This window comes from Dromiciops gliroides, chromosome 2 (assembly GCF_019393635.1).
Source record: "Dromiciops gliroides isolate mDroGli1 chromosome 2, mDroGli1.pri, whole genome shotgun sequence".
Lineage (NCBI taxonomy): Eukaryota > Metazoa > Chordata > Mammalia > Microbiotheria > Microbiotheriidae > Dromiciops > Dromiciops gliroides.
Window position 1 is genome coordinate 282720 of NC_057862.1, and position 69949 is coordinate 352668.

At 49.6% G+C, this 69949-nt stretch overlaps 2 protein-coding genes across 6 annotated transcripts; one reads left to right on the forward strand and one right to left on the reverse strand.

Moving 5' to 3' along the window:
- Positions 1–29865: 29865 nt before the first annotated feature.
- Positions 29866–34025, reverse strand: ZNF511 (zinc finger protein 511). Its single transcript, XM_043985471.1, has 4 exons — positions 33864–34025; positions 33279–33632; positions 32293–32658; positions 29866–30401 (listed from the first exon to the last, which is right to left on the reverse strand). The coding sequence occupies exons 1-4, from the start codon at positions 33896–33898 to the stop codon at positions 30323–30325; spliced, it is 834 nt and encodes a 277-aa protein (XP_043841406.1). The 5' UTR covers positions 33899–34025; the 3' UTR covers positions 29866–30322.
- Positions 34026–34593: 568 nt separating this feature from the next.
- On the forward strand, positions 34594–59443 carry TUBGCP2 (tubulin gamma complex associated protein 2). Of its 5 annotated transcripts, none has more exons than XM_043985469.1 (19): positions 34594–34811; positions 35466–35732; positions 36165–36353; positions 37227–37355; positions 37909–38085; positions 39225–39384; positions 40851–41058; positions 44305–44504; positions 44973–45162; positions 46009–46154; positions 53701–53881; positions 54229–54409; positions 54975–55147; positions 55815–55943; positions 56805–56925; positions 57438–57581; positions 57687–57815; positions 58805–58968; positions 59250–59443. In XM_043985469.1, exons 3-19 carry the CDS (start codon positions 36204–36206, stop codon positions 59353–59355), a joined length of 2688 nt encoding a protein of 895 aa, XP_043841404.1. In that variant the 5' UTR covers positions 34594–34811; positions 35466–35732; positions 36165–36203; the 3' UTR covers positions 59356–59443. The 5 variants fall into 5 exon arrangements, with proteins under 5 accessions (XP_043841404.1, XP_043841401.1, XP_043841403.1 ...); XM_043985466.1 differs by having other exon boundaries at positions 35497–35732; XM_043985468.1 differs by having other exon boundaries at positions 35608–35732.
- Positions 59444–69949: the final 10506 nt, after the last annotated feature.

Sequence of the window (69949 nt, forward strand, 5' to 3'; positions counted from 1 at the left end):
GGCTAGTCATCAAAAATATTTCACATTTGAATGGCGACCACGGCAGGACTTACGGCCCAATTATAATTTTTCTAAATTTATCATTTTTCATATAATCATAATTTTTCATAAGTCCAGTTATAATTTTTCAAGGTTAGTTATGGTTATGAATAATTAATTTTTTGTACAATATATAATTGAAATCAAATTGCTTGCCTTCAAAAGGAGAGAGAAGGGACAGCTAGGTGGTGCAGTGGATAGAGCACTGGCCTTGGAGTCAGGAGGACCTGAGTTCAAATCTGGCCTCAGACACTTGACACTTACCAGCTGTGTGACCCTGGGCAAGTCACTTAACCCCAATTGCCTCACCCCCCCCCAAAAAAAAAAAGATGAATGAGGTAGTGTAAAGAATAAAACAAATTTGGTACAAAAAGGAGAGAGAAGAGCAGGAGGAAGCAAGACAATTTGGAACTCAATTTTTAAAAAAAGATTTTTATATATAATTGGAAAATACTTAATAAAAAAATCTTTGACAAAGGAAAGATGAGAACTCTCATCACTGACCCTGCAAAGGAGTAGAGTTTAATGGTCAGGGCAGCCACCTGGGGCATGTCCAGGCCCTGGTTGACCAAATTCTTTGGGTTACTCAAGGATACTTTCATTGCTACCCCCACCCACACACACACACCCCAAAAAAACTTACTCCAAAACATTTTTTTTTCACAGACTTCAGCCAGGATGTCATCCCCACAGTTTGTTCAAATGGTCTTTGAATTCTTTGGATACAAACAACAGTGTCTGTGAGCAAGCTGTGGTATAGTGAGGAAAGGATGAGCATTCTGAGCCTTAGTGGATAGCAGTGGAGCCACTGTCTCTTCAGGCACAATGCTGCTGCTGCTGCCACCCACCACCACCACCACCACCACCACCGGCCGCTGCTGCCACTGCCACTGCCACCGCTGCTACTAGAAGGCTTATTGGATTGAAGGCACCTTCCACTTGATCTCAGCCATGCATTCCCCCTTTACAAAGAGAAAAATGAGGCCTGGATGAGGGAGTTTGGTTGATTTGCTCAAGCTGACATGCAGCAAAGAGCAGAGTCAGAATCCACATGTAGGTTTCCTGCCCCCAGACCCATATCTCAGTGCTGGAGTTTGAGGCACCAACAGATCAGTCCCCTTTTTGGGTAGGAAATCATGAAACATGCCCAGGAAACCAAAGTGACAGATTACAAAGTTTGTGATAATGGAAAAAGGAATAGACGACCCAGTAACTGTCATACACTGACCTCACTATTAGTAGGTTCCTGTCCAAGGTCTGCAAACCTAGCCAGTCTGGGTTCTGCCCTTTCAGCCAAAGAAATGGACAGCTCACAGGTGCTTGACCAGAGGGATTAAAGGAAGTCAATTCAGCAAGCATTTATTAAGTGCCTACTGTGTACCAGTCCTGGGGCTCAGTGATTGGATAATGTCTAGCACTTACATAGCATTTTATTGAAAGTTTGCAAAGCACTTTGTAAATATTTCATTTCATCCCCACAACAGCCCTGGGAGGTGGGCCTCTTGCCATCACCCCTATTTCACAGATGGGGAAACTAAAGCAGAAGGAGGTGAAGTGATATGCCCAGGTGAATAAGTGCCTAAGGCCAAATGTGAATTCAGCTCCACCCCTAGACAGAGGGCCAAATTCCCATCTCACAACACACATCGAGACAAATTTAACTGCCCCAGCCTTCAAGGAACTTACTTTCATGGGTGAGGGGAGGGGCCCAAAGGCAACATGAAATGGTATATCATTTCACTGAGCCCTGGTCATCCTGCCTTGCTGTGGTCATGACAAATCTGAGCAACAAACCTTCCACAAAGATATGACAGCTCAAGTGACAACAGCTGCCACAGAGCATGAAAAGTTTAAGATCAAGAGACAAAAGACATCCAAAGTTTGTTGACTATCCAGGAACCTCAGGCCTATAGGTCAGGAACTTTCTTAAGGAGGCAGTCAACATTTTCTTGCTCATGGAGCACCATCGCAGAAAGGAAATGGACCAAAAGGAGTGGCCTCTTCTCGGTCCTTCTCCTTCAGGATCAGGTGATGCTACTAATCACCCTCTCTACCTGTATCCTTGGGCTTTCTCCTTGTTCTGCTCCTGCTTCTCCTTTACTGAATCATCACCATAATATAGTAATTGGGGAAATAGCTCCAAGCCTCCATCCTGGGCCCATTTCTCTTGATTATCTACACTCTCACTTGATAAAATTCCTCAGCTTCCATAGTTTCAATTATCACCTTCATGCAAATGATCCCCATCCCACCCAACTATACATCCAAGCCTAGTCTCTCTCCTGAGCTCTAGTCCTGAAATAGCCAAGTGGTGAAGTGTACAGAGGGATGGACTTGGGACCAGGAGGACCTGAGTTCAAATCCAGCCTTAATTTACTTCAGTTTCCTCAGCTGCAAAAAAAGCACCTTGTGGGGGCAGCTAGGTGGCGCAGTGGATAGAGCACCGGCCCTGGAGTCAGGAGGACCCGAGTTCAAATTCAACCTCAGACACTTAACACTTACTAGCTGTGTGACCCTGGGCAAGTCACTTAACCCCTATTGCCTCACTAAAAAAATTAAAAAAAAAAAAGGACCTTTTGAAGATCAAATCAGATCTTTGCAAAGTGCTTGTCCCGATGCTCATTTCTGTATAAATGCGAGCTACCATCATTGTCGTCATCAAACTTGCTTTATCACCAGTCCAGTTGACATTTCAAGCTGGCTGTCCTATCAGCATCTCAACCTCAAAAGAGAACCCATTTTTTCCTCCCCCTCCAAACATTCCTTCTTCTGTATTTCTGTTTTTGTTGAGAATACCAGGGCAGCTAGGTGGCGCAGTGGCTAGAGCACCAGCACTGGACTTAGGAGGACCTGAGTTCAAATCCAGCCTCAGACATTTAACATTTACTAGCTGTGTGGCCCTCGGAAAGTCGCTTAACTTCAATCACCTCACCAAAAAGAAAAATTAAGAGAATACTACCATGCTCCCAGGCTCCCAAGTTAGCAATCTCGGTGTTTCCCTCAACTGCTCATTCTCCTTCACTCTGATGTTCTTTTGTCCTTCATTTTCAAAGAGGACCAATGATATCGCAGAGTGAATTGGACTGAAGTAAGGCAGAGCTGCAAACTCATCAGCCTCATTTTCTCTTCCAGAGTCATCAAAGTCCAGGAGCAGGACAACATTCAGGATGACTGGCAATAGCTTGGGATGTAATGGGTGACTTCAGCATCTTTGATGTCTGACCAAGCTCTAAATAGTTCTCACCTGCCCAAGCATCCACCTGGTGCTTGGAGTAGACATTCCCCAATTCACTGATGGGTTTGAGGCTTCAGCCTGGGTTAGCCTGTCTGTTGAGACAGTTTTCTGGGGTGTGGCCAGTGCACACGCTATAGTTTCTTAGAGCCCCACATGAGAGTTGGGTGAAGGTGGACACCAAAGGTGGATGAACAGCCCTCACCCCGAGAGGTGCTAGTCCTCCTGAGCTCCCCAAACACCCCCTTCACCCTATAGCTAATAAATTGTCAAACTCCCTCTCATATCTGTCCCTTTCTCTTCACCTACATAGCATCTATTCCCGAGTTCAGTCCCTCATCACCTCCTTTTCTGGACTGTCACAATAGCCTCCTATTGAGTTTCCAAACTTCCAGGCTGTCCTTTGTCCAGCACATCCTCTATGCAGCTGCTAAAGTGTTTATTTGGCCACATGAGCTCTCTAGGCAACAAACTCCAGCTGCTTCCTATTGCCACCATGGTCAAATAGGAATTCATTTGTTTATCTTTTAAAGCTCTTCCTAACCTGGTTTTTTTTCTCAGTTTCTCTCTATTCATTCCATGGTCCAGCAGTACCAAATGCTTTGCTTTTTTCTTCATATACAACATACCATCTCCCATCTCCAGACCTTTGTGCTGAATGTGCCCCATGTCTGGCATCTGCCCCTCCTCCCCTCCACCTCTTGGGATGCTTCCATTCCAACATCACCTTCTGCAGGAGGCCCTCCCTAGTACCTCCCTCCTGAAGGTACCATTAGCGAATCAATGTTCAGCCCTTCTATGTGACCAGGTACTCTGCTAACCATTAGAATTCTTTGTGTATGTATTATTGTGTGTATATGTATGTATATGTATATTTGTATGCATGTGTGTATGTATACACATATACACACGCACACATATTATTTATATATGTGGGTGTGGAGGCGTGAGTGTGTTGTAAGCTTCCTGAGGGCAGGAACTTTTCATTTTATCTTCTTAACTCCCAGTGCCTGGCACTCAGTAGGCCTTTCATAAATGCTTGTAGATAGATGGATAAGCAGGAAATGAGGGGTTGTCATCCAGTGTGTCTTTTCTAAATCTAGTGTCTGTGCACAAACTGCTGACTGGGTGGAAAAAAATAAAGATGAGACAACCTTGAAACAATGACAACTCCAACCTGACCTGTTTCCATGAGGGATGACTCCAAGAATAAGGAATGGACCCTAAAGGTCCATAATAAAATATCAAAGGTCTTTGATATTTCTTAGAGTTTCTCTGCTACAAAAGAGGGAAAGGAGAGGAAGGAGTATCTCATTCATTAGGAATGGTCAACAAACTAGGAGATGAAATAGTATGTAAAGAAAAAAGTAAAGTAGACACTTGTGTGTTCAAGAAGCTTGGGAAAGGAAGGTGGGACTGGGCGAGGCTATTGAGCTTTGAGTGGGGAAGGGATGGGATCAGACCCATCTATTCATATGGTTAGAAGGAAACTGAGGGACTTTTGTCTGTTTTTGAATGCTGTGGCTTTGAGATACTCAATGTTAATTAACATAAATGCTGACAGTCTCACATTTATAAGTAATGCTTTGAGATCTGGAAGGCAGACAGAGAATCTCATTTTTTTCCCACAAAAACTCTATGAGAGACACATCATTATTACTCTTTTACAAAGGAGGAAACTGAGGCACAAAGAAGGAAGATGACTGGTCCAGGGTCACCCAGCTGGTCAATGTCTGCAACAGAAGTCTAGGATTTTTCCATAGCAAGCCCATTACAGGCTTCACACCACCACAGTCAAAAGCAGATACCCAGGGGAAGCTAGGTGGCGCAGTGGATAAAGCACAGGGCCTGGATTCAGGATGACCTGAGTTCAAATACAGCCTCAGACACTTGACACTTACTAGCTGTGTGACCCTGGGCAAGTCACTTAACCCTCATTGCCCCACCAAAAAAAAAAAAAAAAAAGGGCAGATATTCCAGGCTTACTCATCTCCGCAACCAGACACCACTGAGGAGCTACAGGTGTCTCTCTCCTGCTTTTGGCTCAAGCACTCTGCTATGCCCCACCCCATCCCAGGCTGTGGCCAGTAATGAATCCTCCAGTTCCAGTAAACTGATTAATATAAATTAAGCCTTTCAAAGGGAGTTTTGCTTGACAGCTATGGCAGGAATAGAAGCATGGGCATGCTATCACCACCCCTGAGGGACACACTTTCCCCTGGGACTTACTTTGGTCCCTGGGGAGAGTGGGCTCAGAGCTAGCACCATTTCTGCATTGCATTCATCCCACCAAGTTCATTTCCAAATGCATCAGCCAAAGGATAAATGAGTCCATGCCTTCACTCCAACTTGGCACTGGCTTCTGAAAAAGCCCAGCATGGACCCCTACTCCAAGACTCTTATAAAGTCATGGTCACCTTCAACCTCCTTCCCCTAAAATGTGAACTACCACAGAGACAAAGAACAAAAGCCACATTCACAGGCCACAGGGTCACCTCAGATGGGAGCTCCCCAAAAGATGCTTTTGGAACACACATCAGTTGTACCGCAGAATGTCTGTGAATGTCAGACCTACCCTATGCTGCTGATCAGGTCACCTGGACTTTCCAAAAGCAGCCTCTCATGGAGGTAGAGAGGATAGAGTCCAAAGCAGGGTTCTTCTGGATCAGAAGGATGCCTGTAGTTTGTCACCCTTCTTGCAAGGTGCCATGATTGTACTGGAACAGGAGAAGGAGGTAGTTCAGAGAAAACATTGGAGAGAGAGGAGGCTTTGCCTAAGCAGTGAATGACCTGCTGCAAAGACTGACAGGACTTCAAGGATGCCCTTCACTCAATGTGTGTGATGCCATTAGAATGGCCCTGATGGTGAGGGGAAGCTCTGGGTCCTCAAGACCATGTGCCCCTCCTCGGCCAAGCTGGCTGAGCTGCATCAAGATGACATAGACCCAGGGCAGCTAGGTGGTGCAGTGGATAGAGCACCGGCCCTGGATTCAGGAGGACCTAAATTCAAATCTGGCCTCAGACACTTGATACTAGCTGTGACCCTGGGCAAGTCACTTAACCCTCATTGCCCCACAAAAAAGAAAAAAAAAAAGATGACATTGACTCAAACCTCAGGTTGAATTGTAGCAGGTGGAACCCATTGCCCCCCTGAGGCCCATCGAGATGCTGTGTGAGGCTGAGACTGGAAGCAGGGCTCCCTGACCCCACCTGCCACATTGCCTAGACAGGAGGCAGAAGATTCAAGTGAGTGGGGCTGGAATGGGCAGTCATGATGGAGAATAACTGGAAAGGCCAGCAGGGGCCAGACTGTGGAGGGCTTCTCCAGCTTCATGTCAGAAGGAGCCCCAGAAGCCTTTGGAATAGGGAGGGACCAGTGCCTTAGGAAACTCCTCCCAGTCAAGTGGAAGATGGGATTGAAATAATGGCCCAATGAGGAGACTGTTACAATCACCTGAGCCAAAGGTGACAAATTAAGGGGTGACCATGGGAATAGAAAGACAAGAATCAGGGCTGAATGCAAAAAGCAGGTGATGAAACAGAGGAAGAGGAAGAGGGAAGGTTAACAATTCCTCCATGTGGAACGTGGGTGTCAGGGGAAGGGAAGTTTGGAAAGAGATTAGGGTCAGGAATGATCACAGGCTCCCATTTGGGATATGCCTCTGGAACATCTGGTGGGAGCTATCCAGTGGACATTGGGGGGAAGGGGGTGCAGGATTATAGCTCAAGCTAGAAAAAAGGACTGAGTCTTAGGAAGAGAAAGGAAAGTATGGGGAGATTATCTCATAAACAAATGAGAAAGGGGTAGGGGAGCAACTAAACCAACCTCAGTTTCATCTGAATTGGCCAATACATGGGCATGCATGCATGCACACACATGCACACATGCATTTAACAGGAAAACAGGATCACTCCTAAATAAAATCTTTACCTAAGGGTGTATATAGGGCTTATCCATTTATATTTTGCCATGGCAAAAATTGGAAACTGAACAGGTGCCTATCAGTTGGGGAATGACTGAACAAATTATGGAATATAAACATGTTGTAAGAAATGAAGATGATTTTGGAGAAATCTAGAAAGACTTGTATGAACTGATAGAGTGAAGTGAACACAACCAGAAAAATTTTTATCATGACATTATTGTGAATACAGCTTTAAAAGACTCAAACTCTGGTAATGGCCAAGTGCAGTTCCAGAGGGCTTATGATGAAACATGTTCTTACCTCCAGATAGAGGTAGAGGTTCGAAGGAGCCCTTGGGCTGGGGTGAGGTGGGGTCAGGGAACATGGCCAATACAAGGATTTTGGTTCTTTCTTAATGAGGGCCAGTGGGAAGGAGGTAAGACAGGTTTTTACAGATTGAAAAAAAAAGGTTTTAATAATAATATTGAAATATTGAGAAGCAGAATTCCTAGGAGCCTATGTATCAAACCAGAAGGGATCTTAGAGGCCACTGGGTCAACTCTCATTTTACAGAAGACATAGAAGCTAGCAAATATCAGGCAAAATTTAAACTCAAGCTTTCTTGATTCCAGTGGGTCAGTTCTCTACTCATTGGAGTTCATCTGAGCTGGAACCCTCCAAGATATCAGGACATTTGTCCACACAGGGAAGACGAACTTGACCCCTAGATCAGTGGCCATGGAGCATGCCTGCTTCCCTTGCCAAGAACTGGTGCGGTACCTGGCCCTCCATGGCAGGGATGTAAGGAATGACAGTCCGCACACATGAACAAGCAGTCCCTGGGATGTCCAGGTCCCCTCCTCTCCCTTCTTTAACCTCTGCAATTTCTTCCTAACAACCCCAGGCTCACCCTTCACTGGCCTTCCCACTTTAGCATCTGCTCCCAATCCAACCTCTTTTCTTCTATAGAGCAGCTACTCCATGGGTTGTGGTGAAAGTGACTGCTGGGGAGGAAGCATCCAGAAACCCTTTTATTCCTTGCCTGTCTCCACCATTCTTCAGGAGCACCCCCCTCAGGGGCTCAGGACTATCTCCCCCAAAGACACTTGATGTGCTAGAGAGAAAAGGGGGTCCCCCTCTCAGCTTCCACGTTCCCTGGCTGGCCCACTCTATTCTCAGGACAGATGGATTTCCAAATCATTGATCATCTGGGAGCCAAAGACTTCAAATTAACATTTTTTATTTTCAAAAATGACACAGATTTCAATGAAATCCACATCTGGGTTTTATTGAAAGGCTCCTTTACACTCAGCCCTTTGATGCTAGAGAAAGGTAAAAAACAGCAGTCTGAGCCCATCCATCCTGCTGGGTGAGAATGACCAACCCCGCCCCCACATCACCATAGTAACAAGAAAGAGTTTGAGACAGAAAGGCCAAAGCCCCACCGCGTGTGTGCTCCCTCTCCCCACCTTTTTTCCTTGGCTGCTGGCTGCCAGCCAGGTTGGTCCTTTCTATCTATATTTGGAAAATCACAGACTTTTGGGGCCAAACCTAGAGGGCTGTGCAAGCCCCCTCAGAAGCATCCTACACAAAGCAGCTGCCCCCCCCCCAAAAAAAAAACACCCTCAGGAAGCAGCAGAAAGCCAGTGGAGAAAAGCCCCTGGGTAGAAGGGGACATTTCAAGGGGCAGCCAACCCTGGGCCCATCAGGGGGTAGGACGAACCCTGGGGGACATGGCTGATATCTGAGGATGGTGCAGACCCAGCACTGGCCCCTGAACCCTGCACCAAGCTTCCCAGCCCGCTGCTGGGGAGAGGTGGCAGGTGACCCTGACTGGTCTGAGATCCCATGGCATAGCTCCAGCCAGTGAACCCTCCAACAGCCTCCAAGGGGCTGTCAGGGTAGGGGACTGGGGCCATCTGGGAAGGATCGGGTGCCTCTCTGTAATTCTGGAGCCAGTCCTCTGAAGCCTGACTGCTCCACCCTGAATAGTTTTCAGGATGACTGTTCACAGGGTGATCATCTGAGATCATGTGAAATGATGAGGGGAGGCCAAGGCCTTGTGGTCCAACTGCTGGTTCCACCTGAAAGAAAGGGGAGATGGGTTACCTTAAGGACAATGAATCCCCAAATTGCCTAAAACAGATGGCAGAAGAGCCCTGCTCCCTAGTGATGGGGGGGGGGGGGAAGGGGAGGGATGCTGCTCACCTTTACCTGTGGTGGCGGCCCCCACTCATGGTCACGTGTTGTGCACAAAGGCATTGTCTGTGATCTCTTTGCCTTCAGTCTCTGGTTCTGGAACCAAGTCTTGACCTGGAGGAGAAGACATCGAGCTCCCAGTCTTTCCCATGTCTAGGACAGACTCCAAGGAGGCCATGCCCCCGGCCTTCCCAGGCCTCCCACCTCCCTCAACTGGAGAAGGGGAAAGGTCACTTCCATGGATGACACGGTGACCCTCCAATAGCCATCTACCTGTTTGTAGCTCAGCCCTAGCGTGTGGGCCAACTGGCAGCCACTTTCTGGGGTAATGTATCTGCATGTTTCAAAGCTGCTCCGCAGAAGCTTCAGCTGATGCTGTGTGAAGGTAGTTCTGGTCTTGGGCTTCTTGGCCCGGCTCTGGTCGACTTTGTTCTCCTGGACTGTAGGGCTGCTTGAGGAGCCCGGAGCATCTGGAATAAGCAGGTACAGAGATGAGGGAGCAGGAGGAAGGCTGGAGGGCCAGAGAGCAAAGAAAGGACAACCCTTCTGCCCACCTCAGCTTCTCCCCATTAGCCAGCACAGGTTCAGGCCACACATTTCTTGGGACTTCGGAGGGTGAAGGGACTGGCTCCCCCAATTTCCTATCCTCCTCCCCAAAAGAGAGGCAGGGGGAGAAAGTGTAGAAGGACCAACAGAGGGAAAGTCCACCGGAGGATGGACAAGACAATGCGTATTCAGTCGAGGTGCAGAGGTTATTGATTGTTAATTAGACCCATGGCAGCTAGGTGGCGACAAAGTGCACAGAGCACAACCACTAGGAGACACCTTTCTGAGTTCACATATGGCCACAGACACTTGCTAGCTGGGTGACCCTGGACAAGTCATTTCACCCTGTTTGTTCCAGTTCCTACTCTGTAAAATGAGCTGGAGAAGGAAATGGCCAATCCCTGATTTCTCTGCCAAGAAAACCCCAACTGGGGTCACAAAGAGCAGCTGTCTGACAGACTGGCCAAACACAGGACCAGCCAGGGAAGGAAGAAGCAGTTAGGAGGGTGAAGGCATCCCCAAGGCGCACAGCAGTTAACTGGGGGAAGCAGCATTAGTGAGTGTCCAGCCTAACCACAAGATGCCTCTCGGAGGAATGGGCACATTCCTCCTGGTCTCACACCCTTGAACCCTCCAGGTGACCAACAAAGGCAAAGTGGCCCTTCTAAAGCCTAGAATGAGCTTGATGAGGCCCTCGGTTTCCCTGTTTCCCCAAGTAGCTCCTTCCCAGAACCATGGAATAAGCAGAGCGAATCACCCTTTCTCCCTCCTGGGCAAATGGCTCCAAGGGGCTGAACTCCACACAGCTGGGGTTCTTTGTAGTGAGCCAGACCTTGGCATCTCCTCCTTCCATTCGTCATCGCTCATCCTTAGCTGGTATGGGCAGCTGAAAACTCTTGTCTAGGTGGAACGTTGGGATTCCAGATTGTATGGTGAGCCCCCTTTAAGGGCCAAGGGATTTTTTCCCTTCTCTTGGTCCAAGCTTAGACAGTGTGTTGGACATCTCAAGCACATCCTATATGTTTGTTGTTCATTAGGGTTAGAAACCGAGCTTGGGTGGACAGCCTGACACACCTACGGGAAGACTATTCAGGCTGGTGTACAATACCCGCTGAATTAGCGGGTATTAGGGCTGAATTAGCATCCTGCCTCAGGTCCTTGCTAGCTGTGTGACCTTATCTATCACTCAGCATCTTCAGTATCCTTCAAGGTTCTAGTTAGGGCCCTCTCTAAAGCGGCCTCTGCTATTGGGCTCCACCCGCCGCCCTCCTGCCTCCCGGCAGCCAGACAGCTGCCACCATCCACCACCTAGCAATGGGGGATCCCTTTCCAGGCCACAGCTGCCCATCCCAGAGCCTTCGAGCCCCAGCCGCAGCCGCAGCCCTGCCCAGCCCAGCCCAGCCCCAACTCACCTGGGCTTTCTTGGAAAGCAGAAGAGGCGGCGTTGGGTTCCTCGGGCAGGGGCGCAGCCCAGGTGTGGGGAAAGGTCCCCCCCACGGTTCCTGGGGGCCCACAATCCGCCGGAGAAGGGCCCTGGGGCCAGGCAGAGTCAGAGTGGTGGAAACCTTCCATGGCCGGGCTCCAGTCCCCAGCGCCTTGCGCCTTGCTGCGCCCCTCACGCCCAGCTCCAGAGCTGGCTCTGCCTTGGGCGCAGCCAGAACGCCACAGATCCCCGCCCCCACCAGCCAATCCAAATCCATCTGGCCTCAGCCCTCCCCACCCAAGGCCATCTGACCTTGTTTGAGGAAGATGAGTGGGAGCCCAGGGAGGGATGGGTGTGGTTTGGACCCCCTGAGACCTGCGGCAGCTTTCGAATCCCTAAATCCTAGCGAATGAATTAGGCTTCAGTCAAAGTCAATCAACATTTATTATGCGCCATAAATCTTATCCTCTCCACTTCTTTCTACTTGCTCTAACTTGGGCCCACCCCGCACACCGAACCAGATCCAGTCCTGGCTGCACCTTTACTCTTTCTCCTCGGTTCACAGGTAGAGGCGGGGAGGGGTCAGGAAGACCCTAGTTCAAATCCGACTTCAGACACTTATTGCCTGCGTGACCCTGGGCAAGTCATTTCACCCTGTTTGCCTCAGTTTCCTCATCTGTAAAGTGAACTGGAGAAGGAAATGGCAAGCCACTGCAGTCTTTGCCAAGAAATGGGGTCACAAAGAGTTGGACACAACTGAAATGACTGAACAACAAAATGCTCCTCATTGCTACCATGATTCTCCCTCTTTCTCCATCGCTCCAGAACCTCACGTCTACCACTGGTAGCCGTGGTCTACACACCGCACCCTCACTCTAAGTCACTCCCCTTCCTTCCTCGAAGAATTCAGCACATGCCTCACAATTGTTCACTCCTCCCCAACTGGCTAACTAATGCTAATTCTCCCTCAAACTACTGAGCTCCTCGACCTCAGTCTCCTTTAACTGTAGATGTCCCAAAGGAGTCAATCCTGGACCCTCCTCTCTCCTCCCTCCACACCCCTTCATGTGGTGATCTCATCAGCTCCCCTGGATGCAAATGACCATGTCTATGCTGCGAATTCTCCAGTCCACCCACCCTGCCCCAGCCTCTCCGCTGACCTCCAATGTCTCATCTCTAAGTGACTTCCAGATATTTCAAACTGAATGTCCAGTAAACATACAGTCAATAGAATAAGCCCAAAACCAAGCTCTTTATCTTTTCTCCTAAACCCTCCACCCCACCTACCTTGCCAGCTACTTTAGAGGGCAGCACCTTCCTCCCAGGCCTTCAGGCTCACAAGCTAGGAATCATCCTGGACTCCTCCCTCTCTCACCACACCCATATCCAAGATGGCAGCAAGGCCGCCTTTGCAAACTTCTTTCTCTTTGTCTCCTCTGACCCTGCCCCCACCCTGGTTCCTCTCATGCCTGGACTATTGTAATGGCTTCCAGGGGTCTGCCTGCCTCCAGGCTCTCCCAGCTCCAGTCCACCTTCAATTCAGCTGTCCAAGTGATCTCCCTGCCCCATCCCCCACTCTGGAAATCGGTGCCTTTCTCCTCCTGGATCAAATCTCAAATCCCCCCTTCGGCATTCAAAGCCCTTTAGAATCTGCCCCTTCCTTCCTTGGTACAACAGCACTGGCTTTCTTGTCGTTCCTTGCACAGGACTTTCCCATGCCTAGAATGTACTACCTCTGCGTGTCCACTCTTTAGATTTCCGGCTTCCTGCTAAAATCTTACCTACTCCTGAAACCTTTCCTGAGCCCTCTTAATTTTAGTGAATTCCCTCTGTTATCTCCAATAAATCCTGAATGTATCCTTAACTTAGACATTCCACTGCTGGGCATATATCCCAAAGACACAATCTCATACCTTTCTTTATGTCTCCTGTGATTAGCACAATGCCTCTCACTCAGAGTGTTGATTGATTGGTTGAGTGACTATGAGATCTGAGTCAGATAACATCGGACTGAGCTCTTAGAGTCCTCATTTCACAAATAAGAAAACTGACATGGCCCACCCACACCTTCCAGACCCCAAATCCTACCCTCTTGTTATGAGACCAGGAATCCATTCCCGGAACTTTCAGTGGGATTTAACTCCAAAACACGAAAAGAAGGCTTCCCTAGAGAGACTTGATGAGGGGGAGGTGCAAAAGAGGCATTTTGTTAATTGTCTAGACCTGTGAGTGAAAAAAATGTTCACCAAGCAGATGAAAGTTGTGCATTCAGCGAGCCACTTGGTCATGCTAAACTTTATCTAGCTGTGCTTTGAGACTCAAAAACCCAAGGAAAAGCCAATAGTCAGTAAAGTGATAATAAACACTCTTAGGTGGCACCACAGTACATAAAGCCTGGGCTGTAGAGTCAGGAAGACTCAACTTCCTGAGTTCAGATCCAGCCTCAGATACTTACTGTCTGTTGGACCCTGGGCAAGTCATTTCACCCTGTTTGCTCATCGGTAAAATGGGCTAGAAAGGAAAAGACAAGCCACTAAGATATCTCTTCCAAGAAAACCCAAATGAAGTTAAGAAGAGTCAGACAACTAAAACTGAACAATAACAACAAAAAAGTTCATGGCCCCACCATCCAATCAGGGTGGCAGAGGGCATGGATGAAGGGAAATCCCAAGGTGATGGATCTTTACAGGATGATGAGTGTGAGAAAATTATTAATAATGAAATACACCTGGCTTTCTGCAGAACTTTTGCCTGGAACTGTCATGTAGTTTGGGAACAATTTATCCTTCCTTTCTTTATAGTTTATTCCCCTATTCTTTTGTGGAAACATCCTATAATCATCTCTGATGTCATATGATGAACACAATATTAGATTTGGCCTTGACATCTGTTAGCAGCTATGTTAGATTCTTTAATTTCTTATAATGGCATGGGGATAAACTGGGCAAAGGGTGATGAAACCAGGATATGAATCCTTTTCCTAGTTAATATCTCAGTCGTCTCAGTCTTGTATTGAACAAGGGTATATCAGCATAACTTGTGGACTCTTTTGCAAATGCCTTAAAGAGACATCCACTTTTGTTAAAGGTTATTACAACTGAAGTTAATCTGGCAACTTTTATGAGTTTGTTTTTGTATTGGAGTACATCTTATAAATAAGAGTCTGAAATTCCTTAGTGGGAATCTCATCCTCCAGATGGGCAATTGAAATAATGCTAAGTATAAAAAAGGGTTCTATTTTTTTTGTTTGTATCTGAGTTTCATGTGTAACAATTGAATAACCTATAATTGTAAAATCTCTAAAAGGTTCCAAATTTCATTAGACATAAGTTTTTGAGCTAACTATCCAAAGAGGATAATAAAACCCTTGGCTATGCCACGGGTATACTCTTTGCCCCCTCTTGCTGCTCTCTCTGGCCTCTCTCTCTCTTAGGACACTGTAGGTCTGAAGGCATGAGACTATGAAAAGTTAGGGAGACGTGGTCAATATTCTACTGATATATAATATTAATCAATAATAAATGCTTACTGTTGTAAATTGAAAGTTGGAGCATTTTTTTATTTTTTAAATAAAATCAAGTTGGAAAAAATTATAAATGCTTACTGCCAAAAATGGTGTAATGGCCATTAATATATAAATAGCAATTAATTAATAAAGTATAGTAGTAGTAATAATTTTAAAAAACCATGAGATTATTGCAATAATGAACTCCCTATGGTGTTTTAGAGAAGTCTCCAAGCGGAGGAGCTGGGTGAGAAAAGAAGGTGCTACTATTTGTGCTTCCAACTAAGTAATGTCTTCCACTCTCAGGGTCCCTCCCGTCTCTTCTATTTCTCTCTGGTATGGATCCAGGTGCTAACATGTTGCCTCTCTCAACTTGAATCTCCAGGACATTTTTTTGGGCGGGGGGGCATTCCCAGTGCTCCAGTGCTAGCACAGGGCCTGCTACAGAGTGAGTCCCCCACTAACATTTCCATCTAACAAGGAAATTAGATGATGCATAAAGGATCTCTAAACAGTGGACCAATTTCATTCTTCTACATCTATGCAGCAAGTGACATAGCATCTACATTAAGAAAGAAACAATTAACTAAATTTCAGCAAAACACAGTAACACAATAATAATAGAAGATCAAAACATTCCTCTATCAGAAGTAAACAAATCTAACCAAAAGATAAAACAAAAAGTAAAATGTAGAACTTAATAAATCGTAAGAGAATTTAGAGCTAAATTTTGTGGTATCTTCTGAATGACACTTCAAAGAATATACATATTTATGAGTCCCATGTGACACCTTTGTGAGATAGAATTCATTAGGACCCCTACTGCATTCCAATCAGTATGAATCAGTTTGATATTTTACAGAAATCATCGAGGGATAATTGGATAGCCTCAAACTTGAATGGAATGCTCACTACTTGTTTATCAGTTGTGAAGCTCACTTGTACAACCATGAGAACACCGACAGAGATATCTCCATCCTGTTTTGCTCAAATTCCTTGTCCAAGCCTAGCCTGGGTAACTTGCACTGATGCTTTGGAACCCCCCCCCCCAACTTATGTTTGTACCTCCAGACCACCCTCTCTTGTCCTGCATGAGCAGGTGACCATCTTATGACCACTTAGTGGGCAGAGATGTCCCATGACTCCCCTGCTGATACAACATTTTTGACCCTAAAGAGCAAAGTCTGCCAACCAATGAGATTTTGCATTTTGCCATGCCTCTTTTGCATATTTGGGTATCAGACACTACAAAAGTAGGGCCCTGGGAACCAGGAACATCTCAGATTGAGAAGATCTGAGGTCTACTTCATTAGATGAGGCCATGGACCCTTTACTAAAGTGCTTTGTGCTTGGGGCTCAGCCCCAGTGGTTTTTCTTGCTAAGATGATTTTGAACCCCACACCTTTACACAAATGGATCATGCACTAGGACACAGGTAAATTATAAATAAATGTAAGAAAAGTAGAAATGCCAAACTTTTCCTTTACAGACAGTAACATTTTTTTAAATAGTATTCAGTATAGGGAGAACAAGTGAAAAAGACAGATCCAAATGAAGATTTGATATCAAAATCCCCCAAGATGAGTGAATCAAAGACTCAATCATAGAAGTGATGAATAACTCTGTGTTAAATAAAGCATTCACCTCTCCCCCTCAGGAAATTAAATTATGCCAGGCCCAGAATATAATCACAAAGAATAAAGGAGGCATTTAAGGCCTTTTCCTACCAACTCACAACAAATGGGCTGGAAAAGTCCTTGGTCAACATGCAAGGTTTGAGGCCCTTAGGCACTGGACAAAGGCAACTAACTGTCCCCAGGAAGGGAGAATGTTGGGGTTGGTTGAAAGGGACATGTGTGGAGAGGCCAGCCTCCAGATTGTGTATAGAGTCTTGGGCATGGAGTCAGACAGTCCACCAGTGCCAGACATGGAGCAGAGCACTGGAAATACAAGTAAAGAGAGGAATAATTCCTGCCCTTCTGACAGGAGAGCAGCACATGAGAGGGACCTGAAAAGTGAGAGGAGCAGGGGATGCACAAAGATGGGAAAAATCTTAGGGGGATGAGGGAGGTGTACTTGAATGGAGTACCCTGCCTCAGTCGGAGGTTCAGGCAGAAGGTGAGGCTGTGGGGATTGGGGATAACTTCTAGTCTAGAGGCAGGTTAAAATTCTGTTGCATGGAGATGAGCCAACAGAGCAGCCTGGGAAGGGATGAAGACCTGAGTTAAAATCCTGCTCCAGACACTTACTAGCTATGTGAACCTGGGCTAGTCACTTAACTTCTATCTGCCTCAGTTTCCACAACTCTCAAATGCAGATAATAAAAGCATCTATCTCCCAGGGTTGTTTTGAGGCTCAGATGGGATAATATTTGTAAAGCACATAGCAGACAGATTAATAACATTGAAGGTAAGAAAAACCCTGGAATTAATAAACAAAACTAGAAGCTGGTTTTAAGGGGGAAAAAACAATAAAATAGATAAACCATTGGTTAATTTGATCAAAAAAGGAAAGAAGAAAAGGAAATTACTTGCATCAAAAATGAAAGGGATGAACTCATCTACAATGAAGAGGAAATTAAGATAATTATTAGAAACTATTTTGCCCAATTATATGCCAATAAATTTGACGATCTAAATCAAATGGATGAATATCTACAAAAATATAAATTACCCAGATTAGCAGAAGAAGAAATAAAATATTTAAATAACTGAATTTTAGAGAAAGAAATTGAACAAGCCCTCAATGAACTTCCTAAGAAAAAATCCTCAGGACCAGATGGATTCACAAGTGAATTCTACCAAATAATTTAAAGAATAATTAATCCCAATACCATATAAATCATTTGAAAAAATAAGTGAAGGAGCTCTACAAAATTCATTTTATGAGACAAATATGGTTCTGATAACCAAACCAGGAAGAGTCAAAACAGAGAAAGAAAATGATAGACCAATCTTGCTAATGAATATTGATCCAAAAATTTTTAAATAATATATTAGCAAAAAGATTACAGCAATACATCACAAGGATCATACTCTATGACCAGGTGGGATTTATATCAGGAATTCAGGGCTGGTTCAATATTAGGAAAACTATAAGCATAATTGACCATATCAATAACAAAACCAACAGAAATCATATGATTATCTCAATAGACGAAGAAAAGGCCTTTGACAAAATACAGCACCCATTCCTATTAAAAACACTAGAGAGCATAGGAATAAAAGGAGCTTACCTTAAAATGATAAGTACTATTTATCTAAAACAATCATCAAGCATTTTCTGTAATGGGGATAAGCTAGAAGCCTTCCCAATACAATCAGGGATGAAGCAAGAATGCCCATTATCACCTCTATTATTTAATATTGTACTATAAATGTTAGTTATAGCAATAATAGAATAAAAAGAAATTAAAGGGATTAGAATAGCTAATGAGGAAACAAAACTATCACTTTTTGCAAATTATATGATGTTATATTTAGAAAATCCTATAGAATCAACTAAAAAGCTACCTGAAATTATTAACAACTTTAGCAAAGATGCAGAATACAAAATAAACCTACATAAATCATCAGCATTTCTCTGTTACCAACAAAGTCCAGCAACAACAGATAGAAAGAGAAATTCCATTTGAAATAACTGTAGCCAATATAAAATACTTGTAAGTTTACTTGCCAAGACAAACACAGGAACTATATGACCAAAACTACAAAACACTCACACAAATAAAAACAAATCTGAAAAATTGGAAAAAATATTAATTGTTCATGGGTAAGCAGAGCCAATATAATAAAATGGCAATCCTACCTAAGTTAATTTATTTAGTACTATACCAATCAAATGATCAAAAAAATATTTTATAGATCTAGAAAAAATAATAACTAAGTTCATCTGGGAAAAAAAAGCTCAAGAATATCATGGGAATCAATGAAAAAAAATTACAAAAGTAGGTGGTCTAGCAGTACCAGATCTCAAACCGTATTATACAGCTATAATTATCAAAACAATCTGGTACTGGCTAAGAAATAGAGAAGAGGATCAGTGGAATAGAATAAACACAAATTACACTATAGTAAGTGACTTTAGTAATATAGGATATAATAAACCCAAAGATCCAAGCTTTTGGAACAAAAACTCATTATTTGACAAAAACTGCTGGGAAAACTGGAAAACAATATGTCAGAAACTTGATATAGACCAACATCTCACACTGTATTCTAAAATAAGGTCAAAATGGGTACATGATTTACACATACAGGATGACACCATAAGCAAATTAAGAGAACATGGAATCATTTATCTGTCAGATTTATGGACAGAGGAAGAATTTAGGACCAAAGAAGATATAGAGAGTAAAACAAATTGTAAAATAGGTCATTTTGATTATATAAAATTAAAGTTTTTTGGACAAACAAAACCAATGTAACCAAGATTACAAGGAAAGCAAAAAACTGGGAAAGAATTTTTGAAACAAATATCTCTGATAAAGGCCTCATTTCTCAAATATATAGAGAACTGTGTCAAATGTATAAAAATATAAGTCATTCCCAATTGATTAATGGTCAAAGGATATGAACATGCAATTTTCAGACAAAGATATCAAAGCTATCTATAATGATATGAAAAAATGCTCTAGATCACTATTGATCAAAGAAATGCAAATTAAAACAACTCTGAGGAATCACCTCACACCTATCAGAGTGGCAAATATAACAAAAACAGAAACTATTGGATGTTGGAGGGGATGTGGGAAAACCATTCTGGAGAACAATTTAGAACTATGCCCAAAGGGCTATAGAACTGTGCATACTTTTTGCTCCAGCAGTACCACTGTTAGGTTTATATCCCAAAGATATCCCCAAAAAGAGAAAAAGACCCATTTGTACAAAAATATTTATGGCAGTTCTTTTTGTGGTGGCTAAGAATTGGAAATCAAAGGAATGTCCATCCATTGGGGAATAGCTAAACAAGCTGTGATATGCGATGGTGATGAAATCTTATTGTGCTATAAGAAATGACAAGTGGGGTGACTTCAGAAAGTCCGGGAAAGACTTGTATGAACTGATGTTTAGTGAAGTGAATAGAACCAGGAGAACATTGTGCACAGTGACAGCGATATTCTTTGATGAAGAACTGTGAATGACTTGACTATTCTCAGCAATACAATGATAGAAGACAATCTCTTTTTTTTTTGGGGGGGGGTTGGGCAATGACGGTTAAGTGACTTGCCCAAGGTCGCACAGCTAGTAAGTGTCAAGTGTCTGATGCTGGATTTGAACTCAGGTACTCCTGAATCCAGGGCCAGTGCTCTATCCACTGTGCCACCTAGCTGCCCCGAAGACAATCTCAAAGTCTAGTGATGAAGCATACTATCCACCTCCAAAGAAAGAACTGATATTGATGGAACACAGACTAAAGTATGCTATTTATCACTTTCTTCCTTTCTTTTTTTTCTTTTATTCACATTTTCTTGTACAAAATTACTAATATGGTAATATTTTATTTAACTGCACATAAATAACCCATATTTGATTGCTTGCTGCCCGGGGGAGGGGACAGGGGAGGGAGGGAAGGAAGGATAAAAATTGGAACCCCCAAGCATAAATAAAAATGTTTATTACTTTAAAAAAAAGCACATGGCAGGTGTTTAATAAATGCTTGTTCCCTTCCTTCCTTTTGCCTGTAGCAGAAGGCAGAAGGGAAGGAAAGGGGAATTTCCTCTACTTTTTCCCTACATGTCATCCTCAGTGCAACTAGGTGGTGCATATAGTACAGAGCCTGGAGTCAAGAAGACCTGAGTTCAAGTCTGGCCTCAGACATTTACTATCTGTGTAACCCTGGTCAAGTCACTTAACGCTGCTTGCCTCAGTTTCCTCTTTTGTCAAATGAGCCAGAGAAGGGAATGACCAACCACTCCAGTACCTCTGCCAAGAAAACCCCAAGTGGGGTCGTGAAGAGTTGGACACAACCGGAAAGACTGAGCAACAACAAAATAAAAAACAAAAACCATACAAACAAAAAAACCACCTATGCCTAACCACCATTTCCTTCCCATCCTTAGCCCTCTCTTTCCATTGGCACTGAGTGTTCCATATGGTGCCAACTATTCATACCAAGACAGTCTAAGAAACACCTTAACTGATTGATGATGACAAACACAAACAGCAAATGTCACAGTGGGTGGATTGTTGGATTTAGAATTAAGGAAGTCCTAAATTCAAATCCAGTTTCAAACACTTCCTGGCTGTGTGACCCTAGCCAAGTCACTCAACCAATGTCTGCCTCTATTTCCACATTTGTAAACATAGGGACAATCTAAAATAGGGAGAATAAGAGTGCTCACTTCTCAGATGAGATCATTTGTCGAGTGAGTTGCAAATCTTAAAGCACAGAAATGGTAACAGTAGAGGCAGCAGCAGCCACCCCTGTTACCCACCAGGCTCCTCCTAGACCCTGAGATGTAAATTACTGTAAATGATTGACACCTGGGCTTACAGAAGTGTCCTCCTCCTTAGGCATCTCTGACTCCCAGCCCCAAAAGGGGCCCTGCTCTTGGACGTGACCCTCACAGATATGAGGGAGCCTGCCCCCCCCCCAACTAGCCCTTCTTCTCTGTCTCTGTTTCTCTTTCATTGTCATCCTCCTCCTCCTGCCTCTTCTACTCACTCATACTCTCCTTCTTTACATTGTTTATTTCATTTTTTTATCCTCTCCTTCTCAATCTCTCTTGCTTCTGTTTTCTTTCTTTTCCTCCCCCCAGAGACAGAGGGCTAGAAAACACTATTCAATCTGTCCCCTTCAGTCAGGTTCTCTCTGACAAATGCCTCTGGTTCCTTCAATCTCTTGCTTAGCCCTACTCATGTCTCCTTCCTCCCCATAGACAATCCAGTGACCACCTCTGTGTCTTAGGGTCATTGTCCCCTCCCTCTGAAATGTCTCACTGCCCTGGAGCTTGGAAATGATTCCATAGAAAGGTCCCCAGTCAGTGACCACGGTTCTGGGAATCTGGGACTCAGCTTCTTTTTTTTTTTTTTGGAAAAATGTCATTCCTTTCTCTTTTTTCCTTTGATTGATTTATTTATTTAGAATTTGCCCCAAGTTAGATGTAAAAAACACATTTTTTTCACATTGATTTTTTTTTTTTAAGTGAGGCAATTGGGGTTAAGTGACTTGCCCAGGGTCACACAGCTAGTAAGTGTCAAGTGTCTGAGGCCGGATTTGAACTCAGGTACTCCTGAATCCAGGGCCGGTGCTTTAACCACTGCACCATCTAGCTGCCCCTCACATTGATTTTTAAAAAATCTTTGTGTTCCAAATTTTCTTCTTCCCACCCCCCCACCCCTACCTAAGAAATCAAGCAATTCAATATAAGTTATACATGTGCAATCATGCAAAACATTTCCACATTAAATTCCTTTTCCATTAAGAAACATACATTTCTGCTTCTCACTCCCCCACATTGAAAAAGGAAAAAAAAATCTCCTCCCCCCCTACCCCCAAACCCCAAATTTTTGTAACAAGTAGACTGAGGCAGAACTGGCCTCTGGTTGCACCCAAGAAGAGTATGCAATGGTTTTCAACTCCTGCCTTAGACACTTCCAAGCAGTGTGACCCTGGCCAAGTCACTTAACCTAGATCTGTGTCAGTGTCCTCATCTCTAAAATGGGCACACTAATAGCATCTTCATCACAGGATTTTTGTGAAGATCAAATGAGATAAATGTAAAAAAATCAAAGAGTTGTATATTTTAAATTTTTAAACATTTGTATTTAAAGTTTTAAATCCCAAATTCTATACCTCCTTCCCATTCTCCCCTCCCCCTCCTTAAGGCGATAAGCAATCAGATATAGGTTATACATATGCAGTTATGTAAAACATTACCATATTAGTCATTTTGTACAAGAAGACTTGAATAAAAGAAAAAAATGAAAGGAAAAAAGGGAAAAATAACCTGCTTCAGTCTGTGTTCCATCAATATCAGTTCTTTCTTTGGAGGTGCATAGTATCCTTCGTCATTAGTCCTTTGGGATTCTCTTGGATCATTGTATTGCTGAGAGTAGTTAAATCATTCACAATTCTTTGTCAAACACTATTGCTGTCTCTGTGCACAACGTTCTCCTGGTTCTGCTCACTTCACTAAACATCAGTTCATACAAGTCTTTCCAGGCCTTTCTGAAGTCACCCCACTTGTCACTTCTCATAGCACAATATATTCCATCCCCATCATATACCACAGCTTGTCTAGCCATTCCCCAATGGATGGGCAAGCCTTTGATTTCCCATTCTTAGCCACCACAGAAAGAGCTGCTAGACATCTTTTGGTACAAACAGGGCTTTTTCTCTTTTTCATAGAGTTATATAAATGCTGTTGTTCAGTTGTTAATCATGTTCAACTCTTCGTGAGCCCAGGGACCGCAGCACACCAGGCCCTTCTGGCCCCCACTATTTCTCAAGAGTCTGTCTAAGTTCTCATTTGCTGTTCCCATGACACTCTCCACCCCGCTCCTCTTCTGCTGGCCCCTTCTCCTTTTGCCTTCAATCTTCCCCAACATCAGGGTCTTTTCCAATGAATCCAATTCTTCTCATGTGGCCAAAAGCTTTAGCTTCATCTTTGACCTGCTGCTGAGTAGCCTGACTTAATTTCCTTAAGTACTGACTGATTTAACCTCCTTGCTGTCCAGAGGGCTCTCAAAAGGCTTCTCCAGCAGCACAACTGCAAAGCATCTATTTTGTGGCACTCAGCTTTCCTCAGCTCTCACAGCCTTACATCACAGCTGGAAAAACCATGGCTTTGACTCGATGGACCCTTGTCAGCAAGGTGATGTCTGTTTTTCAGTAGACAGTCCAGGTGTGCCAGAGCTTTCCTTCCAAGGAGCAACTGCATCATCTGCAGTGATCTGCAAGCCCAAGAATCTGATACTGCTTCCATTTCTTCTCCCTCTATTTGCCAGGAAGTGATGGGACCAGTTGCCAAGATCTTAGGATTTTTTGATGTTAAGCTTCAAGCCAGTTTTTACACTTTCATCTTTCACCCTCATCAGGAGGCTTCTTAATTGCTCTTTACTCTCTGCCATCAGAGTGGTATTGTCTGTATATCTGAGATTGTTGATATTCCTCCTGGCAATCTTAATTCTAGCCTTTGAGTCATTCAACCTGGCCTTTCATATGACGTACTCTACATATAAGTTATTAAACAAGGTGATAACATACAGGCTTGTCTAACTCCTTTTCTAACCTTAAACCAAAAAGTCTTTCCATGTTTGGTTCTATTTCTCTTTCTTTTCTTTTTTTTGGCGAGGCAATTGGGGTTAAGTGACTTGCCCAGGGTCACACAGCTAGTAAGTGTTAAATGTCTGAGGCCGGATTTGAACTCAGGTCCTCCTGAATCCAGGGTCGATGCTTTATCCACTGCACCACCTAGCTGCCCCTTTTCTTTTCTTGTTTAAAAAAGTATTTTATTATTTCCTGGTTACATAAAAGGATAGTTTTCTTTTCTTTTCTTTTTTTTTTTGTGAGGCAATGAGGGTTAAGTGACTTGTCCAGGGTCACACAGCTAGTAAGTGTCAAGTGTCTGAGGCCAGATTTGAATTCAGGTCCTCGACTCCAGAGCCAGTACTCTATCCACTGTGCCACCTAGCTGCCCCTATGGTCACATAAAAGGATAGTTTTCAACATTTGTTTTCACAGGATTTTTAGTTGCAATTTTTTTTCTCCCATCCTCCCTTCCCTCCCTCCTCCCCAAGATGGAAAGCAGTCAGATATAGGTTGTATATGTACAATCACATTAAACATATTTCTACATTAGTCATCTTGTGAAAGAAGAATCAGAGAACAAGGGAAAAATCTCAAAAAAGAAGGAAAAAAAAAGTCCAAAAGTAGAAACAGTATGGTTCAATCTGCATTCATAATTCATAGTTCTTTTTTTCTGGATGTTGAGAACATTTTCTATCATGAATTTTTTGAAACTGCTTTGGATCGTTGCACTGCTGAGAAGAGCCAAGTCTATCCCCATTGTTCATCACACAATGTTGCTGTTACTCTGTACAATGTTCTCCTGGTTCTGCTCCTCTCAGTCAGCATCAGTTCATGTAAGTCCTTCCAGGTTTCTCTGAACTCCTCCTGTTCATTGTTTCTTACAGCACAATAGTATTCCATTACATTCATATACCACAACTTGTTCAGCCATTCCCCTACTGACGGGCATTTCCTTGATTTCCAATTCTTTGCTACCACAAAGAGCTGCTATAAATATTTTTGTACATGTGGGTCCTTTTGCCTTTTCAATGGTTTCTTTGGGATACAGACCTAGCAGTGGTACCACTGGGTCAAAGGGTATGAACAGTCCCATAGCCCTTTGGGCATAGTTCCAAATTGCTCTCCTTATAATTCTCAGTTCACATATTGCTGAAGCTTAGCTTACAGAATCTTAAGCATAACTGTGTTGGTATATGAAATGAATGCAATTTTTTGGTAATCTAAACATTCCTTGTCATTGCCCTTCTTTAGGTTCAGTTTGGGGCAGTGTAGCTCCCCAAATACCAAAATACAATTATGATGACAATAACTAGCATTTCTATAGCTCTGAAAGATTTGAAATAAGAGACATTAATACGTCCCTTTTTTTCAATGAAAAAACTTAAGAAGCATGACTTCAAATTGATATGAAGCCACTGAAGATGGTGAGCTGGGCACTGGTAATAGAGAGACAAATGGTAGAGATAAGTCCAGCCTTCGAAGAGCTTACATTTTATAAGGAAGGGGATTAGGAAAGGGCACAAAGTACAATGTGTTCACAATTGGGTTACTATAGGATGTAGACACAGCAGTGATGAGGGCATTAATATGTTGGGGGAGGGGGTGTCAGAAAGACACCATGGGGATTAGGGTTGTCGTTTGTAGGAAGTGGCATTGAGCTTTGAAGAAAGCTGTGGCTTCTAAGAGAAGAGGAGAAGTAGAAGAACATTCCAGGCATGAGAGAGACCTTGTACAAAGACATGAAGGTAGGAAATTAGCATGTAGGGTAGGCAGAATAGCAAGGAAGCCAATTTGGCCAGAATGTGAGTATGAAGATGAAAGGGACCTCCAATAAGCTCAGAAAGGATGGTGAAGTCAGGTTGGGAAGACCTTCAGACAATGGCAGCAATAATAGCACATGTTCCTATAATGACTTAAAGTTTGTCAAAGCACTTCAAAAATATTATTATCTTTGAATCTCAAAATAACCTGGAGAGGCAGGTGTTGTTGTTATCTTTATTTTAGAGTTAAGGAAACTAAGGCAGACAGAGGTTAAATGATTTGCCCAGGGTCCCAGAGCTAGTAAGTTTATGAGGCTGGATTTGAACTCAGGGCTTCCAGACTCCAGGCTCTGGGCTCTGTCCCCTGTCCAAACAGGAGATGAACTTTAGGAAAATAATGGTGTAGCTATGTGGAAAGTATCTTGGAGAAGGGAGAGACTTGCGGCAGACAGAACAGAATTGTTTACTGAAGTAGGAAAGAGGAAAAGATGAGGAGGAAAAGATGCAGGAGACACTTTGCAGGCAGATATCCCAAAGAACTGGGGGCGGGGGCGACTTGAATTTATTAAGCACCCACCCATGATGTCCCAGCCACTGAGACTATTGAATGAGGAGGGACAGAGGGCAAACAACTGAGGGCAGGAAACCCTGACGATAATGAGCACAAGGGAGACCTTGTGCTTTCCAGGCATGAGAAATGAAGTGAGGTAGAGGAAGGCAGGAAAGATTGGGGGAGGCAGGCCATGAAGGCCTTTGCATGTGAATGTTAAGATGTTAGCTGGGGTCTGGGAGGGGACCAGGAGTCTCCCAAGTCCATTGAGCAGGGTGGATTGAAGGGGAGAGAGATTAGTGTCAGGGGCATTGATCAGTAACTGCTGAAGCAGTCCAGGTGCAAGGTGAGTGGGGGTCCCACGGACTCAATGACGGAGAGAGAGAGGGCTTGGCCAGACAGACCTTCAGCCATTTACTATCTGGAGGTAGGTAAGTCACTCTGCCTCAGTTTCCTCAACTGTAAAAGAGGGCTACCTCCCAGGGTAGCCGTGACATCAGGCAGTCAATAGGCTAAGGACTGCCTATGGGCCAGGCCCTGTGTCAAGCACACTGTCTAAGGTGGGAGACAACAGGCAAATATTATTTGTAAGGTGCTTGGTGCACAGTGGGTGCGATAGAAATGCTTGTGATTATTATTGACTGGATATGTGCAAGGGTAGAACCTGAGAGGCCTTGGCCACAGGCTGGATGCATGGGGTATCAGGATGACACTGGGGATGTATTCCTGGGGGACCCGGGTGGACACTGCTGCTTTCCATCATAGCAAGGAAGGTGTGAGGGGAAGAATGAGTTTAGCTCTGAACATTTTGAGATCAGCAGAGAGGTCAGGGCTGAATAAGCAGATCTGAGGATCCTTGGCACAAAGAGGGTTGTGCAATCCCCCAGAAGGCCCAGGGCAGGGCCCAGTGGCACCCCTACAGTGATCAGGCATGACTCAGATCAAGATCTAGCAAAGGATGGGCAGGGGCAGAATCACTGGAGGATGGGGAGAAAAGGGACTTCTTGTTGAGGGTGTCCTGTCTGATTCTCTGGGACCCTGTGGAGGTTTTCTTGGCAAAGATATTGGAGGTTTTCTTCTCCAGCCATTTGGACAGATGATCAAGCTTCTATGGACAGTGAAGGCCTACCTGAACTCAATTTCTCAATGGTTAGCAAGTCCTAAAGAACCCCCTCCAACAGCTAGGTAGGCCAGGGCCAAGCCTGGAGGCAGGAAGAGTTCAAATCCAGCCACAGTCACTTATTAGCTACAGGGCCCTGGGCAAGTCACTCTACCCTGGTTGCCTGAGTTCCCTCATCTGTAAAAGGAGAAGAAAAGAGCAAAGCAGCCCTCGGGGATCTATACCAAGAAAACCCCCAATGGGGTCACAAAGAGTAGACAGGAGCAAACAACAACACATGCTCAAAGCCTCCCTTTTAGTTTAACTAGAATTATTGAGAGCTAAAGATGGTTTTTCTCATCTAAAAACCCTTTCTGGACCTGAAGGCGGGTCAAGAACAAAAGGAAACAAAGGGATTAAGGGTAGGGACTGAACAAGGATCACCTCTGCTCCCCTGGGGAAGGGCTGGGCCTCCCCAGGCCGGGGATCCACCTAAAAACATTATCCTCCTCCCATTCAGAGGGAAATGCCCCTGCCCCCCCCCACACACACACATACTTCCTTTTTCTTTTCTCTGCATTAGGAAAGATCGAGTCCGCCTACATAACTACTTAACCAGCGCTGGCTTTGGCTGGAATTACAAAGGGCCAAAGGACAGGCCTTGACCTTCAAGAGCTTACTAGGATAAAGAGCAGATTAGTGGCTGTCCTTCCTGCTGGAAGAGAACCAACATGGCATGCCTATGTCAGGGTCAAGCCTCCATATGGCCAGTAGTATGCACGAAACTGGGGTGGAGACACCTCTGAATTTGTGCATCTCTTGGTTCTTTTGAGCTACCATGATTCTGTGTCATTCAATGCCTTCTTTGATAGGATACATAGGAAAAAAATGAACTAGATAGCAATAAAATTAAAGGGGGTGGGGGTGGGAGGTTAGCTGGTCACCCGAAGGTAGAGATGAGACTAGGAGGATGGAATGTCTTGTGAGAAACCTGGAAAGGTGGGAAGGGGCTAGGATTCTGTATTTGATTCTGCTGGTGATTGAAGTCACTGGAGTTTACTGAGTGGGGGAAGGGGGTGACCACTTTAGTGGCTGAATGGGGGATGGACTAGAGCAAGGAGAGACCTGAGGCAAGCAGAGCCCCCCCCCTCCCCCAAACCTAGTTTCCCCTCCCCACTCCCATGGAGGCTAGAGTCACAGTCCAGGTATGAGGATCCCACCAGGGTGGAAGCAGGTCAGGTGAAATTGACCAGAGGTGTGGCAAAGGTGAAATAGACCTGAGGGGATGGTGTTGGACTGTGATGGAAAAGATTATGGGCTCTGACCTGAGAATGGTCAGCATAGAGATGGTAATTCAATCCCTGGGAGCTGATGAGATCACCAGGTGGAGAGAGATGGGCCTGGAGGGAACCCTAGGGAAACAGAGGCAGGGGGTGTTCCCAAATCCCTGAGAGAAGGGCATATTCAGGAGGAGAGAGACCCAGGAGAATGAGGACAGAGAAGCTCTGTCACTTTGGAGAGCAGTTTGGGGGAATGAGGAGGTAGGAGAGAAGCCCCGTTACAGATGAACTCTCAAGGTTAGCCATCCAAGGTAGGGGAGAGGTGGACAGAAGGGAAGCGACTGGGGATGGGGAATCAGCAGCCCCTCATAGAGGACAAGGCAGCAGGTAGTAGGAGGGATCTTAGGTATTGTGGCGAGTTGAAAGGGCTCCCCAAGGGATGAGGATCGGGAACCACAGCTGGGGGAGTGGGGGCGGGGAACAAGATTCTGGCACTTTAGCCCCATAGCATGACTTTCGGGGAGGCCCTGGCCAGAGCGGGGATCTCTTTTTAAGGAGTATGTCCCAACCAGCCGTGCCCCTGTGCTGGGCACCTCCCCTTTCAGCTGTCTTTTGTGTTCTCTCCCATTAGAAGGAAAGTCTCTTGAAGGCAGGGGGTTCTCTCTGCTTGTATCCCAGCTTAACCCAGGGAGTGACCCAAGCTAAATGCTTGATAAATGCTCCTTGACTTTTCCTCTCAAGATTCCTAGTTACCTCAAATTGTCTTGGGGTTAGGGAGACTCATGGAAGGGTCTCAGTAAGTGTGGACGTGACTTGGTCTAGAGCGGTAAAATAAAAATGGCGTCTAGGTCAGGGGGAACCAAACCCAGGGCAACAGGCTCGGAAGTTTGGCTGGGGCCAGTTGGGGAAGGGTGTCATGGGGTCCTGAGAGCTTCAGGAAGCGGTCTGGGCCTAAGCATGGGCCAGAGAAGGCCTGAATTCATGGGCTTTTCAGCTCATGTGTGTCCACAGCAGACAAGGAGCCTCCCCCTCCCTCTGAGTCACCCCATTTACAAACGGAGTCCAATCACGGTGGGGTTGCTTACACAGACTTTATTTAGGTTCACAGGGATGAGGAGAAGTCCCTAGAAGGTACCTCAAGACAGCCTGAAGCAGGCACAGCTGCACCAGGAGATAGTCTTGAGTGTCCTCCAGGAATTCCTGGCGGGCACACCAGGGGCCTGTGCTTCACAGACTGACAAGACAAACACAAAGACAGACGAGGGGTCCTCTGGTGGGAGGAGGGGGCAAGGAGGGAAGAGGGGAAGAGGCCTGGGCTGGACTCAGCCGGGTCCAAGAGGTGCTTGGCCGGCCCCAACTTCGTCAGGGGCTCGAGATAAATGCAGACCAAGGAAGCAGCACCCCCAGGCCAATCAGGGCACCTCTGGGGCTGCTCTAAGCCCAGAAAGCATGCTTCTGGGTGGTAGGGGTGGGGGATGGGAAGGGGTCCTGCTTCATGGCCCCAGGGAACAGCCCAGCCCTGTAGGTGCTCAGTGGTCCTCAGTGTTACTTTCCTCTGCACTATCAAATCCTCCAGCCGCACCCGGGCCAAAGCCAATTGTAGGGCCACTGGAATGAAAAGCATATGCATTGTGAGCACCAACACTGTCCCTTTGGTGACAGCCTTCTTATTGGGGGCAGCCCACCAAGAAGGACCCCAAAACATCAGAGTCCAGAACAATGTGTTCCACAGTGGGGAGGCCAGGGGCTGGGATGCAGAGGGCCCGATGCCCAGGAACATATGCCCAGAAAGCAGCCCCTGATGTCTGCCCGCCTGCCCCTTAGACAGTGCCACCCTAGGAGGGGGCAGGGCTCTCAGCGCTTTCTCACTTCTTTCTTGGGGGATGTATCTGCTGCCTTGGTGGATCCCCAAACCCTCTTCTTCTGAGACCTTGTGCCCTCCTCCCTGTCTTCCTTCTTCAGAAGGGCCTACCTAGACTTCTCTCTGTTCTTGGAGAGCCTCTTGCAGGAATCCTCCAGCGATCCCACCACCCACATTCCTTTTTAAGAGTCCCACCTCAGGGAGTGTTCTCCCTCTTTCCCTCCCCCCGCTCTCCTCTTTATGCTCTGGGGTCTCCTGCCCCCTACCCTCCATCTGCATTTCCAGCCTTCCCTCTTTTCCTCAGCTCCCCCAAATTCTGCCCTAACTTCTGCCAGTGACGGGAGGGTAGGGGGCTTCTTCCACGGCTCTTAGTGGGAAATCCTTGAGCTCCCTGTGTTGCGTCATGGTCATCCTTCCACCTTTGTGGGGCCATCCCACTAAAGACTTCCCTCCAGGAGTAGGAGTTTGCCAAAAAATAACCATCCATGGAGCTTCCAATCATCATCTCCTGTCATCCTTGGCCCAACCCCGAGAGATCAGTTACCCCCCCCCCCATTTACTGATGAAGAAACTGAGGCCACCACAGGTGAAGTAACTGGTCAGTGAGTGTCTAAGGTGGGATTGAAACTTGGGTCTCCCAGACCCAAGGCCCATTGCTCTCTTCATCTCGCTGTCCATGAGCCAGGCACCAAGAATTTCCCCAGCTGGGTGCCCCCAAGCAGGAGAAACCAGAGAAACCCAAGGGCTAGGGGAGTCATGAAGGGTCTCAGGCAGGCCCCCCTGCCCCCAAGTACTGACAAGGGAAGAATGGCAAATGCCTTGCTGAAATCCAAGTATTACCCTGGCCCATCCCCTGGGGCGCACCCTGGATGGGTTTAAGTCTTGAGAGGTTCTGGTCCTGTCTCAGATACTTACTAGCTGTGTGACCTCGAGCAAGTCACTTCTGTCTGCCTCAGTTTGCCTTTATTTCCAGTAAAATTTGTCCAACTACACCTCTCTGAGTGTTGTGTGAGGATCGAACGAGATAATGTAGGGAAGGAGCTTGGCCAACCTTAAAGGGCTGATAGTGTTTTTGTCATTCAGCATTCCCCCTAAAGTCTGCAGGACTTAAGCCCCCATCTTTGGGGGTTTGTGTGAGGCCCACCTCCCAGGCCAAGGGGCCACTTTGTTCTGATCCCTCCGTTCCTCTGGAGTTTTCTATCCTCTAGAATGAATCCCTTTGAAGACTAACCCACCTGCGGCTCTTCTCATTCCTGGAGGGCCCAGATTCCTCCCTGGGGGTCTCTGTGCTAAGTGTGTTCCTAGAGGACGGTGTCTTAGAGATTTGCTTTCTTATGTTCAACGGCAGAGTTGAAGAAGGCTTTTTGCCAAGTCCCAAACCCAGGGAATCTAGAAGCAGCGGCTGGGCCTGGGTCAGGTCAGTCAGTCTGTCAGTCAGTGCTCCCTGTTTCCCTAGGTGGACACTGCACTGACTCCCAAGGGGAAGGGAAGCTCTGGTCACTAGGATCTCTGGGTCCACTGCCTGGCATGTCATGGCTCCAGCTGAATGTGCTCGTTGGGGGAGACTGTGTGAGTGAGAGACACACACGGAGGTGCAGGGATGGGACAGAGAAAGGGCCAAAGTCCCGGCCTCCTGACCTGAGGCTGGAGATCTCGTCCTCGGGAGGCTCGGGGTCACTAGCCTCTGACTCGGGAGCGTCGTCGTCGTCCTCCCCCATGTCCTCCCCCATGGGCTCCTCATCGGGCTCATCGTCGGCCTCTTCCACAGGCTCCTCCTCAGGTTCCTCCACTGTCTCCTCCATAGCCTCCTCCTGCTCCTGGGCACCCTCCCCTCCGATTGCTCCTCCTCCCTCCCCAGAGGCCTGGGAGACCGAGGCTGTAGAAGCCGATGCCCCGGCGGCAGAGGCCCCGGATGCAGAGGCCGAAGTAGATTCCTTAGCAGCAGCCTCGGAGGCGGACCCCGCAGAGGCCGATGCAGAGGATGCGGAGCCCTGCTGGCCGGAACTGCAGAGGAGAGTGACTGGGGCGTGAGAGCCCTGCAGCCCCCCCCCCCCCCCCCCCCCCCCCCCCCCCCCGCCACCAATGACGCCCCTCTGGCGTCCTCTGGTCATGCTTAGGCCCGGATGTCCACCACTCCTCCCCGTCCCCCTCCCCATCGCTCTCCTGCGAGGCTCAGCCTCTCCCCGCCGGCCCCCGCCCACCGCCGCCCCTCCCCCATAATGATCTCCCCCTCCTCTCCCCTCTGCTTCCCCTGGCCCCGCCCCCTCCCCTGCCTCCCCCCCTTCCCCTCCCCTCCCCGCTCCCCCCGCCCGCATTCATCCCCGTAATGATCGAGCTCCCCCTCCTCTCCCCATCCATCCCCAATAATGATCAACCGCCACCCTTCCTCTTCCCGCTCTCCCCCCACCCCCATCCATCTCCCATAATGATCGACCACCTCCCTCCTCTCCCCACTCTCCCTCCACCTCCATCCATCCCCCATAACGATGGACCACCTCCCTCCTCTCCCCCCTATGCTCATCCATCCGCAATAAGCATCGACCACCTCCCTGGCTCCCCACCCCCCTGCCCTCCCGGCACTTCTGCCCAGTGCCCCTTCTCCCCCGCCTCCGCCCACCCCCTACCTCTGGCTGTCCGGGGGGGAGTCGAACCAGAGATGAGCCGGGTAGTGGTGGATGCGGATCAGATGGTCCGTCTGCTCCTCGGGGCTCATGAACTTGTCGGTGCAGCCCCACACCGGGCACTGGTAGTAGAAGGGGATGGGGCGGCGCTCCCGCGCGGCCGCCGCCCGGGTGGGCGAAGACGGCACGGTGCCATGGCGCTCCAGGAGGTGGATGTCCAGCAGCTGATCCGAGGGGAACGAGCGGCGGCAGAAGGAGCAGGCATTCTGGTGCAGCGTCTGGTAGTGACGCACGTAGCCCGGCAGGGAGTCGAACACCCGATCGCAGCCCCCGATGTGGCAGCAATAGGCGGGCACCCTGCGGGCGAAAGCACCGCTAGGTCCCCGCCGCCAGGGCTCTCCCCGCAAGGGCTGCGCCCGCCCGCCCACCCCTCGGACCATCGGCTCATCGGCCGCCCATCCGCGCCCACCCGCCCCAGAGGACCCTCTGCGGACCCCGCCACCAGCAGGCGGCAGAGCCGGCGGTCCGCCAGCCGGGCTCCTCCGGCGGCCGTGGCCACCCTAGCCCCAGAGAAGGCGGGGAGACCACCTTCGGGTGCTGAGGGTGTCTCTTAAGGTCCCCATCCTGGAGAGCAGTGGGCCGAAGAGGGCGCGACCAGCGATATGGACCGAGCCCCGATCACCACGACGATGACGAACCTTTTTCTCCGACGAACCTTTTTCTTACCTCCTACACCCTGCCCACCCCCTCAAACCCCGCCTCTCCGCCTCGCTCTGGCCACAAACCCCGCCTCTCCACCTGTCTCTCACCGCAAACCCCGCCTCTGCCTCGCTCTCACCGCAAACCCCGCCTCTGCCCGGCTCTCACCACAAACCCCGCCTCTCCGCCTGTCTCTCACCGAAAACCCCGCCTCTCCGCCTGTCTCTCACCGAAAACCCCGCCTCTCCGCCTGTCTCTCACCGAAAACCCCGCCTCTCCACTTCACTCTGGCCACAAACCCCGCCTCTGTCCAGCTCTCACCGCAAACCCCGCCTCTCAATCCGTCTCTCATCGAAAACCCCGCCTCTCCGCCTGGCTCTCACCACAAACCCCGCCTCTCCGCCAGTCTCTCACCACAAACCCCGCCTCTCTGCCGCTGTCTTACCCTAGGCTCCGCCCCAAATCCCGCCCCTCAGCCTAGCTCTCACTGCAAACCCCGCCCTGAGCCCACGTGACCTCAAACAGCAGGTGTCCCGGCGCAGACTCTGGGGTCCGGAGGCGGGAAGCAAAAAAGAGTGGCCCTGGCACTGGGGTAACAAAGCACGTGTACCTGGTGGGGCAGGGGTAACTCCATGAAGGCCCTGGTGCAGCCTGGAAGCTGGCTCTTTTTCTCTTCCCTCTTCACCCCCTCCCCCCCATCTGCTAGAAGTGCCTGAAGTGGGAGGGAAATGGCTTGTGATATCACTTCCGGGTCAGGAACAACTTCCGGGTCGTGCCCGAGTCCTGGCGGGAGCCGGCAGGGTCTAGGAAGGAGCTACTACGGGGCGGCTGGGGTGGGTAAGTGAGGAGGGGGCCTCCCGCGGGTGGATCAGGGTCGGAGCTGCTTCTCCTCATTGGTGCCTCGGTGCCCCTGCCCTCGCCGCAGGCTGGAGAGCTGGGGGGGAACTTCCGGTCCTCTCCCTGAATTCGTGCCCGTCCTGGGACAGCCTGGGGAGCTCACGCCCCCTCCCCTCACCCCCTCCTGGCCTGACCTGACTGAACTGGACAGTACTGACTGGACCGTCCTCCTCCTCCTCCTTCTCCCTCCTCCCCCTCCCCTCCCAGCCCGGAGCCCACGTGCTGGCCGGGACCTGGACCGTCCAGTCCCAGGCCCGGGGCGGCTCCTGCTCCTCCTCCTCCTCTTCCCACACCCCCCCTTCTCTGTTCTTAAAGCCGTCCAGAACCCTGGACAGCTCCTCCCGTCCTTTCCCCCCCTCCCCCCAGGACCCCGGACAGCTCCTCCTCACCTCCCCTTCCTAATCCCTGGAGCAGGAGCAGCGGGAGGAGCTGGGCTAGGGACGCCCAGGAGGAGCCCTTTGTCACCACGGAGACCCCTGAGGTGGGCGGAGGGTCCTGGGGAAGGGGGGTCCTAGGAGGGGGAGCCCTCCAGATCTGGCTGCCCTTCCAGTGTCTCTCCCCTAACAGTTCCTCCTCTCCCCCTTTGGTGCCCAGTTCTGAGTCGTGTCTTCACCTTCCCCACCAGGAGAGTGGCCAGGGCTGTCTAGGGAGTGGCCGACCTCAGCACCTCTGCGGACCGCTCTTTGATGGGGGTCTGGTGTGCTGACCTCATCCTCCTTCCCTCCCCACTGCCTAGGCCCCAAACCTTGGCACCCCCTCAACTCCTCCCTCGTGACCAAGACGTGCCAAGTCTTGTGGCCGTACCTTCAGGGCCCCTGTTTGACCCCTGGATGCAGCTTCTCGTTGTCACCTCACACCTGGGTAAATCACTTCCCTACTGCCTGCCTCAGTTTCCTTGTCTGTAAAGCAGGTTTAATAACAGCACCTCCTCTGAAGGGTTGTTTTGAAGGCCAGATGAGAACATAATGGCAAAGCCCTTATCACAGGGAAGGCATTTAATAAACGCTTATTCCTCACCTTTCTTCCAAGGCTCGTTTTGTGTTTGTCCCCATCCTCCTGATTTGGCTGTTGCTGTTCATAAAAGTACTCCAGTAAGCCAGGCTCCAAATGGGACCATTCTCAGTCCGTTCCCCCACTTACTCCTGATTCAGAGTTTCCAGGTGATGGATGTTAAGTGGGTTTCTCCTTGAGAGACCCTTGTTTTGTGCCCCCGAGACAAGGGGATGGCTTAGATGACCTCCTTACCCCCCAGGCCTGTTCAGCTGCTCCTCCATTCGTTTGTTTTGCCCTCAGGTGAACGTCATTTGATGTTTGTGACCCTGTCCTGGCAACATGAGTGAATTCCGGATTCACCATGATGTGAACGAGCTGCTGAGCTTGCTGCGTGTGCATGGAGGGGACGGTGCTGAGGTCTACATCGACCTCCTGCAGAAGAATAGGACTCCCTATGTTACAACGACTGTCTCTGCACACAGCGCCAAAGTGAGCCTTTCCCCCTCCTAGAAGGCTTTCATGTGGGGAGGTGGGAAGAGGGGGTCTGGAAAAAACAGCTGCCTTCACTTGCCCTGGAGTGCAAACCTCTTGAAGCAAGGACCATCCCTCACCTCACATAATGGGCCCAATGTTTAGAGACTGACCACTAAAAATGAATGCATTCAGGCCTTCTGAAAAAAGGCAGTTTGGGGCAATGGATAGGGAGCTGGCCTCCAAGCCAGGGGGCTGGGCTTCAGGGTCCTCCTCTGATCATGTACTGGTGTGTGCCCCTGGCTCAGGCCCAGGCAAAAAGCCTCAGAGAAGGTGCCAGCCTTCTGTGAAGGGACTTTGCTCCCCTGTCATTCCCCAAGACCAGAGAAATGACCAGGGCTGCCCTAACCCTAAGATCTTAAAGCCAAGGTTGGCACCCTAGGGTGGGATGATGTTCAAAGCATCAGCTCTTCTCCAGCTGATTCCCTGATGTCTTCAACAAGAAAAACACCAAGAACTGACCTCGAGGAGCCCCAAATCAAGTTTTTCTAAACCCCCAAAGCACAGGTTTTTATTTGTGCTGCCTGCACAATTCGCTACCTCAGAAGCTACTTTACCTCCGCTGCACGCTTCCTCCGCTTGTGTTTTTGTGAATGTTCGGCAGCTGCCTGCCTCGGCTAGTCGGCAGTGTGGTGGAGATGCCATGTGGGGGTGCGCCTCCAGAGGGGGATGGAGGAAAGGCTGTACTAGTGGAGGGGGCAGACCTTCCTTTTACTTTTGGTCTGGTGCAGTTGACCTCAGCACTTGGTTCTGTTAGCCTCATCTTGGGGTGGGGGCCCAGGGAGGGGGTGCCCTCCAGATCTGGCTGCTGATGTTTGTTGTGCTCCCTAGGTTAAAATAGCAGAATTTTCCCGTACTCCTGAAGACTTCCTGAAGAAGTATGATGAACTGAAATCAAAGAATGCCCGAAATCTTGACCCTCTGGTCTACCTCTTGGCAAAGCTCACAGAAGATAGAGAGGTATCGTGCTTGGGTCTCATAAAAAACCAAAATGCTGGTGAGGGGGACAGGGGGAGGGGCATACCGCCTTTGGGGGGGGTGTGTGGAGTTGAGCCATCCTTTCCTGTCTGAAGGAGTTAGAGGCAGTTGGGTAAGCAAAGTAGAGTGAGATGGAGGGCAGAAGGCGTGGATTCAGATCCCACCAGTGAGATCTGAACCAGTTCCTTCCTCTCCCTGTGCCTCAGGGGATGCCCTAGGATTTTTCAACTGTGGAACCAACGCTCCTAGGTGCTGTTCTCTGTTCGAGGCAAGGCCCCAGGGTGCCTGCTGAGGACAGATGTGGCAGGAGCTTCCTCACAGTGGCTATGGGCCCGTTTCACCCCTTAGATGTTAATGGGCAGGGGGGAGGCTCTGTGAGGGAATGCTTAGAAAGGTCAGCACAGGGCATTGTCTTCCCAGGCAGTCAGGGGCAAGTTGGTTTGGCCCCCTGGCCTTCCTGGCCAGCTCCTCATCCAGTCAGAATCAGTTTGCTTAGTCCTTGGCCTCATGAAGCAGTCACGTCCCCTTGTTCCAGACTCTCCAGTATCTGCAGCAGAATGCCAAAGACAGAGCCGAGCTGGCCGCCAGTTCGGCTGTGAGCAGCAGCGCCAACTTTAGCATGCCTTCGACAGCGTCTAAGATCTCCATGCAGGAGCTGGAGGAGCTCCGGAAGCAACTGGGCAGTGTGGCCACTGGCCCCAACTTACAGCAGGTCTCAGTCTTTGTCTGTCTTTCTCCAAGGGCCCCCAGCCCCCAGTCAGGGCTCAGGCAGGCTCCAGGGCACAGGGACAGGTGGCTGGATTCGCAGATACTCCCTAGTTGTGTGTCTTGTTTGTAAAACCAAGGGGGGTAGGGGGTGGGGGGTGGGGGGAAGCAGGTCTGAAGCAGGAAGCCAGCCCTGTCATCATGGGAGAGCGGCTCCTGTGAGGACATAGACTACACCCATGTCAGATTTGGCGCACATGCTCACAGTCTTATCTGCAGGGAGGGCACTGGCATTTGTGGGGTGCTGCCTCTTAAAGGAAGAGAGGAACTCTGAGGTATCACCTCACGCCCATCAGAGAGGCAAATATAGCAAAAAAGGAAAATGTTGGATGTTAGAGGGGATGTGGGAAAGCTAGGACCCTAATCCATTATTGGTGGAGTTGTAAACTGATCCAACCATTCTGGAGAGCAATTTGGAACTATGCCTAAAGGGCTATAGAACTGTGTGTACCCTTTGATCCAGCAACACCACTGCTAGGTTTATATTCCAAAAACATCCCCCAAAATATGTATAGCAGCTCTTTTTGTGGTGGCTAAGAATTGGAAATCAAAGGGATGCCCATCCATTGGGGAATGGCTAAACAAGCTGTGGTATATGGTGGTATATGATGATAATGGAACATTATTGTGCTATAAGAAATGACAAGCAGCACGATTTCAGAAAGTCCTGGAAAGACTTGTGTGAACTGATAGATAGTGAAGTGAGCTGAACCAAGAGAACATTGTGCACAGAGACAGCAGTATTGTTTGATGAACTGTGAAAGACTTAACTGTTCTCAGCAATACAATGATCCAAGATAATCCCAAAGGACTAATGATGAAGGATACTATGCACCTCCAAAGAAAGAACTGATATAGATTGAACACAGACTGAAGCATGCTATTTCTCACTTTTACGTTTTTTTCTTTTATTCGAGTTTTCTTGTACAAAATGACTGTGGTAATGTTTTATATAATTTCGCATGTATAACCCATATCTGATTGCTTACCATCTCAGAGAGGGGGGAGGGAAGGGAGGGAAGGAGAGAGAAAATTTGGAACTCAAAACTATAAATAAAAATTTTTAGTATTAAAAAAAACTATCAGTCACAGGAACTTACAAGAAAGATGCTTCGGGACAAACAGAGCAAGAGAAATTCAGGCCACCATCTGCCAGTGTTCCCTGCATGGGTATATGAGAGACCGACCCTGATTGGGGATTTCTTGGTTGGCTCCAGCCTCAGCTCGGACTCCGCTGTGCCTGTCGGTATGTTCTCTTGATGAGTCAGAGATGGTAGAGGTGGGGAGAATCAATCCATGGCTGGTGAGACACTAAGCCAGCACCCCACTGATGGCTGGGGAACCCCAGCCAGGGGCCAGGACTGGTCTGCCTCTCTAGGAGCCACCTTCCTTGGCCGGCTTCACTGGGCATTTGCGGGGAAGGTCATGAAGGAAGTGCCCAAGGCTGATGGGAGTCCTCAAGAAAGGGCTTTGAGAGTTAGGGGGCTCCCAGAGAAGCCACACTGCTCCTTCAGGCAGAAAAAGATTGGGCTTAGATCTGAGGGCCCCGATGGGATGGCACTTAGCAGAGTGCCCAGTACCTCGTAGGTTCTGTACAAATAAATGTTAACGATGGTGATGACGATGGAAGAGAGGGAAGGAAGGGATTTACTTTCTCTCTCTGAGGCATGGGGGAGAACTCCTAGAAATGTCCCCTCCAAGGAATGGGTCCTCGGTGACTCCCTGCCTGCTCTTGCCTCTCTTGAGCCCTCCTGGGGATCCTCTTTGGAATGGAGGGCCTTGGGGCATCTGCAGTGTTCCTGAAATTCTGGCCCTGCCAGTGGCACCTCCACTCTGGACTCTGCCATTTTGTGGGGCCTGTTTTCTCCCCTCCCCCTGCCCTGGGCAAGCTCTGCTTCACTCAGACTCTGCCCAGCCATTAGGAGGCCTCAACCCAGATCCTGTCTGTGACCCTAACTAGCCCCAGGCAGATGTGAACAGGTCCTTTACTCGCTGAAGCTGGGACACCAGGCCGCCTCCTTCCCGTGCAGGGTGGTGGGAAGTCTCCCTTTGCAGAAACCGCCATCCTGACTGTGTGATGTTGTTTTGGGGTTTTTTTAGCGAGGCAATGGGGGTTAAGTGACTTGCCCAGGGTCACACAGCTAGTAAGTGTCAAGTGTCTGAGGCCGGATATGAACTCAAGTCCTCCTGAATCCAGGGCCAGTGCTCTATCTGCTGCGCCACCTAGCTGCCCCCTGACTGTGAGATGTTGCACACATGCTCCTCCTTTGGGCAGGGTGGGGGGGTCATCCCAACCCAACCCAGAGTGACCTGCATTTCAGAAGGGTCTCTGGAAGAAGCTGTTTGGGTCTGCCCTTGGAAAGTCTCCCCCTGGAGGAAGGGGGAAGCAGCTTCTTGGCTCCACTCTAGGCTAAATGCCCTCTTGGGTGCAGGCCACAGCTGGACCAGACCTCGTGTAAGGTGGGGCTCCCGAGGACAGCCACTGGGCGATGCTCCTTTGGAGCTGGGACTACATGGGCAGCACCTGGTCACTCAGGGCTCCCCAGCGTCACCCTCCTGGGCCCAGCCAGCCTAGAGAAAACTGTGGAGACAGCACGCAAAGATGACATCCCCGATTTTAGGGTGGGGGTTGTACTGGCTGGCAGGAGTTGGGAACTGACCAGTCCTTTCTGCCCCTTTTGGGGGGGGCCTTTTATTCTGCCTTTTCTGAAGGGAGCTTGCCCTTGGCCTCCCAAGAGTCTGCAGTTGTGGAAGACCTGTTGTATGTTCTGGTCGGAGTGGATGGGCGCTATGTCACAGCACAGGCCCTCGTCACCAGGCAGAGCCGCACTTTCCTGGTGGACCCCAATCTGGACATGTCTGTCAAGGAGCTGGTGAACAGGATTCTGCCAGTGGCTGCAAGTTACTCAACTGTGACCAGGTGTGTGTGTGTGTGTGTGTGCATGTGTGTATGTGTGTGCGTGTGCGTGTGCGCATGTGTGTACGTGTGCCTGCATGTGTGTGCACATGCATGTGCCTGCGTGTGCCTCTGTGTGTGTACACATGCACACCAGCAGGATTGAGACACAAGTGGCCCCTCACTATCCCCTCCATCATTACGCGGGGTGGGGGGTGGGGCTGTCATGCCATCCAGGGCCCCGTTCCTGGGGCCTTGGTCCCCCTCCATCCTCAGCACATAGCCTTCCTCTTCACCTCCGCTTCTCCCTCCATCCCCATAAGGATGTCTCTTGGGAGCCTTCACTCCCACCTTCTCATTCCCCGACCATCTTCACCCACAGAAGGTGGCTTAGAGGCCTTTAAGCCATCCCAGACTCCCATCCCAGAGGGAGAAGGGCCCTCGGAGGCTTCTCAGGCTCCAAGGAGGCCTTGCTTGGAGGGGAGGTTTTCTGTTCTCTCATTGGCCCGATCCGTGGCTCGTGGGCTCTTTGCTGGGGAGACCTCTGGGAGCCCTTCCCCCTTTGGACTCTCGGTTTCTCACCTGCCACACCACGGACCTCACTGAGAGTCAGTGGACATGGATGAATGTGGGGGTGTCACCACAGTATTCACCTTTCTTCACCTCTTTACCCTCTACGTCTAATGCCAGGTGTGTGTCTGTGTGCATGTCTGTGTATATCTTTGTGTGTGTGCCTCTGTCTGTCTGTCTCTGAGTCTGCGTGTGTGTCTTCTATCTGTCTCTGAGTCTCTGTCTGTCTGTCTGTCTCTGAGTCTCTGTATCTGTCTGAGTCTGTTTCTGTGTGTGTGTGTCTGTCTGTCTGTCTCTGAGTCTCTGTATGTGTGCCTGTGTCTGTCTCTGAGTCTCTGTATCTGTCTGAGTCTGTTTCTGTGTGTGTGTGTGTCTGTCTGTCTCTGAGTCTCTGTATGTGTGCCTGTGTCTGTCTCTGAGTCTCTGTATCTGTCTGAGTCTGTTTCTGTGTGTGTGTGTGTCTGTCTGTCTCTGAGTCTCTGTATGTGTGCCTGTGTCTGTCTCTGAGTCTCTGTATCTGTCTGAGTCTGTTTCTGTGTGTGTGTGTGTGTGTGTCTGTCCGTCTCTTGAGTCTCTGTATGTCTGCCTGTGTCTGTCTCTGGGTCTCTGTGTCTGTCTATGTCTCTCTGAGTCTTTATTTCTGTCTCTGTGTCTGTCTCTAAGTCTCTGTGTCTGTGTATGTCTGGCTGTGTCTGTCTCTGAATCTCTATATGTCTGTTTGTGTCCATCTGTCTCTGAGTCTCTGTATGTGTGCCTGTGTCTGTCTCTGAGTCTCTGTATCTGTCTGAGTCTGTTTCTGTGTGTGTGTGTGTCTGTCTGTCTCTGAGTCTCTGTATGTGTGCCTGTGTCTGTCTCTGAGTCTCTGTATCTGTCTGAGTCTGTTTCTGTGTGTGTGTGTGTGTGTGTCTGTCCGTCTCTTGAGTCTCTGTATGTCTGCCTGTGTCTGTCTCTGGGTCTCTGTGTCTGTCTATGTCTCTCTGAGTCTTTATTTCTGTCTCTGTGTCTGTCTCTAAGTCTCTGTGTCTGTGTATGTCTGGCTGTGTCTGTCTCTGAATCTCTATATGTCTGTTTGTGTCCATCTGTCTCTGAGTCTTTATTTCTGTCTCTGTGTCTGTTTCTGAGTCTCTATATGTCTGTCTGTGTCCATCTGTCTCTGAGTTTTTATTTCTGTCTCTGTGTCTGTCTGGGTCTGTCTCTGACTATGTCTATCTGTGTCTGTGTCTGTCTGACTCTGAGTCTCTGTATGTGTGCCTGTGTCTGTCTCTGAGTCTCTGTATCTGTCTGAGTCTGTTTCTCTGTGTGTGGGGGTCTGTCTGTCTCTGAGTCTCTATGTGTCTGCCTGTTTTTCTGTCTCTGAGTCTCTGTATGTCTGCCTGTCTCTCTGAGTCTTTATTTCTGTCTCTGTGTCTGTCTCTAAGTCTCTGTGTCTGCGTGTGTCTGGCTGTGTCTGTCTCTGAGTCTCTATATGTCTGTCTGTGTCCATCTGTCTCTTGAGTTTTTATTTCTGTCTCTGTGTCTGTCTGGGTCTGTCTCTGACTATGTCTATCTGTGTCTGTGTCTGTCTCTGAGTCTCTGTATCTGTCTGTGTCTCTCTGAGTCTTTATTTCTGTCTCTGTGTCTTTCTGTCTGAGTCTCTGTTTCTGTGTGTGTGTGTCTGAGTCTCTGTGTCTCTGAGTGTTTGTCTGTCTGTGTCTCTCTGAGTCTTTATTTCTGTCTGCCTGTATCTATCTGTATCTGTGTCTGTCTGTCTCTGAGTCTGTGTGTCTGTCTGTGTAGAGCCAAGTGACTCTCAATAGAGGGCTGACACGGTGCCCTCCTGTCCGGCCCTCATTCCTATGCAGCCACAGCCACTGAGGTGTGGGCCAAGAACTAAGCAGACATGGAGGACCCACACACAGCCCTTTTGGCCCCTGCAAACACGTCCCACCCCTTGGGCCCAAGAACTCTGGCCTCCTCTGCCCTCCTTCAGGACGCTCCCTGACTTTCCCTGCTGACTCCTCTCCTGCTGCCCAGAGCTCTGCTGGACCCTCCAGCCCTGAATCTACCTCCATTTCCTTCCCTTTTCCCAGCTTCGGCCTCCCCCAGCTGGCTTCTCAGCTGAGCCCCTGAGTGACATGGCCACTGTCACTGCTGACCTTGCCCCCTTGTCCCATGGCTGTCTCCTGGCCTTCCTTTTCATGAGCTCTCTCCTCAGGGACCATCTGTCCAGCCAGCGGCCTCTTCCTTGACCTCCATTCCTTGGGCCATTTCTGCCTGCATGTCTATGTCCTGTCGTGCGTGTGAAGAGCTTTCTCATCCCTTGCCCTCCCCCAGCACCTCCTCTTCCTGATGCCACATCAGGCCAGCCCCCGGCACACGTCTCAGCTCCCTAGTGCCCCCTGCTCGTCTCCCAACAAGCCTTCGAGAGCTCCTTGGGGACCCAGCAGGGCGTAGCCACTTACAACGTTCTCGTCGGCCGGGGTCGTCGTTATTATACAACGGTCACTGGTAATTAAGTGTAGGCAATAATGATGCCTTCCACTCATGGGGAGCTCTGCCCTCCATGCCCCCCACCCTGTGATGAGATCCCAGCCACATTCTCCCCCTTTCCCATGGAGCAGAGATCACGCACAGTTCAGGTCACTCAGGAGGGTCAGAGAGGGGCCCCAGTCCCCAGCCCTCTACGGGGTCGGGCCGTCAGCTCTCCTGGTCTGCTCGCAGGTTTATAGAGGAGAAGTCTTCCTTTGAGTACGGCCAAGTCAATCACGCCTTGGCGGCCGCCATGAGAACACTAGTCAAGGAGTATATGATCCTGGTCACTCAGCTGGAGCACTTGCAGAGGCAAGGCCTCCTCTCCCTGCAGAAAGTCTGGTTCTACATCCAGCCCACCATGCGCACCATGGAGATCCTGGCTTCCCTTGGTGAGTCGCCCACGGTCCCTCAGAGCCTCTTTGGGGGACCTGTTCCCAGGGGGCCTGGCGAATGGGGGGAATCAGCAGAGCTCAGGGTGTGAGGTGGGGGACAGCGGGCACCTGCTGCCCCTCTCCGGGCTGGGGAAGGGTGGCTCTGCAGAGCCCCGTCATACTCCCCTCCACATTTCAGGGCCCTCCTGCAGAAGCTGAGTTGTGATGAGCCTGAGCCTTCAGGGCTGGGGATCTCATCATGGGAAGGAACCCTCTGGTGATGCAGTGACATTCTAGGTCCCGTCCAGTGTGAGGACTGGCCAGAGGCTCGAGGGAGGGTGGAGGGTGTCTCCTCATCCCCCATTCTGGTCTCCTGTTCTGTGATGCTGCTCAGGCCGCCCTGTCCTTGTGTCTGGGGGGGCATCGCCAGGACAGGCAAAGGGGAGGGCAAAGGCAGGTGGGCATGGCCTTCTTCCCTTCCTGCAGCCACCTCTGTGGACAAAGGTGAGTGTTTAGGGGGCGCCACCCTGAGCCTTCTCCACGACAGAAGCTTCAACTATACTGGCGACAGTCAGGCCCAAGAACTCTGTCTATACCTGACCAAGGCGGCCAGTGTGCCCTACTTTGAGATCCTGGAGAAGTGGATCTACCGGGGGATCATCAACGACCCCTACAGGTCAGTCCTGGGCATGGTCTGTGCCTGTGGCCTTCTTCCTTCCTCAGTCTCCAACCCCCCCCCCCCCCCCCCCGCCCAGGCGTGCCCTCACCTCCCTGGGGGCCTTCCCCAGAAGTCTTCCCTCCCACCCCAGATTGCCAGTCTCCTTTGCACAGGTCGTGTGGACTTGCAGTTCCCTGAGGGCAGGAGCACGGGGCCTGGCTTGTGGATGAAGGCCCCACACTGTCCCTGGAGAGCTCTTAGGCAACTGCCACCTTTGCTCTGGGGGTGCCAGCCGGGAAGGCCGCTGGACACTCACGCGGTTTCCTCACCTGCCAAAGGGCTGGCTTGGCTGCGGCCTTCATCTGAGCCCATGAAGAGGCCACCAAAGAGCAGGGGGTGCTGTGGTGAGCGGTTCTGGACGTGCTTTGGGGCCTAAATTTGGGCATTTCTCAGAAGTGATACTGGCTGGCAAAGAGCTGGGTACTTGACCACAGCCCTGTGCCAGACGCTCTGTTGTCACCCGCATTTTGCAGACCTGGAGACTGAGGCAGGGAGAAGGCCAGGGATGTGCCCAGAGGGGCCCAGGTCATTCGTGGCTGCAGTCAGACCCCCCACTGCCCACCCCTGTGCTGGGGGTACTGAGAACAACGAGGCCGCCCCTGCCCGCGGGGAGCCGGCACCTCCTTAGGGGTCACACAGTGAATACTGTGCCAGGAAGGAAGGCGGGTCCTGAGGAGGTGCCCCTGCGGGGAGAGCCAAGGCAGGGGCTCGAAGGGTCCCCGGGAGGGGCACATCTGGGCCTGGCTGTGGGGGACCATGACTCCTCCCAGGCCCTGCCCCCCCCAAGCCGCTCCTTCTCTGCAGTGAGTTCATGGTGGAGGAGCACGAGCTTCAGAAGGAGAAGATCCAGGAGGATTACAATGACAAGTACTGGGACCAGCGCTACACCGTGGTTCAGCCCCACATCCCCTCCTTCCTGCAGAAGATGGCCGACAAGATCCTGAGCACAGGTGCGGCGGCCTGGGCCCACGGGTGTGTGTGTGTGTGTGTGTGTGACTGTGTGTAAGAGAGTGCGTGACTGTGTGAGAGTGAGTGAGTGTGTGACTGTGAGAGTGTGCGAGAGTGAGTGTGTATATGACTGTGTGTGAGAGAGTGTGTGACTATGTGAGAGTGAGTGTGTGTGAGAGAGAGTGTAAGAGTGAGTGTAAGAGTGAGTGTGAGAGTGTGTATGTGACTGTGAGAGTGTGAATGAGTGTGTGTGAGTAAGTATGTATATGAGTGTGTGACTGTGAGTGTGTGTGTATGTGACTGTGAGAGTGTGAATGAGTGTGTGTGAGTAAGTATGTATATGAGTGTGTGACTGTGAGAGTGAGTGTGTGTGGCTAAGAGTGTATATATATATATGACTATGTGAGAGAGTGTGTGACTGTGTGAGAGTGAGTGTTGTAAAAATATTTTTGACTGACTAGCCTAATTTGGGGTGCTAAAGCTGACTGGAGGACTAATCTGGGACTGTTGACTATTTGACTCACTGGCTATCTGACTGCTGTTAATTTAATGTGGGCCATTTATAAAGTTCCACCACACTGCTCCATTCCCAAATTGATAAGCAAAATATTAAGAAGCCTCTTAACTAAATAATTGAAGCAGAGTTTATTTATGAGATACTATTGAAAATTAAGAATACAGGGAAGTAAAACGTACAACCTGACTGCTTTCCTGCGTCTCTTTCCCACCTGCTGCACTTTGAACTTCTTGAATACAATAAGGGCCTTGGCTGCCTCCGGCCTCAGGGCACATTACACTTTCCCTGGTTTGTAATAAGGCCTGTAACTTTTTTAATACAATAAGGGCCTTGTGCCCCGCTTCAGGGCACTCAGGTCCTTTATTCTAACTCCAAGTCCCTTACTGCCACCGATGAACCCCTGGGTTTCTCTCTCACCGACCTTCTGTCTGTCTCCTCCATCAGTCTGCCCTTCGGCCTCTCTTTTCCCTGCTCCTAGTCCTTCTCATCTTCTCCAGCGTCCTTGTAGCCCCGTCTCTAGTCTGCTGCGCTACAACCTTTCTAATCTCACCAGCCACCTCTTGACCTCTTCTCCACCCTCCGTCAGCAGCCCCCATTCCTTCTCAGCCCCGTCTCTTTTTCCTAACCAAACTCCTCAGTCCTTGTCCGCGCCCCTTGCTGTCTAACTCCCAGGTCTCTATATACCTTTTCTTCTCTCCACTCAAATCTCGGGGCTTTTTGTGCCCCCATAGACCAAGCTCATCCACTAGCCAGGGCTGCAGCTGGGGGGGGGGGGGGGTTGCGCTCCAAGTTTCACGTGCCTCAGCACAGGCTCTCCGGGATCTTTCGGATAGCTCCGCTCAGGTCGGAGGGAGCTGGGGCTTTTTTTTTTCCCCCAGCTGTCTGACCTGGCATCTTGTACAGCCCACGGGGCTTTTTGGCTCAGCTGAAGCTGAGGAGGAGGGGAAGAGACCCTGAGGGCCTAAGGCTTTCCAATCTCAGCCTAAAGGTAGGGTCCCCAAATCAAAATAAATTTCCACAGTCCCCCCCTTTGCTTCAAAAAGAAGCACCAAAACCAAATACCATAACCTATGCTAGGACACAATGTCAAAAACAACACAAGAAAAGAAAATTGTCCAGAGGGGCAATCCCTCATGGACTCGCGCTTTGACAGTGTCCAGAGGGAAGACCTCTGCAGAAAATACACATTACAGATGGTGGATGTAGGAAGAAACAAAAGTGTCCATTTAAAGTCCTTTTTAAATCTTGTCTTTGAAGGAGGGTTGAGATGTCATCAGAGGAACTGGACTCTGGTCTGGATTCTGGCTGTCTCTGGATACTGCTGAGCTTTCACTAGTCTTTAGTATAGCATTGTCCAAAATTCTTCAATTTAAATAATGAAAGTTCTTCAAAATGTACAAAACAAATCTGAACTTTATACATATACAACATATTGGAGTCCTCCCTTTTGGAGGATGTTTATATCCATAAGCAATAGAAAATTGAGACAATACATCAATAATACTTTACCATTATATGTCTGGATCAAGGCCAAATCAAGTTATGTGTCTGTGACGACACTTGAAAATGTTATGGGAGGGTTACCATACCACATCATGTGGTGCACAGACATCCAATAATTGTGCTAGGCCTCAGGTGGATGGGTTCTAACCATGCCACCAGACTGAATAAAAAAACCAAATTAAGGTAAACCAGGTTCATGGGCTGGTGCTTCCATGACACCAGACTATTTTTGGAGTGAGAGATGTGCCCTATATGGCTGCTATTATCAGCAAACTATGAACTTACTGAATGTATTTGGACTAAGGGAATCCTGCCTCCAGGTTTCGCTGAATGGCTGTTCTCTCAGCCTCCTCAGGGCATCTTAGGTGTACCTGTCTCTCCTCCTGTTGTACATATATTTTCTCCAAGGCCTGCATTGTGGAGTAGTCATCTCCATCAAGCTCAGTGTAAGAGTAATTTGTCTCTGAAATGGTAAGTTTCCATAATTTAAAAATCTCATATTAATATCACCAAAGACAATATGATGGTAAAAATGCGTGTTATGCTGCATAACTAAATACACACTTGCAATATATACAATAATTCCAAACCACATCGAGAGTAAATTGGGAAAGTGGTATAATGACCAATACAACAAAAATAACTACTCTTTCACTAAGGATAATAAAAGCTATATACATAGTCACAATGACATATTAATGATAAATGAATATAAATGACTGATAATATTAAACATTGTTACAAAATCTTCATTAAGCAAATAAACCACATCATCTTGTTCATGAATTTTCTACTATAATAACAATAATAGATGCTTAAATTGATAAATAATTTATCAAAAAAAATTTAAACATCAGCATAATTGAAGTGATAAGCAATTTACCAAAAGAACTTAAACATTAGCAAGACTCAATGTCCATTCATTGTCTTACGAACCAAATAATAGGGTTCAATAACCCTTCTTTGAAGTTAGAGGTTCAATAACCCTTTTTAGAAGTTAGAGCCATATGCTCTTTGTGAAGAAGTCCTTCTCCTACAAATGGTGCAGGTAGAATGAGATGATGAAGACCAAACTGGGTCCAAGCAGGAACAGGAACAGCAACACCAGCAGGCCAGGGTGCCTGCTTCAATTCTGCCACAGCTGAAAGATGCTGGGAATCCAGCTGTAAAGATACTTGGAAAGAATTTTTTGTTAGAGCCACAAGTGGCTTAGCAATTTCACCAAAACAGGGTATCCATCGCCTGTGATACCCAGCTGCTCCTAGAATGTCCCTTAGCTGCTTTTTAGTTAATTTTGCCACTCTTTGGGCTTTTAATAAGCAATTATAATATGTGTCCTCAACCTTGAGGATCACATGAGGTTTGTTATTCTGGGGAGGAGAATGGAACGGAATAAAAGGATTAATGTATTTAAAGTCTAGAAAAATAAAATTTTCATTATTTACTTTTCTCTCCTCCCCTGTACACCATCATTTTTCCATATTTCCCTGATCTTTACCCTTTTGAGAGGGTCTGTGACTGTCCTCAGGTTGCTGCTTTATATCTCTTTGAAAAAGCCTATACCTGTTTTGACTCTGCTTGTCTGTATCTCCCTGATAAGGTCTATATTTATTTTGATTTTGTTTATAATAAGGCCTATAATTACCTTGACTCTGTCCTTGTATAACTTCCTGATAGGGTCTTCTAAAATTATTCTGATTTTGTTTATAATAAGGCCTGTAACTGCCTTGGTTGTTTCCTCTCTGGAAAAAGTTTCTCTGATTATTCCTATTTCCCCTAAAAAGTCTTTAAGGGTTTCAGTCATTACCTGTCTCAATTCATACCTTCTGGTTCTACACTCTCTCAACAAGTGTCCTTGCTTCTCACAATATTGACACACTTTAGGGGTCTTATACTGATTTTTAAATGTTTGAACTGAAAGTACAGGTGCTAGGATGCTTCTGCTTTTAGACTTTGCAGCATCCTGCATGAGAGGCTTCTGCTGAACTGCTTTTAAAGACTGGTCAACATCTTTTTCTAACTTCAGGTCATTTTTAGTAGAGTTAGCTCTGGCATCCCTCTTAATACATGGCTCACTATGGGTACAATTCTTTTTCTCCCTCCAGAGTTGTATAAGAAAATACCATGCTAAAATATTAGTAATGGAGAGAAAGAAAATTACAATCGCTAGAGCTATTATTATGCTACCACAGTAAGGCCCAAATTCAGTCAAAATGTCCTCAGTAATATTAAGCATGGGCTCAATGGATAAAACAGACATTATGCAGTCCCAGAACAACCCAATGAAAAAAGGTAAGAGGTAAAACAAATATTCAGTCATGATTCAGTTTAAACGCTAAGGCTTTTCTCTGCTAGAGGCTTTCAAAAAAAAAATTGAGTGAGGCAGTGGGTGGAAAGAAAATTTCATTAAATTTTTTTTTCTAGTGGCCCTTTAATTTATTATTATTATTATTTTTTTAAGATTTACCAGGGTAGTAGGTTAGTAAATCCTGGCTGGCTCGCCATTAAATATTGTAAAAAAATTAATTATTAATAAGTATATCTAATCTGGAAAAAATTTTATAATTAGATTTATGAAAAATTATGATTATATGAAAAATTATAGGTTTAGAAAAATTCTAATTGGGCCATAAGTCCCTTCGTGGTTGCCATTCAAATGTGGAAACATTTTTACTGACTGGGTCTAATTTGAAGGGACTAAACTGTGGATGACTAATCTGAGAACTCGACTATTTGGCTATCTGTTTGCTATTAATTTAATGTGGGCCGTTTATAAAGTTCCACCACACTGCTCCCAAACTGATAAACTAAAGATTAAGAAGGCTCTTAGCTAAATAATCAAAGCAGAGTTTATTTATGAGATACTATTTAAATTAAGAATACAGGGAAGTAAAGTGTACAACCTGACTGCTTTCCTGCCCTCTCTTTCCCACCTGCTGCACTTTGAACTTCTTGAATACAATAAGGGCCTTAGCCGCCTCCGGCCTCAGGGCACTCAGGTACTGTCTTCTAACTCCTCTTAATCTTCACTTTCTCCAACCTGTACCCTGTGCTGACCTCTCTGCCTCCTTGTAGCCCCTGCTGTGCTCCAACCTTTCTAATCTCATCAGCAGCAGCCCTCTTGACCTCTTCTTGACCTCTTCTCAGCCCCCGTCTCCTTGTCCGAACCAAACCCTTTCTCAGCCTCTCTCATCCGTCCTTGTCTGACTGAACCCCCCCCCCTCCTTGTCCGCGCCCCCCCTTTGCTGTCTAACTCCCAGGTCTATATATACCTTTTTTTTTTTTTTTTTTTAGTGAGGCAATTGGGGTTAAGTGACTTGCCCAGGGTCACACAGCTAGTTAAGTGTTAAGTGTCTGAGGCCAGATTTGAACTCAGGTACTCCTGACTCCAGGGCCGGTGCTCTATCCACTGCGTCACCTAGCTGCCCCTTATATATACCTTTTTTATCTCCACTCAAATCTTGGGGCTTCCTGTGCCGACACACCAAGCTAATCTGCCAGTCAGGGCTGGGCTGGGGCTGGGGGGATGGGGTGCGCTTCCGCCTCACTTGCCTCAGCACAGGCCATCTGGGATCTTTCGGATAGCTCCGCTCAGGTCGGAGGGGCCTGGAGGCTTTTTCCCCCAGCTGTCTGACCTGGCGTCTTGTATAGCCCACGGGGCTTTTTGGCTCAGCTGAAGCAGAGGGGGAGGGGAAAAGACCCTGAGGGCCTAAGGCTTTCTAATCTCAGCCCAAAGGTAGGGTCCTCAAATCAAAATAAATTTCCACAGTGTGTGAGAGTGTGTGTGTATATGACTGTGTATGAGAGAGTGTTTGACTGTGTGTGAGAGAGTATGTGTGCTGTGTGACCCTGGGCAAGTCACTTAACCCCAATTTCCTCACCAAAAAAAAAAAAAAGAAGAAAAAGAGTGTGTGACTGTGTGAGAGTGAGAGTGTGTGAGTGTGAGTGTGTGACTAAGAGTGTCTGTGTGTGTGAGAGAGTGTGTGACTGTGTGTGATTGTGTGTGTGTGTATATGTGTGTGAGAGTGTGTGACTGTGTGAGTGTGTATATATGTGTGTGAGAGAGTGACCCTGGTTGCCCAGCTGCATTCTGGCCAGGGCACCTTGGGCCATCCTCCCCTCTGCCCAGGGCAGCATCTACCTTTTGGGTTTTCATGTCACCCTGAGGCCTTGGCTCTGACCCCAGGTTCTGCCACAGACTGCCCAGGACCTTGGGCAGGCACCTTGCTAAAGGATTCCCATAGAGTTGGCACAGAGGGTTCTGTGGCACTGCCGTCCATCTCCATCCTCCCTGGCTCCCCTCCCAGGTCAGGTCACCTGCCTAGTGGCTGTTGTCTGGCATCACCCTCACCAACCATCCCATGCCGATTGTCCCTGGCACCGTCCTCTCTTCTCTAGCCTTCTCAGAAGTCTGCGTGTGCCACATACCCGGTGCGCTCTCTGTCTGCCCTCTCCGGATCCTGGCCAGGAATGGGAATGAGAGTCCTGGGGTTTCCTGGTTCCTTCCTTTATCCTTTAGACTGCCCATCACAGACCTTGGCTGCTGGCCGAGGGCCCGCCAGACTCTGCCTTCTTTTTGGACGTCGGATGTCCTCCTTCCTCATTCTTGGTCTCTGTGATCTTTCAGAGGTCACTGGGAGCGCCTCATCAGTCACACCCACCAGCTCTCTCACCAGCCTGCCCCACGCTTTATGGCTCCCTTGCTCACGCCATCTCAAAATTTGCTGCCCACACTCCCCTCCCCCAGTGGGCCTCCCTCTGCATAAGGAAGGAAAGCCCCACTCAGAGTCTGAGGGCCCCACTTTCCAGCCGCAGCTCTGCTAGGGGCCGGCCAGCCACCTCAGCCTCACCGTGCCATCCGTGCTGGTGTTCTCTCTGCTTCTGGCTCCGCCGATTCTGCTCATACTTGTCTTCCTCCTGATCCCCATCATTAGGACGCAGTTCCCAGCATTCTAGTGCCACGTTTGGGGGTGCCCACCGCACTGACCACCTTAAGGCTTCTGGCCGGCTGGATGGTCCCTGGGTCAAAGGGCATGGCCGTTTGATCCCTGGCTTTGGAGCTTCCCCCATGTGCTCATCCAGAGTCAGGGGCAGCGGGGCAGCTAGGTGGCACAGTGGATAAAGCACTGGCACTGGAGTCAGAAGGACCTGAATTCAAATCCAGCCTCAGACACTTGACACTTACTAGCTGTGTGACCCTGGGCAAGTCACTTAACCCCAATTGCCTCACCAAAAAAAGAAAACAAAAAAACAGAGTCAGGGGCAGGGTGACCTGGGGATGCCCCAGGGTTGTGGTGGGGAAAGCACTCCCTTGGACATTTTTACTTCTGCCCCTTGGAGACCCACACAGTCCTCATCCTCACTCTGGGATGGCAGTAAGGGTGTCTCGTCCCCTCCCCCTTCTACCAGTGTGGAAACTGAGGCAGCTGAGGACAGAGATACGGGAGATGAGTCGACCAGTCAGGCGGCTGTTGGGTCAGGGGTCCCCAGGGATCACACTGGTCAGTCTGTCCCTCCCTTCCTTCCAGGCAAGTATCTGAACGTGGTCCGAGAATGTGGCCACGACGTGACCTGCCCAGTGGCCAAGGAGATTGTCTACACTCTGAAGGAGCGTGCCTATGTGGAGCAGATCGAGAAAGCCTTCAACTACGCGAGCAAAGTGCTGCTGGACTTCCTAATGGAGGAAGAAGAACTCCTGGCGCACTTGAGGTAACGAGCACCCACCTGGCCCTCCGGGTGCCCCATCCACACGCTCTTGGACCACCATCAGAGGGCCTGTTCTCCCTCCTTTCCTAGGGCCAGGCATGCCTGTGCCTCCCCTTGGTGCTGCCCTAAGCAGGCTCTGGGTGTGGGGTGCGCTCCATCCCGCAGCAGGCGGGCAGAGGGCTGGGGGCACCTCTCCTCCGCTCCTGGCTTCCTTTCCTCCCCTCCCCCCAGAGGACAGTGGCAGTGGGGACACTCCCGCAGACATTGGGAGGCCCCAGCCTTGCCGGGCTCCTGGGGCCTCTCGAAGGGGCGGGTTTTGAGTGGCGGGTGTCTCTTGGGGGGGGTTACAGGTCCATCAAGCACTACTTCCTCATGGACCAGGGAGACTTCTTCGTCCACTTCATGGACCTCACAGAAGAAGAGCTGAAGAAGCCAGTGGACGACATCATCCCGACCCGGCTGGAAGCCCTACTTGAACTGGCACTGCGGATGAGTACAGCCAACACCGACCCCTTCAAGGATGACCTGAAGGTGGGCGGCAAAAGCAGCCAGTCTCGCTGTTGCCTCTGGGGGTGGGGGGTGGGTGAGGGATAGAGACAGGGTGGGCGGGGCAGGGGCAGATACAGAGAAGGGGGATGGGAGTGGGCGGGCCCACTGGCTGTCCCTGGCATTGGGCGCTCCCAAGTTCTTCCTAGTCATAACTTGGGGCATCTCCCCTTCACGGAAGGAGTCACACATCTTGGAAGCCCAGAGAGCATTTCTGACCAGGGTTGTCCAGTGAGGACAGCCCCCTCTTCCTATCGGGACTCAGTTGTCCTTTTTGTAGCTTCCTCATCACATCTGCCTCTGGACCACATGGAACAAGGCTAGTCCCTTGTCCCCCAGCTGAGTCTTGTGTTCAAATCTCACAGGAGGTGGCCCGAGGGCCTGACCCCTACTGGCTGCCCTCTTTGGGACCTTTCCGGCTGACCTGTGGTCTGGGAGGGGCTTCTGCTCCAGGCCCCCACACACCCCAAAGAGGGGAGGGCTTCTCCCAGCCCCTCCTGCCCCTTCTGCTGGGGGCAGGGTCCATATGGTTCCTCTCTCTCTCTTCTAGATTGACCTGATGCCTCATGACCTCATCACGCAGCTTTTGCGAGTTCTGGCCATAGAGACCAAACAGGAAAAATCCATCATTAATGCTGACCCAACAGAGCTCACTCTGAGCGGCCTCGAGGCCTTTTCTTTTGACTACATCGTCAAGTGGCCGCTCTCGCTGATTATCAACAGGTAGAGAATCCCTCTGCCTGCCCCGGAACTGGCAGGGCCGTCCTCAGTTTCCCCAAGAAGGGAAACTCGGGAGATTCTTCCCACTGGGTGAGGTCATTGGTCCCCAGGCATTACAAGGGCTGCCGTGGGCACTGGGGGAGGGGCTGGGCACCATTGGGAAGCTTGTCCCTGCTGTGGCAGACTCTCTGAGGGGCTTCCCAGTCCGATTGGCTGCTAGTCTTCCATCCTCAGTTTCTATCACCCTCATCCCAAGGGTTAGGCCCAGAGTGATCTTGGTCCCACCAGGGTCTATAGCAGGGCCAGAGCTACTGAAAGGTCTGGTTCACACGCTCAGGTACATGCCGGTGTGTGGGTGGTGCAGTCGTGCATGCATGTGTGCCCATGTGTACGAGGGTATTCTGTGTGTGGTGTGTGAGTGTGCACATGTGTATGCACGTATACATTCATGGGCTCATGCAGCACACACACATATATACGTGTGTACGTTCAGGTGGATGTGGAGATAAGCGTGTAAGTGTAGACGTATGCAGACATGCACATGCCTGTGCTGGTGTGACATGGACCTGTATGCACACTCACTCTGGTATGGCAGCACCAGGAGGGCCATGCAAGACCACCCCCTCCCCCCTCAGCGGCAGTCTCATGGTCCTTCCTGCCTCTGTCCTAGGAAGGCGCTCACCCGCTACCAGATGCTCTTCCGCCACATGTTCTATTGCAAACACGTGGAGAGGCAGCTCTGCAGCGTCTGGATCAGTAACAAGACGGCCAAGCAGTTCTCCTTACACTGCGCCCGGTGGTATGTGTCTGGGCAGGGTCTTGGGCCCGAGAAGAGGGACAGACTTTGGTTCTAGTGCTCCCTCCTTTGGCCCTGTCACTCACTTTTGGCTCTCTCTCTTCCCCTCTTCTGGTGGCTCCCAGGGCCCTGAGCCCACCCCAGGAGGGTGGCAGTTGGGTACTCGGGACCCCCCTCCACCCACACACAAGTCTGTTCTTTCTGTGGTCGGCTCCCATTTATCCAGAAATGCTGAGTGAAACTCAGTGAACTCACCGGCAGGTCCTGCGAGGTCTCTCAATCTCTCTCTGGTTGTGGATTTGAGGGAGGCTGACCTTCTGTGATTCCTTAGAGAGTGACCTTCCGAGGGCTCAGAATCAGGGTGTCAGCCCCCCATTTTATAGATCAGGAAGAGGAAGCCCAGAGAGGGCCCAGTGAAAATGGGGGCTAACACTTTCTTTGGGCTTCAGATGGGCTCATTCTGAGAAGATCCTCTTGGGCCTTCACCCCAGTGGGTTCTGGACCCAGAATCAGGAAGACCCAAGCCCTAACCCCAGCCCTCTCTAGCTGCATAGTGTTGGGAATGCCACTTAATCTCAGCCAGCCGCAGTGTCATCATCTGTAAAGTGGGCATCATCATAGTTCCTCCCTCCCAGGGGTATTGGCCATGTTTGTAAAGCGCTTTCCAAACCTAGCGATGGAGAGCAATACCCTAGAGACCTCGTGCTTGTTGTGTGCACCAAAGGAGAGCTGACTCTTGGGTCACAAAGGCACCGATGTGCACACTCGTACATGGATGTGCTTAAACACTCTTCTGCTCACTCTCGCGTGTAGGCACACTTGCACACACATGCTGAGGGCCTCCTGGGCCCTTTCTCATTTCAGGTTTGCTGGGGCCTTCACCCTGAGGCAGCGAATGCTGAACTTTGTCCAGAACATCCAGTATTACATGATGTTCGAGGTGATGGAGCCAACCTGGCACATCCTGGAAAAGAATCTGAAGTCGGTAAGGGCAGCCGCCCCTAGCTCCAGGCTGCAGCCTCCCTTTCCTCCAGGGAGGTGTGATTTATGGTCCCCTTCTGTGGTCAGGGCTCCCTGGGAAGCCCAGCAAGCCCAAGGCAGCCAGGGGCAGGGAGAGCGATTTCCCAGCCCCAGTGCAGAGTCCAACTGTGACAGATGGGAGGGAGAGAGAGCCCCTTGTGGCTCCTTAGCCTTTGCCCCTGAAATGAGCATTTATTAAGTGCTTACTGTGTGCCCGCCACCAGACTCAGCACTGCTGATAGACAGTCAGGAAGGAGAGACCCCGCCAAGGCAACCTTCATGAGGAACGGGAGGGGCCCAGTGAGGGGCGGGTGAGGGTGGTGGGCAGAGACAGTGGAGGAGGGCCGACAGAGCCTGGGGGGCAGCCCCAGCTCGGGGAGAGGCCCTAGGGATTGAGGGAGCCACAGCAGACTTCGTAGGGACAGCCAGGCCAGACGCCTCCCACCCTCCATCTCATTCCTCTGCCCCCTCCTCTAGGCATCCAACATAGACGACGTCCTCAGCCACCACACGAGCTTCTTAGACAACTGCCTCAAGGATTGTATGCTCACAAACCCGGAGCTGCTGAAGATCTTCTCAAAGCTCATGTCCGTCTGCGTCATGTTCACAAACTGCATGCAGGTCAGCAGGCAAGGCGCCGCCCCAGGGCTACCCGGGGAGCTCCCTCGAGGGGGCACTTGGGGTCTCACCAGCCATTTTTCACCTGTCTCTTCCTTTCCTCTGAAGCGATTCACCCAGAGCATGAAGCTGGACAGTGAGCTTGGCCGCCCCCCAGCCGAGCCGGGCACCATGCTGGGGCCCCCCACAGAGGCCGAGCGTGCAGAGGAGGCTCTCAAGAGGAAACTTGCCACTAAAGTAAGTGGGGTGGAGGGGCAGCTAGGTGATGCAGTGGATAGAGCACCAGCCCTAGAGTCAGGAGGACCTGAGTTCAAATCCAGCCTCAGACACTTAACACTTACTAGCTGTGTGACCCTGGGCAAGTCACTTAGCCCCAATTGCCTCACTAAAAAAAAAGAAAAAGAGAAACATAATTACTATAGGGGCAGCTAGGTGGTGCAGTGGATAAAGCACTGGCCCTGAATTCAGGAGGACCTGAGTTCAAATCGGGCCTCAGACACTCAACACTTTCTAGCTGTGTGACCCTAGGCAAATCACTTAGCCCTGCAAAAAAAAAAAAATCTGTAGTAAAGTAAGCAGGGTGGGTTGCCCCCCGGGGGTGCCTAGACAGTCCAAAGCCGCTGTTTGGGGGTCTCCTTTGTCCTGCAAACACCCCTGCACGAGGGTGTGCACCCAGAGCCCAGGATGGCACCAAAGGGCTATGGACCAGGTCCTCTTTACTGTCAGTTTTACATTTGAGGAAACTGAGGCATGTGGTAGGGAAGCCATTTGCTCAGAGTGGCACAGCAAGGAAGTGTCTGAGGCCAGATTTGAACCCATATCCTCCTGACTCCTGTCCTGTCCTCAGGTGCTCTGTCCATTGAGCCCCCCTGCTGCGTCTAGGCAAGAAGCCCTGGGTTCAAGTCTTGTAGCCATGTTCTGGGCTTCCTTATCTTCTCCATTGGCTGACATGTCCTTATGCAAAATGGGGCCATGGTGCACATGTGCCCGCCTCCCTGGGCTGTGATGACAGCTCCTGAAGAGCCCTCCCCACCTCAGAGACAAAAAGAAGAGGGTGTGCAGCCCCTTGCTTACACCTGCTGCCGGCCTCCAGGCTCTGAGAGAGCAGCCTCAGTGGAATGGGCACGAGAAGTTGTTGGCTGGGCTTGGGTCAGGGTCAGGGTCACGGGTGCCCCTTCTGGTGGGCTTGGGGTCTCCAGGGGTGCTTACGTGCTTCCCTTTTCCAGTACCTGGCCGAGCACGTGGACGCACTTCAGCTGACCTCCGGCTTCGAGGCCACCATCAACAAGTTCGACAAGAACTTCTCCACCCACCTCCTGGACCTCCTCGATAAACTGAGTGTGTTCAGCACCAACGACTGTGAGCACAGCATGGTCAGCGTCATTTCCAGGTGAGGGGCCCCCACGGGCAAGCCTGGAGGAAGTGCCAACTGTGTACCAGCCACTGAGCCAGAGACCAAGCTGAGAGAGGTCCTCCCGGTGTGGGCGTGCCCTCCACCCCTGGGGGCAGATGAGGGTCGTTCAGGCAGGCCCCCAAAACTAGAGAGGATGACCAGCAGGTCACAGTGGCCCCCAGAAAGAAAGAGGAGCAGATGTCCCTATGATTTCTGCCTTCTCTGGCTGCCGGTGTCTCACGTTGGGGTCTCGGGCTTCCTTCCTTCCTTCCCCACAGGCTGGACTTCAATGGCTTCTACACTGAGCGCCTGGAACGCTTGTCAGCCGAGAGGAGCCAGAAAGCCGCAGCCCCCATGGCCAGGGCGCCTTTGCCAGTGCAATGAAGAGCCTGCGTGACCCTGGGAGGGCTCCTGTCCAGGACAGGCCGGGATATGTATTTGTATCTGAGAGAATAAACAAGGGAATTCTGTGTCTCCTGTGTCTGCACAGTGCCTGGGCGCCCGGCCTGCCAAGGGCTGTTCACTGCAGGGCTCACTGGACACCACTGGCTGTCCCCTCCCAGCTGTGGGCCTCCAAGGGCTGCTGGGAGAACAGGCGCATCATTATGGGAGGGCCTCCCACAGGGCGGGGGGGGGGGGGAGCCAGCGCTGGGGAGTCCTCTAGGTCCACCATGCTCAGAGTGCTGGGCCTGCAGGCAGGAAGACCTGAGTTCAAATCCTGCTCAGGCACGGGCCAGCTGCATGACCCTGAGCAAGTCCCTTTGGTTCTCTCTGCGTCAGTTTTCCTCTCCTGTCAAATGGGAACCCTAACAGAGCCTCCCTGGCATCTAGGGGAGATCCATTGAGAACCTGTGAACACCAGCCATGATGCTGTGGGCCCCTTATCCACCCCCACCCCCTTTCCTCCGCTGTCACCCAGAGAGAATCACAGCCAAACCCAATGCTGGAATCTCCTCGGCTCTAGCAGAGCCGCCACTGCTGCCGCTGCTAAGGAGAGAGCTGCTGGCCCTGCCCACTGCCCTGAGGGGCCCCTCCCAGGTCACAGGGGTCCTGGGGCACTGGGTACTCTCTCCCCCATGGTCAAACGTAACCCTCTTGGGGCACAGAGAAAGGGAGACCACCGCCAGGGTTAGCAGCAGCTCTGCCTGACAACCCTGGACAAACAGGGCAGGTGGGCCATGGAGAAAGGCTCGCCACAGAAGGTGGGATCTCGGCTGGGGGCACCCCGAGTCTGGAGACCGAGGCCCGAGCAGCATTTGATCCTGGGATCAGCGTGGGTGGCTCTGGATAGAACAGGAGGAAGACAGGGATTTAGACCTGACTGGAAGGAGATGCAGGGTCTTAGAGACAGATGCCCTCCCAGAGTCCCTGAGACAACAAGAAATAGCCAGGTGCCCACTCCTGGTGCTGGACAGGGGGCACCTGTCTGGGCTCAGAGGGCCGCTTGAAAGGATTCTGGGAAAGGAAAAACGGGCCTTCCCGCTTCGGCTCTGTGGCTTCTGGGGCCGCAGTGACTGCATGCGGGCGTCCGGGTGTCTGTCTGTGGGCAGGAAGAGCGAGGGCTGCCTCACTTCCTGTGACAACAGCAGAGAGATCCCTTTCATCACCCTGGCAGTGGCTTCTCTGTGGTGACACTTCTGACACGGGGTCTGCGGAAGAGACGCCAGGTGGAGGCCAGCACCCCAACCGGCTCCCCCCCAGACACGCCCGGCTTCTCCTGACCACCCTTTCTCGGTCCCTTCCTGCATCTTCATCGTAGGGGCCTCCCCCAAGCTTCCGTCCCAGCTGGGCCCCCTTCAGGCTTCCCTCAGCACCTCTGTGCCGACTGTCCCCAGGCCTCTGTCCACGTCCATGGGACATCTGACAGCTTAAACTCAGCTGATCCAAAACAGAACTCCTCCTCCTCCTTTTCCTCCTCCTCCTCTTCCTCCTCACCAACCCCCCTCCCACCCCCCCAGACCTACCGCAGACCGGCTGCCAAGCAGCATCTGCCCATCTGCTCTCTTCTGTTCCTTTCTCTCCAGCCACCCCCAGGTGCCCACCCTCGTCTCCCCGTGCCTGGATGGTTGTGCTAGGCCTCCCCTGGATCTCTCCCCTGCACCTTGCACTCTCCACAGAGCTGCCAGTGACGGACCCAGGATGGATCCCTGGTGCAGAGAGCTCCAAGTGCCCATCCCAGCTCTGTGGCCATTTCCTTCCTATTCATCCGAGGCATGGAGCCCAGTGACTGTGCTGGGAAAGGAGGGGCTGCCTTCTGGGCTCACCTCCGGGTACAGTGTAGAGAGCGAGCGGCTCCATGCCTGTTCTGCCAAGGACGAGAGGCAAAGTGTGGCCAAATCAAGTAGGGCCTGACACGCCTGTCAAGCCACTTTCAAGCAGTCAGAAAGCATTTGTGAGGTGCCTACTGTGTGCCAAGTTCTAGGGGTCCAAGGAGAGGGAAAAAGAGTCTTCCCTCCTCCAAGGAAGGCACTCCCAGTCACCAACAAACACACGCCAAAGGAGCTCTGTGCAGGGTGAAGAAGAGACAGGGGTCCAGGGGGGTCCCTGGGCTAAATTGGGGCTGAGATTTTAGCCCAGACCCGGAAGAAGCCAGGCGGGTCGGGGTCCCGGCAGAGGAGGAAGAGTCCCCCAGGTTTGGGGGGCATCACGGAGTGTCTGAACTGCAGGAGGCCTTGGCGGCTTCCGGTCCCGTGACCCCGTTAGAGGTCCCCAGTGGGGTCAGGCCTGTTAAACCAGTGTCCTCCTGAGCTCGCTGTGCAGACACCAAATTTTGGTTTGTATTTTCTGGTCTGCACTGTGGCATGTGCTGGACCTCTTTACAAATCCTGGGGGGGAGGCCTGTAACCAGCACTGGGTGCTGGGAAGCAGGCCGTGGCACTGGGGAGGAGGAATCTCCCCAGAGAACCCATGGAAAGGTTGAGGTGGGAGGGTCCTTGGGCATAGGAAAGCCCGCCTCCCATTTGACAAGAACCTGAGGTGCCCGAGGATGTCACAGAGGTCAGTAGTGGTGGAGGGGGTCCCATCTCTCATCTCATGGGCTGCCACAGAAGGGAACGGGGCCCTGTGTGTGAAGAAATGAGCCCCATGGGGGCAGAGGCGAGATAGGGCTGTTCTGTGATGATCTGGCCTTGATGCCCAAGGAAGTGACCAGACTTTCCCCTTTCCCCTGGAGGGGAGGATGGGATGAAGCAGGAGAATTGTCTCCAGAGAGAGGGGGCAGAGGGAAGGCCTGGCAGGGAGGAATGGGCTTGGGAGCGGCGGGGCGAGGGAAGGGGGCACCAGCTGGGTGAGAGCCAGGAGCACAGCCAAACCTGGCCAGAAGCATTTCTTGAGTCCCCCAACCTGGTGATCCCAGGTCTGCTGGATCCTCTTCCCCCCGTCCAACGTGTCCTCTTCACCATCCCAAGGCCTCTGTCCACTAGCCTCCTGCCACTTCTCCCTGGTCTCCCCACATCCAGTGGCTCGGCCCACATCACTCTCCAGCACCAGCTTGGCTGCAGTGGGAAGAGCGTTGGAGTTGGAGTCGGGGGCTTGGGGCTGTCGCCCCTGTGCCTCACTTGACTCCTTCATAAAATCAGGTGGTTGGGTTGGCTGGGAAAGAGCCTTCCACCTCATTGTCCACCCAAACTGAGCGACTCCTCACTGGTACTGCCCAGAATTCGGGGACAGCCACAATTGCCTTGGCCTGCCTTCTTGCTGCTCATTGGATCTTTCCCTCCTCCCCCACCCATGAAGGCTGCAGGTAGAGCGGACTTCCCAGGCATCCAATGAGAGTCCGCTGGAGACACAGAGAGGGCAACAGCTCAAGACCCAGCAGGGCAGAGGGCACCAAGTGACTAATTAGGTGGGTGCGAGACAATGCAGAGTAGAGGGAAGGGATGGTTCTTGTCTAAAGACCTACCTGAAGGGGCAGGTAGCCCCAGGATGCCCATTTCACCTTGGGGATCAAGGACTGAGGAAATGCCTCCAATAGCAGTGAGAGCCAAGCACAGAGCCTTGCCAACAGAGACAGGGAGGGCCCCCCCATCTCCTGACCCAAGGAGGTGCCTGGCATGGCGCCTGGCACAGCACCCAGTCCTCTCCCCGCTGAACCATCACTTGCCAGAGAAACCAAAAGCAAAGTGAGACCTGCCTCATTCTCTTCTCTCCCGATCTATGGCTGCCCTCACCTCTCCCTCCCATAGCTGCCCATCTCTGGTGCCTTAGCCTTTTCCTTATCTGGCTTTTAAAGCATGTGTGTGTGCACGTGCTTGAGAGCACACACACACACACACACACACACACACACACACACACACACACACACACACACGAGCACACACACACACAAGCCCCCACCAGCTCACACTGGACTCCTCTGACTGGACTGTGTCATCTGTGTTGTTTGTCAGCCCCCATAAGCCCAGTGAACTCTGCCATACACTTTCGTCATCACTTCCTTCCCTCCGAATTCGCATCTGTTTCTAGGCAACTCTTACTCCTCATTGAGATGGCTTTATCCTAAGCACTTCCAGACCTCCCAGGCCGACATTCTGTGAAGGATCTCGGTCCAGGGAATCCTACCTTCCCTTTCTCTGCACCCCCAAATCTCAGGGGCCTTCAGAATGTTTGGGCTTGGTCTCCCAGAGCTCCACTGGTTGCATGTACTCTTCAGGTCTTAGAGGCATTGCTGAGGGGTTGGGGTATCTTCCCCCTACCATCAGCTCAAGCCCAGATTGATCTGAGTATGACCCTCGCACTGTTAGCCGGCAGCAACTCACCCCAGTCCCATTTCCTAAAAAGTATGAACCTTTTCCCTGACACTCTGGGGACCCTCAACCACCTGTCTGTGGGGGAGTGGGCTCAGACTTATCACATCCAAACAACAACATCTGCACTGCTGGGATGTTTCTTGGACCAACCTCTGGTACCAAGGCTGGGCATGCATGCAAAACCCGGCATAGACTCCCCCTCAGTCTCCTGAACTGGGTGACTCCCTTTCCTCATCTCCTGAGCACACAACAATCAAAACTGAATGTCATAAAATTACAAAGAAAAGGCTGGCTCAGAAGGGGAGAGAAGAGGGGACTCTCTCAGCCTGTCCTTCAGGGCCCCAAGTGTCACGTATATGTGGCACATTTTTTTAAGTTTCTGACCCATTGGTCAGTGGGGCTGGTTTTCTCCTCTTTCTTTTTTGTCTTTAAAAAAAATACTGGGGGGCAGCTAGGTGGTGCAGTGGATAAAGCACTGGCCCTGGATTCAAGAGGACCTGAGTTCAAGTCCAGCTTCAGAAACTTGACATTTACTAGCTGTGTGACCCTGGGCAAATTACTTAACCCCCATTGCCTTAAAAAAAAATAATAATAATAAAATACTGTGTGTTATATGAAATGGGAAGGGAAGGGGAGGAATGAGGGGGGACTATGATGAGGTAAACAACAGATGACAAACATTTTTCAAAAATCACTTGGGAAAGAGAAGCAGGAAGTCCCAGCTAAGAGGACATGCTATCTCCTCATTTCTGCCTTCAGCTGCTACTCCCTCCCACCTAGAGGACTGCGAAATGGCTCTTCCTCCTGACCACACATGATCATCATGATTCTGTTGCCACAGCGCCTCATGTTGTGCAAAGCGGGGCACCTCCCTGCAGCCCCATTGTACCCAAGGCATTCAGAGCCATCCCTGCCTTGCCTACCTCAAGCTTGACAGAGGTTGGAAGGAGATGGCCATCCTAGAAAGCCCAGGTCTTAGATCCCTGGACCTGCCTGGAGCCCAGAATTTGCTCCTCGGTAGTGAGGAGCTACATTGGTGGGCATGTTCTCCTTGCTGCCTTTAAAAATCCAAATAGGGGCAGCTAGATGGCGCAGTGGGTAGAGCACCGGCCCTGGAGTCAGGAGTACCTGAGTTCAAATCCGGCCTCAGACACTTAATACTTAACTAGCTGTGTGACCCTGGGCAAGTCACTTAACCCCAGTTGCCTCACTTAAAAAAAAAATCCAAATAAATGTTCCAAGCTGCACTCCACCTCCTCTGCCAGTCTAAATGAATTGGGGAAGAGGAGGTGGGCCCAGGGGCTCCTGAAAGCATCCAGCTTCATGGCTAGAGAGTCTTTCCCCACTCTGCTCCCAGACTTGGGTTTATGGAATTTAGACAAGGTGCCCTGGGCATGCCAAGCATGGTGACTGTACCCGGGAAAGGCCAAGTTCAGAGTGCAGGGCATAGACACCTTACTCAGGACCTTGGCTTACTCATGCTATGAGAACAGCGGCTAAGGATGGCTTATATTTGTCTAGAGCAGGTAGACCTAGGGTCAGCTAGGTGGTGCAGTGGATAGAACACTGGCCCTGGATTCAGGAGGACCTGAGTTCAAATCCAGCCTCAGACACTTGACACTTACTAGCTGTGTGACCCTGGGCAAGTCACTTAACCCCAATAGCCTCAAAAAAAAAAAATAAAGCAGGTGGACCTAACACAGCACCATCCTCCCAACTGGTTCTATGAGGCATGGGGTTACCCCTGTTACACAGCCAGCATTCAAATTCCTAGAGCATCTCTTGCCTTTCTCTGTTTGGAAGAGGAGCTCCCAAATATCATTACAATTATTATGAATAACAAAAGCGATCCCTGGCATTTGCAGTGTGTGTGTGTGTGGGGGGGGGAGGGTTGTTGATCAAGAAACCTCAGACTGACTGGTTTCCTCTTAGCCCACCAGGTGAAATGACAGAAGGTCAAGGACAGGTAACAGAGTTGGCCACATCTTGGGGGTTGGGGGAAGAGTCGCTTCATCCAGACTGGTTAGGAGGGAAGGCTGATTAGCCACAGGTTAGATAAAGAATCAGCCACAGCCTGGGGTGCTGGAAAAATGCAGACATAAAGAAAACAGAAGGACACTCCTAAGGGAGCCGTCATGTCCTTTTTAAAAGAGCGCAGTCCAGAACAGGGACTCATTGCTGCACTTGTCATGTCTGTTCCTTGTATGTGGAGTTGGTGAAATGCAGCATTTTTGTAAAAAGTTAAAGCAAGCTGCTCTCTAGGACTAGGCAAGCAACAGGGATCTCTATGGGGTGTGAGCTCTGGGGGCAAAGAAGGGAAGAGAGCCAGGCGGGACTCACTTCAGAGAGGATCAGGACCAGAAAGCCCAGCTGAGTGACATGGTGCCCATGAGAGAGGGAAATCATGGGAGGGTCCCCTCAATACTGCTGCTGTGACTTGCCCTGGCCACATCTGGTCCCCAAACATTTGCTCTAAGGACGTGCATGTGCTCACTCACTGATGCTGCTTCCAGATGCAACCCAGCTTTGGAGGCGCATCCTGGCTTCCAAGCATCCATCTGGAACCATCTCATTAAATGCCCTTGCTTTGAGCTAATTCTGGCACCCATATTCATTCATGAAATGGGTCTCTCGTTTTCTTTCTGTTTTTGCTCTTCCTGGTTTGGGTATCAGCAACATATTTGTTTCATAAAAGGAGTTTGCTAGGACTTCTTCTTTGGCTATTAATTCCAAATAATTTATTTAATATTGGAATTAGCTGATCTTTAAATGTTTGATGGAATTGACTTGTAAATCCATCTGGTCCTAATGCTTTTTTCTTGGGGAGAAGATTTCATAGTTTTCTTGGTTTTCTTGCATTACTCTTATTTTGTACCCCAGTTTTTCCTCTCCCTTTGTTATTTAATTAAAAGAACTCTGAGGTACCACCACACACCCATCAGATGGCTAACATTACAGAAAAGGAAAATGACAAATGCTGGAAAAGATATGAAAAATTGGAACACTATTGGCGGAGTTGTGAACTGATCCAGCCATTCTGAAGAACAATTTGGAACTATGCCCAAAGGACAACCAAACTGCATATCCTTTAACCTAGCAATACCACTATGAGGTCTGTATCAAAGAAAAGGGAGAAGGACCTATTTGTACAAAAATATTTCTAGCAGCTCTTTTTGTGGCAGTTAAGAATTAGAAATCGGGGCAGCTAGATGGCACAGTGGATAAAGCACCGGCCCTGGATTCAGGAGTATCTGAGTTCAAATCCGGCCTCAGACACTTAACACTTACTAGCTGTGTGACCCTGGGCAAGTCACTTAACCCCAATTGCCTCACCAAAAAAAAAAAAAAAAGAAAGAAAGAAAGAAAGAAAGAAAAAAGAATTAGAAATCAGGGGGCAGCTAGGTGGCACAGTGGATAGAGCACCAGCCCTGGATTCAGGAGGACATGAGTTCAAATCCAGCCTCACACACTTAACACTTAATAGCTGTGTGACCCTAGGCAAGTTACTTAACCCCAATTGCCTCACCCCCCCAAAAAAAAAGAAAAAAGAAATCAAAAGAGTGCCCATCATTTGGGGATTGGCTGAACAAGTTGTGATGTATGATTGTGATGAATACTATTGTGCTATAAGAAATAACAAGCAGATAAATTTCAGGAAAACCTGGGAAGACTTAGATGGACTGATGCAAAGTGAAGTGAGAAGAACCAAAAGAACATTGTGCACAGTAAAAGAAATATTGTATGATGATCTACTCTGAATGCCTCAGCTATTCTGATCCAAGACAACTCCAAACTTGTGAGAAAATAATTATTAATTGATTTCTTGGGGGACCCAGAGATCATTTTCTCAGTCCTTTCTCTCCCCTCCCCTTCTTCTCCCCTCCCCCCACTCCAGAAAGTCCAGTTCTCCTTGAGAAACTCCATCAAATCTCATCTGGGACAAACCCAAGGGAAGAGGAGGATTGGACAAAGATTCTTTTTTTTTTTTCTAGATGGGTGTCAGACTGATGGGATTAAACCACATCAAGATAATGGACTTGGCCTTGAGCAACTTCAGTGAAGTGTCATCCTTAGAATTCATTTTGATGTAGACCACCTTCAAGTCATCAACCAATGGAATTGAATGATGTTAGCCAATTAGCTTTGATTAATGTGTAATGACTCACCTCTATCAAAAGGGATTGTTTGTCCTTCACTCTCAAAGAGGACCATGACATCCACAGTGATGTCATGATTTGTCCTGAATTGGATTTAAGTGAGGAAGAGCCGTGCAAGGTCAACAGCCTCACTCTCTCCTCCAGAACCATCTGGGTCCAGTGGCAAGATAGACATCAGGACAATGACTGGAGATGGCCCTGGATGGTTAAGGCAATAGGGGTTAAGTTACTAGCCCAGGGTCACACAGCTAGTAAGCATCTGAGGTGAGATTTGAATTTGTATCCTCCCAACTTCAGGACCAGTGCTGTATCCACTCTGCCACCTACCTGCCCATCAAAAGGGATAAGAAACCTGGACAAGTAACCATGTTGATTTCTCTTGGCTCTCAGGTACCACATGGTCTCTGTCTCTCTCACTAGCTCTAGGGTCTCCTTGAGACCATATGCTGTCTCTCTGGGAGACAGCATGGGTCTTTGGGGCTTTTTTCCTGTTGGTGCTAACTGGCATGCCTTCTCTACCACATGGCCTCAGACCATGAGAAGTTAGGGAGATACAGAGTCAATCCTTCATTGGTATAAAATTGATAAATTAACAAATGCTTACCCCAAACTGGTGTCTATAGTAATTTTTAAAAACACAGACTCAGGATGGAAAATACAGTCCACCTCTAGAGAGTTTTCTCCAGAGAGAAAACAGACATTCTGAGATAGAAGCATATTTTTTTTTACTTTATTCTTGGTTTTTTCCCCTTCACAAGATTTCCCCAAATGACAACAGCCAGCCTCTGTAAGTCTCTTGGCTTCATTATCACTCCCTCAGAATTCTAGGGGTCCCCACAGAAAGGGTTGGAGTATCACCCTAATGCCATTGGCCTGAGCCCCAAATTTGAATAGCTTTCCCTCACTGGTGGGCCACTGGTGACTAGTGATAATAATTCATGTCAATTATATGTTAGCAGGATATTTACTCTTCAGCAGAAGAAGAACAGAACCGAAGGCATTCCTTCCCTCACCTTGAGGTTGTGTTATACAGCTTTGGTCTTGGCAAAGAATGGGCTCAGACTTCACACAGTTAGTTTCCATGTAGCATTGGTCCCACCGAGTTCAGATGACATCAAATGTGACATCACTGTGACATCATTTCAGCTCCTGAGGGGCTGGGTCCCAAAGACCCCTCCTTGGATCCTTAATGCTGGGTTGCCTACAAGGCCCAGATGGCCTCACTCCTGGATTCTCCAGATGACGGGACAGACCACCCCCCTTGACCTTTGGAAACGAAGTCAGAGCCTCCAGATTCATCCTCCAAAGCCCGTTCTCATGAGTCTTGGCCCTACCTCTCCCTGGGCACTGTCAATGAAAGGCACAGGAGATGAGGCCTAGCACCACATCCAATCAAATGGCCTTTCCTAACCCAGTGGTTAAGAGAAGGACCCACTTAGACAATGTCTACACCTGCTCTACAGCATCCCCAGGTACTTCCCTTACACGTATGTGCATGTGCATGTAAATCCATGTGTGTAGGAGGCCTCTTCCCCCTATACAATGTGAACCCTTGAGGGCAAGGGTGGTTCCACTTTTTTACCCCACTGCCTCCCCCCAGGGTCTGGCATTTAATAGATGCTGATTGGTCGGTCGGTTGGTTGGTTCCTTGTCACTTTACCCTTTTATCAGTGACTCAGATGCAGACTCAGTGGCCAGCTTATCACACTGAAGATGGCCAAGCTGTTAGGAGACCCAACGCACTGGAGGACAGGGTGCGACAAGAGCCCCATAGGGCAGAACGCTGGGCTCCATCAATGAGAAATCTTTTATAAGTGGGAGTCAATGTCCATATCATCTGCAGGGGAAATGGACTTTAGCAGGAGGAGAAGGGGAGGAGGCAAGTCTGAAAGGCCAGAGGTCTGATGGCACTGGTCACAGTGCCAAGCTGGCCCTGAGGGATCCAGTCCTGGGCGCCACCCTTTAGAAAGGAAGCCGAAGGATGACAGGATGGCCAGAGGAGGCTGACTGGATGGTGAGCAGACTTATTAGAGGCCTTTGGAGCATAAATCACTACACATGTATAAAATG

Bases quoted from the DNA above. Each gene is read 5' to 3' on its own strand.
- ZNF511 (XM_043985471.1), bottom strand. From the start codon at position 33,898: ATGGGGACCTTAAGAGACACCCTCAGCACCCGAAG. The intron at 32,659-33,278 runs GTAGGGGGTGGG...TCTCCTCTGCAG, and splicing joins TCCCCCCCGGACAGCCAGAG to TTCCGGCCAGCAGGGCTCCG. The intron at 30,402-32,292 runs GTCAGGAGGCCG...TTTTCATTCCAG, and splicing joins GACGAGATCTCCAGCCTCAG to TGGCCCTACAATTGGCTTTG.
- TUBGCP2 (XM_043985469.1), top strand. From the start codon at position 36,204: ATGAGTGAATTCCGGATTCACCATGATGTGAACGAGCTGCTGAGCTTG. The intron at 39,385-40,850 runs GTATGTTCTCTT...CCTTTTCTGAAG, and splicing joins GGACTCCGCTGTGCCTGTCG to GGAGCTTGCCCTTGGCCTCC. The intron at 58,969-59,249 runs GTGAGGGGCCCC...CCTTCCCCACAG, and splicing joins ATGGTCAGCGTCATTTCCAG to GCTGGACTTCAATGGCTTCT.